The 72,089-nt window shown below is 37.4% G+C and overlaps 1 protein-coding gene and 1 pseudogene across 2 annotated transcripts; both read left to right on the forward strand.

Annotated features, from left to right (window-relative positions):
- The first annotated feature begins 12,082 nt into the window (after nucleotides 1–12,082).
- On the forward strand, nucleotides 12,083–23,592 carry LOC105725653 (guanylate-binding protein 6). 2 transcript variants are annotated; one of them, XM_021666401.2, is made up of 11 exons: nucleotides 12,083–12,269; nucleotides 13,078–13,097; nucleotides 13,185–13,205; nucleotides 15,685–15,794; nucleotides 15,999–16,195; nucleotides 18,221–18,466; nucleotides 19,505–19,785; nucleotides 20,502–20,714; nucleotides 21,630–21,732; nucleotides 22,099–22,292; nucleotides 23,289–23,592. In XM_021666401.2, the coding sequence occupies exons 1-11, from the start codon at nucleotides 12,083–12,085 to the stop codon at nucleotides 23,526–23,528; spliced, it is 1,812 nt and encodes a 603-aa protein (XP_021522076.1). In that variant the 3' UTR covers nucleotides 23,529–23,592. The 2 variants fall into 2 exon arrangements, with proteins under 2 accessions (XP_021522076.1, XP_012320199.1); XM_012464776.2 differs by having other exon boundaries at nucleotides 13,078–13,205.
- A 7,274-nt stretch (nucleotides 23,593–30,866) lies between these two features.
- LOC105725646 (calpain small subunit 1-like) lies at nucleotides 30,867–31,498 on the forward strand (annotated as a pseudogene).
- Nucleotides 31,499–72,089: the final 40,591 nt, after the last annotated feature.

Here is a 72,089-nt window from a genome sequence, read left to right on the forward strand (position 1 = left end):
TATGATAATTCAGATATTTGAACAATAACTTTGATTTATATATAATTTATATTTTTATAACAAAATTTATGAATTTCTGCAAACTCTATATTAACATCAATAATTCTAAAAATTCTACATCAATATCAATAAATCATTCTCTGCAGGAAACTTCATTCATATATTACCAAATAAATTACCAAGTATTACCACATGATGGCAGTGCCTGCAACCTCTTATCTTTTCGGTATACACTTGTGATGCACCCATGATAATTGCGCTGTTCCTTAATCTGTGCTAGGGGTGAATAGGCCATGTCTAGCAAACGCAAGCAGAAATATCCCTGCAAAGTCTGTATTTATAAACTTCACCATTGCCTGCCCCACTCAGGCAAGCTTTACTCATGACATACAACCTAGGCTTTCTTACTCACTCACAGGGGCCTGCAGACCTAAGCAGGTGTCCCCCTAGTCAAACCAGTCTCTTCCCTCATTACCACTGATTATGTTCCATCACCACTTCTTTCTCTATGGCTTATCAAGGAGGAGCTATGGGGAGTGCCACGCTGTTGGGAGATAGACAATTAGTTGAACAGACGTGTCAATGCATTGCCCAGGAACCCAGGCAGAAATTCACTTGGCTGATACTCAGATAAATGGAGTAAAGACACTCTTTGTTGGTATCTCTGCTCCATTGAGGATTTTTACTTGCTGTTTGACCCAAATACCTTAAAAGCAGACAATCGGATTGGGATTCTGGAATTGTTTCATAACTTGTATGATAATAATACCTGGGCTGGTGATAATCCCTTACATGTTGTTGCATTACATTTACCTAATCCAGGGTCAGCAAACTACATCCCACAGGCCAAATTTATCCCACTGCTTGCTTTTGTAAATAAAGTTTCATTGAAACACGGTCACACCCATTTGTTGCACATTGTCTATGGATCCCCTAGAATACTGGTAACAGAAACTTACGGTATGCAAATTCTAAATTATTACTGTGGACTTTTTTTTTCAGAGACGGGATCATGCTATGTTGCCCAGGCTGGAGTGTAGTGGCCATTCACAGATGAGTTCAGACTGTATTATAGCCTCGAACTCCTGGCCTCAAGTGTGACTCCTGCCTTAGCCTCTAGGGTAGGTAGGACTACTCGTAAACACACCAAGCCTGGCTTATTTAGCCTTTTGTGAAAAAAAAAAAAAAACTGGCACAGATAAGAACAATGATAAGGGAAGTACAAAATAGGAGGACTCTGTCCTTACAAAGCCTAGCTTCCTCAGGCATTTCCCTACTTCACATATCATTTTCCTATTATACACTTCATTCATTTCTTTACTCCACAAACAAATGTGTATGCAATCACTTTATTATTTAACTGAATAAATTCCTTTGAAACTGGGCCAATTGGCTAAATTTCTGTAGAAGGAGGATGTCTATGTTAGGAGAGTGTCTGTGTGCTGGAGAAATGCAAGAATTTGAACAAAATGTTAAAAATGTGCATCTGTAGATAATATAATTAAGGATTATTCTTATCTTTACTTATCTTTATTTTTCTGATCATCCTATTGTAAAAATGATTACTTGCTTAACTAGATATATATGAACATATATATATGCATGTGTGTATATACGTGTGTGTATGTGTATATATACATTCTTATCTTTACTTATCTTTATTTTTCTGATCATCCTATTGTAAAAATTATTACTTGTTTAACTAGATATATATGAATATATATATATATGCATGTGTGTGTATATATATAGGGGTGTGCGTGTATGTGTGTGTGTGCATATATATATATGATCTCCACACACACACACACACATGCATAATATTAAAATGGAGACTGGGCCTGACAAATCCCAGAGCAAACAAAACCAACTGGGTCTTAAAAATAGCCTTAACTTTGCTTAAACTACAAACATGAGCAAAAATTAACTTGGGCTATTTCTGGTAAATGTTATGTTATAAACAAAGCTTACACTCAGCCAATTGCAAGAGTTAAAATAGTTATTCTGGCATATTGAATGTTTAAGCTAAAAGCACTAGAAAAACAGCAGGGTTTGATCATAATGCTGTTTCTTAAAAGCAGAGTACGAAATGCCCATGTAAAAGACATACTCTACACTAGAAGGAAAGGCCACATCCTTATTTGTAGGATGAGAAGTTGAAATGAAAAGAATTTTGTACAGACCTTGTGAAAATAGTTTTATCTTTCAAGCCCCCTCAAATAATTTAGCTACTTCTTCACAGTCAATTATTTTTTATAATCCACTATATAAGTAACTAATTCTAACTGCTTCTTTGGGTCTTCTTTTCTTTACATGGCTCTCATGCCATGTAAGACATCCTATGTGTCTCTGCTGTTTACCTTTCTTATGTCAATTTTTGTACCCAACGAGGACTCTAAGAGAATGGAGGTAAAGGTTTTTCTGACTCAGTCATAAGCAGTGAAATGAAGTATGATTATATGACTAGAGACTTTCCAACAAGATAAACTAAAAAAGGCAATATTGTAACTGCTAATTTACTTATTTTACTTCCATAATTGCCTTATAAATACTTGCCTCTGACGCTTTGTCATCCTATTGCTAAACCTCCTTGGGTTTGGTGCTTCCCAATTTACGAATTTTTTCTTCCTCAAATAAACTCTAAACATTCATTGTGCCACAAATTTATATGTAAATATATATATGTGTATGTGCATATGTGTATATATGTGTGTGTACATATATATATGAGTACATACATACAGGTAGACCTCATTTTATTGCACTTTACAGACAGTGTGTGTTTACAGATTGAAGGTTTGTGGCAACACTGTGTTGAGCAAGTCTATCAGTTTCATCTTTCCAACAGCATGTGCCCACTTCAAGTCTCTGTGCCACACTTTGGTAATCATCACAATATTTCAAACTTTTGATTACTATTTTATCTGTTATGGTAATCTGCAACCAGTAATCTCTTGTGTTACTATTGGAATTGTTTTCATACATCATGAACTGGTTCCATATAAGACAGAAACTTTAAAAATATGTGTGTTCTGAGTGCTCTAAAACCAGCTAGTCCCCTGCTTCTCTCCCTCTCCTTGGGCCTCCCTACTCCTGAGACACAACAATGTTGAAACTAGGACAGTTAATAAGCCTACAATAGCCTCTAACTATTGAAGTAAAAGAAAAGTCATGAATCCCTTGCTTTAAATCAAAAGCTAAAAATTATTAAACTTAGTGAGAATGGCATGTAGAAAGCTGAGAGAGGCCTCACGTGGCTGTTCACCAAGTTGTGAATTAAAAAGAAAAGTTATTGAAGGAAATCAGAAGTGCTACTCCAGTGAACACAAGAATGATGAGAAAGTGAGACGGCCTGATGGCTAAGAGCAAGAAAGTTTTAGCAGTCTTTTATTACTTACATTTCGGTGGAGACAGCTTTAGTAACAGTGGAAAGTTTTGATAGATCAAAGCAGCCACAACATTCCCTGAAGCCCAACTGTAATCCAGAGCAAGCCCATAGCTTTCTTCAATTCTATGAAGGCTGAGAGAGGTGAGGAAGCTGCAGAATTTGGTTTATGAGGTTTAAGGAAAGAAGCTGTCTTCCTAAGATAAAAGTGGAAGATGAAGCAGCAAGTGCTGATATAGAAGCTGCAGCAAGTTATCCAGAAGATCTAACTAAGATAATTGATAAAAAATATTTTCAATGTAGATGAAACAGCCTTGTGTTGGAGAAAGATGCCATCTAGGACTTTCATAGGTTTGAGAGGAGAAGTCAATGCCTGGCTTCAAAGTTTCAAAGGACAGGCTGCCTCTCTTGTTAGGAGTTAATGCAGTTGGTAAATTTAGTTGGATCCAATGTTCATTTAGTATTTTGAAAATCCCAGGACCCCTCAAAATTACGTTAAACACACTCTATGTGTGCTCTGTAAGTGGAGTACTATAAATGACAGCACATCTGTGTAGAGTGTGGTTTAATGAATATTTGAAACCCACTGTTAAGACCTACTATTCAGAAAGAAAATACCTTTCAAAATATTACTGCACATTGACAATATACTTGATCACCCAAGATCTCTGATGGAGACGTACAAGTAGATTAATGTTTTCATGTCTATTAACACAACATCCATCCTGTAGCTCATGGATCTGGAAATTTCAACTTTTGATTCTCATTAATTAACAAATATATTTTGTAAGTCTATAGCTGATAGAGATAGACAGTGATTCCCCTGACAGATCTGGGAAAATGAAATTGAAAACCTTCTGAAAAAAAATTACCATTCTAGATGCCATTAAGAACATTCATGACTCATGGGAGAAAGTCAAAATATCAACGTTAACTGTTGCTTAGAAGAAGTTGATTCCAGCCTCCATAGATGACTTTGAGGGATTCAAGGCATAAGTGGAAGAAGTAACTGGAGATGTGGGGTGGAAATAGCAATAGAACTAGAATTATAAGTGGAGCCTGAAGAAGTGATTGAAATGCTGCAATCTTAGAGAATTTGAATGGATGAGGAGTTGGTTCTTATGGATGAGCAAAAACAGTGGTTCCTTAAGATGGAATCTACTCCTGGTGAAGAAGCTGTGAACATTGTGGCAATGACAACAAAAGGATTTATAATGTTACATCAACTTAGTTGATAAAGCTTGGCAGGGTTTCAAATGATTGACACCAGTTTTGAAAGAACTGGGTAAAATGCTATCAAACAGCATCTCATGGTACAGATAAATCTTTTGTAGAAGGAAGAGTCATCAATGCATCAAACTTCACTGTCATCTTATTTAAGAAATTGCCACCCTAACCTTCAGCAACCACCACCCTGATGAGTCAGCAGCCATCAACATTGAGGCAAGACTCTCCACCAGCAAAAAGATTACAATGTGCCGAAGCCTCAGATGACTTAGCATTTGTTAGCAATAAAGTATTTTTAAATTAAGGTATGCAATTTGGTTTTCAGACTTAATGCTATTGCACACTTAGTAGACTACAGTATTGTATGACATAAGTTTTATATGCACTGGGAAACTAAAAGGTTGTATGACTTGCTTTATTGCAATACTCACTCTATTGCAGGGGTCTGGAATCTAACCTGCAATACCTTTTTTTTTAATAGTAAAGTCTGGGTTTTTATTGTATCCCTCATCCCAATAATGTACATTGTACCCATTAAGTAATTTTTCATCATCCACCCAGCCCCCCACTCTTCCACTTTTCCAAGTCTCCAATGCCTATCATTCCACCTTTTATATCCATGTGTACACATTGCTTAGCTCCCACTTATGAGTGAGAATGTGGAATTTGACTTTCTGAGTCGTTTCACTTAAGATAATGACCTCCGGTTCCATCTATGTTGCTGTAAAAGACATGGTGCATTCTTTCTTTTAAACCTGTAATAGTTTTAGATATGCCTCTCACTCTCTCTCTCTGTCTCTCTTTCTCTCTCTCTCTCACCTATCCCTCTGTGTATGTGTGTGTGTGTGCACGCATGCGTGTGTGAACATATTTAAAATACCAAAAGCTTTTCGCTAATAAAAGACCCCAGAACTCAGGAATTCCCATCAAAAGAAAATGCTTAAAGTATTCTCAGTTTCTAAAGCTTTGCTTACATGACTACAGTAGATTTCTGTTTTTCTGCTGTGCCAAGGAAACTAAAGTCAACTGGGAGCAGTATCAAGAAGAAATCCCATGAAGCCTTCCAAGATAGGAAAGACAAAAGAAAGCTGGCAGGACTGTGCTTGCTAAGGTGTGACTGTGCAGTATCTGTGACTTTTTCTGACCTCCTCTAAACCCCTGCAGCCAACAACTCCCTCAAACTCATTAAATAATTCAGACATGCCTCTGCTAACACTTGAATAATAGTATGGATTAATTTTACACTCAAGTTTTGTTTTACTGCACCATCCCATTTGTGGAAACGACTAGCTTACTCAGCTTTTTTTTTCTTTTATAAAGAAGGGAAAGAACAGAAAAGTAGAAGGAGGAAAGAGAGTAAGCGGTGAGTGAGAAGCAACTGAAAACTGTTCTTGGACCTGCTGTGGTGCTGTAGTGCAGGTATGTTCACTTTCTTTTACATGCAACTTAGTCTCTAACTCAAGACTTGGTTTCTGATTCAGAATGGCAGCTGAGGAATGGACAGGGAGGGCAGGGTGCCTGCTGCTTGGCCTGCACGATTCTGGGGCTGGCTTTAGTTCTGGGAAAGCTCAGCTTCTCCACTTGAACCAGTGACAGCCAAGAGGTGACAGCCAGGCATGCCGCATCCCCTGATACGCTGCTTCCCAAACATCAACTCAGAGTAGCAGTGAGTGGCCTGGAAAAAGCCCTCGTGGGCACCTGCTGGCTACCTCTATCAGGCTCTGCAGGCCCCAGAATGCAGAGAACAAGGAGTCTAGGCAATTATAACCTGAAGGGAGAGTTTCTTTTCTATCTTTCTAGTAGTCACACTTAGGAAGCTTGAGAGTAAGAGCTCTGTGTGTGTGTGTGTGTGTGTTATTAGTTTCCCATAGGAACATCAGAGTCACTTGTAGCTCTTGCTAAACAGATACTTAGGCCTGGGAATATGGGTTTGAACAATTCTCTCAGGTGATTGTTTTTTCCTAAAGATGAAGAATAGAAACTATGTTTAACATTAAAAAAAGATTTTTTTAAACCACCATGAGACATGGTGGTTTGCTGCACCTATCAACCTGTCATCTAAATTTTAAGCCCTGCATGCATTAGGTATTTGTTCTAATGCTCTCCCTCCCCTTGTCCACTACCCCCCGACAGGCTCCAGTGTGTGATGTTCCCCTCCCAGTGTCCATGTGTTCTCATTGTTCAACTCCCACTATGAGTGAGAATATGTGATGTTTGGTTTTCTGTTCCTATGTTAGCTTGCTGAGAATAGGATCTAATTAAACTAAAGAGCTTCTGCACAGCTAAAGGAACGATCGTCAAAGTGATCAGGTGATTCTTATGTACACCAGAGTTTGAGAACCAGTCCTGAATAGGATTGAGCAGCTGTATTTCATTTAGTAGATGTTAAAAGGTCTGTGGTTTCTGCACAGCTAAGAAAGCGGAGGCCTGGTTTACATAAAGTTGTTTGCAATAGCAGGCACGTCTTCCTAGAGCTTCCTTTATTGTTCACTTTAAGCAGGGACTGTACAGTTGCAGTCGCTGTAATGTGATGAATACATTACACATCACATTACAATGCATTTTCTGGTAGAAGTCAGGGCCTCAGGTTTGATCTCCATTTTCCTCACTCCCTCCGTGAAGAATCAGACAAGAGCAGGTTGTACAGCAACAGCGTGCTTGAACTTTACAGTTTTGCTCTGGTGAAAAATTTATTTGTAGTTTTTGTTTCTTAGTAATTTACAGTTTGCATATTTTATTGAAAAATATAATCTAATGGACCAATTGTTATTGTAATTATTGTAGTTTAACCTCTATTTAATTCAACATTTATTGAAATCCTATTTTGTGCTCCATGCTATCCTATTTTGTGCTCCAATAAAATGAGACATTATCAGCTTATGCTATGCTAAGAAATAAGCTTATAATGTCTCATTTTATTATCAAAACACCCTCCTGGTTGTATGTCTAATTTAACTCACAGACCCCGATAATTAACAAGCTCAGCTAGATGAAGCTACTTGGTCAAGGCCACATATGTAGTGAATGATAGAGCTGGTATTTTTTATGACATTAGATGCATCTTGAATGTTTGACATATAAATACAAAAGTGAGTATTTGAGACATTTGAATACAATATTATATTTATATATTCTGATTATAAGGAAATGCAGATATCATAGAAAACCATTTTAATATAATGGGAATAAAATGTGTGTCAGGAGATCTACAGAGTAATTGTACTTTCAATACTAAATTTATGGAATTAAACTTTACCTCTAAAAAAATTACAATGAAATCTCATATGCCTTTCACCTCGATTCACCCAGTGATGACATTGACTTTATCTCTCAAAAAGAAGTCTAAAGAAATCTCTCTGACTTATCTATTAATATAGGTAGATAATTTATCTATCTTTCTAGATATCTATAATTTATCTCTCTACATAATATGCAATGTTATATGTATTATTATTCTTATTATTTTTCTTATTTCTTATCTGTGGGAGTAAATTGCAGAGAACCTGACACTTCTAGGCTAAGTACTTCAGCCTGTACTTGAATTCTTTAGATTCTAGAATACCTTTTGGAAAGGTACCCTGCAGTCTCTAGAGGTTTCTCATCCCACAGTGGATCTTTTCCCTTCTCCCTTCTATTCCCATCACTCTTCTATACCTGCAGATAATAGATGAACATATAAGGTCACACTGATGCATTAGAGAACAATTTTCAGTATACGATGATCATTAAAAAGTTACTGCAGGTTGTTGATCAAAAACCTTATAGCATAACCACTGTCTTTGAGGAAGAGTATTCTGACAGATAAGTGGTTGCAGTAGCATAGCACAGAGTAATAGGTTGCCAGATTATCCAGGCTTTTGTCTCTTACTCTCTTTTTCATTGGTAAAATGTACATAAAAATTATCATTTTAATAATTTTTAAGAATATACTTCAGTGATATTAGTGTATTCACGTTGTTGTGCAACCATCTCCAGAACGTCATAATTGTAAACTGAGTCTCTCTACCTTTAAATAATGATTCTGCATTCCCTCCTCCCCCAGCCCATGGTAGTTACACTTCTAATTTCTGTCTTAATGTATTGGATTATTCTAGTACCTCATACAATATTTGTTCTTTTGTGTCTGGCATATTTCACTTGGCATAATGTCTTCGAAGTGATCCATGTTGTAGCATGTGTCATAATTTCATACATTTTTATGGCTGAATAATATCTTGTAGTTATATACAATGTTTTATTCATCTATTCATCTGTTGAAAGTCCTTTGAGTTGTTTTTATCTTTTGGCTATTGTGCATAATGATTCCATAAACACTGGTGTACAAATATCCGTGTGAGTCCCTGGCTTCAATTTGTTGGAGTGTATATATAGAAGTAGAATTTCTTCATCATATGTCAATTCTATGTTTGGTTTTCCAAGGAACTACCATACTGTTTTCCATAGTGACAGTACCAGTTTACATTCCCATGGACAGTGCACACAGGTTCCAAATTCTCTACATCCTAGCTAACACCTGTTTGGAGTTTGGGTTTTTTTTTTTTTTTAAAACAAATAATAGTCATCCTAACAGGTGGGTCTAACATGTTACCTCATTGTAGTTTTGATTTTCATTCACCTAGGGATTAATGATGTTGAGCATGTTTTCATGTGCTTATTGGCTATTTGTTTTCATGTGCGTATTGGCCATTTCTTCTTTGGAGAACCATCAGTCTACTCTGCCCACTTTTTTTATTTAAGTTCTGTGGTACATGTGCAGATATTGCAGATTGTTACATAGGTATACACATGCCATGGTGGTTTGCTGCCTCCATCCCCCCCCATCACCTACATTAGGTATTTCTCCTAATGTTATCCCTCTTCAACCTCCCCACTCCCTGCTATCCCTCCCCTAGCCCCCCAGTCCCCAACAGCCCCCAGTGTGTGATGTTCCCCTCCCTGTGTCCTTGTGTTCTCATTGTTCAACACCCACTTATGAGTGAGAACATGTGGTGTTTGGTTTTCTGTTCTTGTGTCAGTTTGCTGAGAATGATGTTTTCCAGATTCATCTATGTCCCTGCAAAGGATATGAACTCACACTTTTTTATGGCTGCATAATATTCCATGGTGTATATGTGCCACATTTTCTTTATCCAGCCTATCTTTGATGGGCATTTGGGTTGGTTCCAAGTCTTTGCTATTGTAAACAGTGCCTCAGTGAATATACGTGTACATGTGTCTTTATAATAGATCAATTTATAATCTTTTGGGTATATAACCAGTAATGGGATTGCTGGGTCAAATGGTATTTCTAGTTCTAGATCCTTGAGGAATTGCCACACTGTCTTCCACAATGGTTGAACTAATTTACACTCCCACCAATAGTGTAAAAGCATTCCCATTTCTCCACGTCCTCTCCAGCATCTGTCTCCAGATTTTTTAATGATTGTCATTCTAACTGGCGTGAGATGGTATCTCAATGTGGTTTTCATTTGCGTTTCTCTAATGACTAGTGATGATGAGCATTTTTTCATATGTTTCTTGGCCACATAAATGTCTTCTTTCGAAAAATGTCTGTTCATATCTTTCACCCACATTTTGACGGGGTTTTTTTTTCTTGTATATTTGTTTTAGTTCTTTGTAGATTCTGGATATTAGCTCTTTGTCAGATGAGTAGATTGCAAAAATTTTTTCCCATTCTGTTGGTTGCCAGTTCACTCTAAGATAGTTTCTTTTGCTGTGCAGAAGCTCTGGAGTTTATCCCATTTGTCTTTTTTGGCTTTTGTTGCCGATGCTTTTGGTGTTTTAGTCATGAAGTCCTTGCCTATCCTATGTCCTAAATAGTATTGCCTAGGTTTTTTTCTAGAGTTTTTATGGTGTTAGGTCTTTTGTTTAAACCTTTAATCCATCTGGAGTTACTTTTTGTATAAGGTGTAAGGAAGGGGTCCAGTTTCAGCTTTCTGCACATGGCTAGCCAGTTTTTCCAATACCATTTATTAAACAGGGAATCCTTTCCTTTCCCCATTGCTTGTTTTTGTCAGGTTTGTCAAAGATCAGATGGTTGTAGATGTGTTGTGTTACTTCCAAGGCCTCTGTTCTGTTCCCTTGGTCTATATATCTGTTTTGGTACCAGTACCATGCTGTTTTGATTACTGTAGCCTTGTAGTATAGTTTGAAGTCAGGTAGCATGATGCTTCCAGCTCTGTTCTTTTTGCTTAGAATTACCTTGGCTATGTGGGCTCTTTTTTGGTTTCATATGAAGTTTAAAGTGGTTTTTTCCAGTTCTGTGAAGAAGGTCAATGGTAGCTTGATGGGGATAGCATTGAATCTATAAATTACTTTGGGCAGTATTGCCATTTTTACAATATTGATTCTTTCTAACCATGAGCATGGAATTTTTTTCCATCTATTTGTGTCCTCTCTTATTTCTTAATTTTTTTCTGCTGTTGTTGTTATTGAATTTTAGGAATTCTTTATGTGTGTTCTATGAGAAATATGATTGGCAAATATTTTCTCCCTTTCCATAGGATTTGCATTTTTATGCAATTGATAGTGTTATTTGATGCACAAAAGTCTTTAATTGTGATGAAGTGTGGTGTATCTAATTTTTTTCACTTGCTTCCTCTGATTTTGGTATCATACACAGGAAGTTATTGTATGTGATACCAGAAATCATTGTAAGTGACATACCAGAAATCCAAGGTAAGCAGAACAGAGCCAGAAAATGTTGCTCCCAGTCAAATTAGTGTGTTATGAATAAGGTCTTCTTTGCTCCCTCCACTTCAAGGGAGGGAACTGGGAACTAGACACCCACCTCCTCCAAACTAAGTCCATGTCACTGAGTGGAGTGGGTAGAATTAGCAAACAAAATGCCATGGAATCTCCTAGAATTTTGAATGTGCCTTTTAAAAGTATTGGACATTTGCCTGGTTGCTGTAGACTTTTGACTGTTTTCCAGAGCTCCTGTAAGATTATTTTAGCCATTTTTTAAGTTGTTTTGAGATGTCTCCAAGGAAAGAAGGGCTTAGAACTTCCTAGCCTGCTATTTTACTGAATTGTTCAAGTTTGTAATCCTGGCACTATGATTTCTACATGTACCCTTTGTAAGACTCATGATATCATTTGCATATTTGTTGGTATAATAATCTCTAAGTTGCAAGTTTTAGTGAGGTCAGATACTTAAGGCATGCATCACAGGGCTTGCAGTATTAGTGGGCCCCCTATTATGGTAACAATTACTTGGACGTTAATATTACTACTGAAGTAAAACTTTAAAGAAGATAACGCTCCATATTTCATCACTTATGTCATTACAGATTTAAGAAAGTGATAAAAGAAGCCTTCTACCATATGCTAATGCTAGATTACATGTTGTCCAATAGAAACACAGAAGTCTTATCAGTCCTATGTTGATGGGTGCTTGGGAAACAGTGAGACAAAGAATGATATTGTACCTTATTTCTACTAGGAGGCTCTTCTAAGTTGGCAGTTGCCATGGAATCTGTACCCAAAATGTTGGCTCCCATTTGCCTGGTGGAAAACAAAGAGAAGCTGTTAGTGAACCAGCAAGCTATACAGATTCTTGACCAGATTTCTCAGCCAGTGGTGGTGGTGGCCATTGTAGGACTGTACCGTACAGGCAAATCCTACTTGATGAACCAACTGGCAGGACAGAATCATGGTGAGGGTGAGTGGTATCCTGGGACACAGACCAGTTGCTCAATCCCAGCTATATCTCAGCTTCTTAATTCTCCACCCTAGGCACATGAAGTGAGAGTCCAATTCCTTTCAATAAACCAACCTTCTCATTCTAATTCTTACCACCAAATCACTTACAATAATCTATTCCCATATTTTTTCCTTCATTTCCATTAAGGAAACTCTCCATTATTAGTGCCCAGAATCCTACATTCCCTTGTGTATTCAAGTCCTGGGCTCCTGTAATTGTGTCTCCTTTCTCTTACAACATATTTTTCTTTCTTCATGTAATATTCCCATCAACATATGAAGTTGTTTTAATCTGTATAATCTTAAAAACCCTTCCCGAGTTTCACATCCTATCATGGCCACCAACTTCTGTTTTGTTTTTGTGTTTGTTTTAGTTTTTAATCACTTTTCAATGCAAAAAAAAAATTTCAATTTCCCTGTTTGAATTTTTTCTTTCTTGCATCTTTCTTCAACCCACTCCTCTCTAACTTTGAACCCCACCACTTTTTAAGATGCTCCTGTTTTCAGTGACCTCCATTTTGTCCGATTCATGGATTCCTCTTTGTCTCCATTTTGAGCCCTTGCTTGGGGTCTCTTTAAAATTTAAAGTCTCTTGCTTTCTGAAATAGATGACTCACAGAGAGAACCATTCTTGAGGAAATACAGAAAGCATCATCTTGTATGCTGGGGTAGTTACAATCCAACCAGTCTGACACTGCGGTCCCAAGGGCTGCTTGGCTGCTCTGCTGTCTCTGTGCTTAGCTTCCTCCTCTTCCCTGCAGGCTTCCCTCTGGGCTCCACGGTGCAGTCTGAAACCAAGGGCATCTGGATGTGGTGTGTGCCCCACCCCTTCAAGCCAAACCACACCCTGGTTCTTCTGGACACCGAGGGTCTGGGCGATGTGGAAAAGGTAAGTCAGAGAGTCATAGACAGATTCTTTTATTCCAGACATGATCCTTGTAGTTTAACTGCTGTGATCTATTTGTGAAAACTAGAAATCCAACTACAGTGAATAAGGCAAACTTTGGCCCGTTTGAATCACACTTCTAGACAAGATTAGTTATCATGATATATTAGGTAAAACATTCTTTTATTTAGCATAGACATTGGTGAACAAAGTAAACGTCCTACCCACAAAGATCTCTCGGTATCATAGATACCACACGTATTTTAATGTCCTCTGGGTTCATACAGGTTACTGCCAATGACACAATTTCCTTTTTGAAGGTGTAATAGTATTTCATCATGTAAAGATTTTATATTTTTAAAAATTCATTCATCTGTGATGGAAACAGTTTGACTCCATGCCTTGGCTATTGTGAATAGTATCACAATAAATATAAAATTGCAGATACCTCTTTGACATACTCATTTCATTTTCCTTGGATAGATACACAGTAGTGGGATTTCTGGATCCAGTTTCTAGTTTTCCATTTAAGTCTTTAATCCATTTTGAATTGTTTTTGTGTATGGTGTATAATAGGATCAAATATTGCTCTTCTGTGTGCATGTGGATATCCAGTTTTCCCAGGACCATTTATTGAAGAGACCATCCTTTCTCCAATGTGTGTTCTCAACACATTTGTCAAAAATGAGTTCACTGTGGATGTATACATTTATTTCTGTCTGCATTGTCTATTCTGTTCCATTGATCTATATATATGTCTGTTTCTACACCAGTACTGTACTATTTTGACTACTGTGGCTTTGCAATATATATTGAAATCAAGAAATGTGATGCCTCCAGCTTTGTTCTTCTTGCTCACAATTACTTTGATTATTCAAGAAATTTTGTGATTCTGTGTTAATTTTTAGATTGTTTTTTATATTATTTAAGAATATTATTGGGGCTGATTGTTGCCAATGACACGATTTCCTTTTTAAAGGCATAATAGTATTTCATTGTGTATAGATTTCACATTTTTAAAAATTCATTCATCTGTGAATGAAATCTCCATGCCTTGGCTATTGTGAATAGTACAGCAAAAAAATATAAAATTGTGGAGATGGCTTGAGGCTAGGAGTTGGAAACCACCGTGGGCATAAAAAGATAATAATAATAAACAAAATGTCTTTGGGATTTTTATAGGTACTTTAAAGTTATCTATCAAACAATAATATACTCTTGTCTAAATAGTTTATTGTTTCTCACAAGTCCCACTTTAAGAAAAATTCTCATTGATTACTTTTAGAAAAATTAGGGATTGAGGGACATAAAGTAATGAATAGGCTATTCTTCTTACCTCCAAAATCCCATATAGAATCTCTTAGCATCATGTAGAAATCTCTAGATCTCAGTTTTTATATTTGGTCTAGGAATGAGTTACACATGCCATTTAGGGTAGAAATAATTCCTGGACTATTCTATAATTTAGACATGCTCTAATTTATAAAAACAAATTAGCCTAACCTTTAGCTAAGTCCTAGTTATGTGGTGGAGCTCACAGAACTAATCAACCCCTTAAGTCCTAGTTAGGTGACAGAGTTCACAGCCCTTAATCAACCAGGTGCTGGAGCTTCCTATTTAGTCTTATCTTCGGCACTTACCTTCTGCTCAGTCAAACCAATAAACTCAATTCTTGTTGCAGTGACTCCTGAAATCTACAATATCTAATTTTGTTTCTGTGTGTCTTTCTACTTGCAGAATCACCTTCATTTCTTTAAATCCACATTCCACCAATTCTTTAACATTCAGCTCATGACTTCCCGGAAGCATTCACATCACATACACTTTCTTCAATTTTCATAGTTCTTATCTTCCTGGATAGACTTGTACTTTTTAATTTAACATAGCTATGGGTTCCACTGCTTATGTACATTACTAAGATGTTATCTCTTTATAAATATTGTCATTTTTATTGAATTCATCATTATGAATGTTTGTCACAGCTTTGAAATAGTCACCCTGAGAGTAAATTTATTAAATTTGCTTTTCTAAACATAAGAACAGTGAGAAATATTCTTCAGTTTCCTATAAGTGTTTGCTGAATTTAACTGAATATAATTAAAATCTCCAGTTATGTATACTATGGTATGGTTTTTTTACATGATGCATGGCCAATAAACAGGTGTAGACTAAGGAGTGTTAACACCTATCATGAACATCCAACTGAGAACCAGACATTGTGCTAGTTTTTCTATATATGCATCTTATTTTACCCCATTGAGGCAAAGGAAACCCCTATTAAGATTAGAATCCTTTTACATGTAAAGAAATTGTGATTAGAAGGCTTATTGTAACTGTCAAACTGTTGTTTACATTCATGTCTATCTTCTTTGTACAGCAAATACACTAACTGAAATCATAAATGAAAGACTAAATAAATAAATGTCTCAGTGAATTTCTAAAGGCTACACGCCTAAGTCCTTTGCTCTATTGTGGTTTTTAGGGTGACCCTAAGAATGACTCATGGATCTTTGCCCTGGCCGTGCTCCTGTGCAGCTGCTTTGTCTACAACAGCATGAGCACCATCAACCACCAGGCCCTGGAGCAGCTGCAGTATCCTTCCAGGAACAGAACAGAACCACCAAGTTTCATTGACTTTATAGGAATGGAGAGCAAGTCATTTCCTCCTTCCCTTTTATTTCATTACCTTTGGTGCAGCATAGGGAACCCAAGACAAAAGAGAATGTTTATAATTTTTTAATAAAAGAAATGTGTGAGTTGTGGGCAGATAGTTGCTTTTCCTTAGCTAAGTCCTAGTTATGTGACGGAGCTCACAGAACTAATTAAGGCAAAGTCCTCCCCAAGGCCTGATGGAGTAGAAGATTCCACCGAGTTTGTGAGTTTCTTTCCAGACTTTATTTGGACTGTACGAGATTTCACTCTGGAGCTGAAGTTGAACGGTCATCCTATCACAGAAGATGAGTACCTGGAGAATGCCCTGAAGCTGATTCAAGGTATCAGAGTGTGGCCTGGGCTGTGGGCAGTCCAATGGGTGTGTGATCTGCTAAACACTGCCTGTCATCTCTGGGGTTTCATTTGTATTTGAGACTAGATTGAGGTCTGTAGAAATGGGGGTTGGGAGGTATGTTGAAGAGCTCTAGGAATGGAGTTTAGTTCACTTAAGAAGAGTAGAGCCTAAAGTGCAGATAGATTATTCAAGACAGATTTGTTCTTTGTACAATTAGTACCTTAGCATTCAGATTACAATGGGTGCTAAGACTTTCTAAAAACAAGATGCTTGTGATCCCTGTTTTGCCCTCTGCTTTTCCGTGTTTAGAAAATGATTGACCAGATAATTGTTAGACATGAAATTACAATGAAAAGCCTACCTAATAAAAATATATGTGTGTGTTTGCATTGTTATAAAGGAATACCTGAGCCTGGGTAATTTATTTAAAAATGTTTATATGGCTCACCAGTTCTGTAGGCTGTACAAGCAGGGCACCATCTTCTTCCAGTCAAGACCCCAGGAAGCTTCTACTAATGGTGGAAGGTTAAGGGTGAGCTGGTGCGTCACATGGTGAGAAAGGGAACAACAAAGTGGGGAAGGTCCCAGTCTTTTTAGTAACCAGATCTTGTGTGGACTCATTACCACAAGGATGGTACCAAGGCATTCATGAGAAATCTGCCCCTGTGACCCAAACACCTCCTACTAGGCCCACCTCCAATATTGGGAGGTCACATTTCAACATGAGATTTGGAGGAGACACACATCCAAACTACATCAACATGTTACATAGATATTCTTCTCATGGAGGGATATAACTTTTCGGTACCCGTAGACTTATATTATCTACAAAAATTATTTTGTGTGCTAAAGTAACCTGAAGAAACACATGTCTTTACAATCTGTGCCTTTTCAAAATTTCTGATAATTGTCAGAATATTCATTTTACTTTCTATGTTATGATTTTTCTCTTAAATTCAACATATGTATCCATGCTATAATTTCATAATAATTGTTTTAATGGGTTACATTTATGTGTGTGTGTGTATCTGATAAAACCTTATGAAAAAATATCAATTCCAGTGCACTCATTTTTGCTTTCATTTTTCTATTTATGCTTTCTTGAAACATTTATTAAAAATTCATAGGCAGAAGAACAATACTGTCAAATAGAATACAGTCTTTTACTCCTAAAAGTTTATAGAGAAGTGATGATTATCTTAAAATTGCATTCTTGGCTGGGCATGGTGACTCAAGCCTACAGTGTCAGCACTTTGGAAGGCAGAGGTGGAAAGATTACTTGAGTTCAGGAGTTTGAGACCAGCCTGGGTAACATAGTGAGACCCTGTCTCTATAAAAACTAGAACAAATCAGCTAGATGTCATGGTGCACATTTGTAGTCCCAACTACTAAAGAGGCTAAGGTGGAAGGATCACTTGAGCCTGGGAAATCAAGGATACAGTAAGCCGTAACTGTGCCACTGCACTCTAGTCTGGGCAGTGGAGCAAGACCTCATCTGAAAAAAAACAAAACAAAATTCCATTCTTGTTACATTTAGTCTTCAGATGATTTTGCTAAAAAATAGCTAACACAATACAAATTTTTTTAGCATCAATGTAGTTTCCTTAAATAATCAAGGTATCTTTTTTACTATCCCAATTTCTGGCTCTTTTTTTGGTCCCACAGCTCAGTTTCTACATGGAATGAAGTGGACCAGAAATTTACATTTGATATTTCATTAATTCAGCCATTCATTTAGTAAACATCTCATAAACAATACTTTATACTTGGCACTATGTTCAGGTCTACAGATACCAGCCATGGGTTTTGTTTGTACTTGGGTCAGATGTCTCCCAAAGTTTCCTGCCAGCATTTTGTCACTGGTACAAGTTTCATGTGCACAGAAGTATTGAATGTTTATGCTATAAGCGCAGAAGACAGCAAGAAAGACAATAAACCCTGTCAAAAATAACTTTAGGTCTCTTATATGAAGACTGTTTTCACTATATTCTCTGTTTTATTTATCCCCCAGGCAAGAATCTCAAAATTCAAACATCCAATTTGCCCAGGGAATGCATCAGGCATTTCTTTCCAAAACGGAAGTGTTTTGTCTTTGACCGGCCAACAAATGACAAAGACCTTCTAGCCAATATTGAGAAGGTGTCAGAAAAGCAACTGGATCCCAAATTCCAGGAACAAACAAACATTTTCTCTTCTTACATCTTCACGCATGCAAGGACCAAGACCCTCAGAGAAGGAATCATGGTCACTGGGAATCGTGAGTCTCCTTTTCACATTTCTGTGGGGCCTCATGTGTTGAATATATTGTATAATGTGTTTCTCAGAATTTTTGTTAGATTCCATACAGAGCTATGTATAATAGGTATTCACACTCAATGAAGAAATGTGTATAATTATCTCACTTATTGCAACTTACAGATTCCTCTCCAATATTGCAAACTCTGTCACTGATATCTGTAGCTTCCACATATCTGAAAAATAATCCTTCACTAATAAAATATCTAACTGAATATAAAAACAGACATATAATATTTTCTTAGAGGAAGTCTTATGTGTTCAGTATTCTTTGCAAAGAGAATACAAAAGATATGTTGGAAGTTTAAAAGACTCTAGAAGGTTGTGAGTGGTGGCTCACACCTGTAATCCCAGCACATTTGGAGGCAGAGGCAGGCAGATTGCTTGAGCTCAGGAGTTTGAGACCAGCCTGGACAACATGGTGAAACTCCATCTCTACAAAAAATACAAAAATTAGCTGGGCGTGGTGGCATGGACCTGTAGTCTCAGTTACTTAGGAGGCTGAGGCAGGATAATTGCTTGAGCCCGGGAGGAGGAGGTTGCAGTAAGCCAAGATCATATCACTGCACTCCAGCCTGAGTGACAGAGCAAGACCCTGTCTCAAAAAGAAAAAAAAAGTCTAGAACTAAATATTAGTCAGTAAGTCCCTGAAAATCCATTGGTAGATTCAGAATTAAGAATAAATGTGATATGATTTACCCTGCCTTATCATTTTACCTGTGTAAACTACTTTCCTTGCAATTTGTTTAAATGAGAAATAGTATTTCCCATCTACCCTCTGGTGTGTTACATAAAAGTAGATATTAAAATCTTTAGCTCTGGTGACTGGAGATCCATAAACATGAAGAGTCAGTATGAAAATGAAAGTGACAATAGCAGAAGGAGGTAGGGGTGTGGGTGTATGTGTTTGCATGTGTGCGTGGGTGTGCTCAGAAATGTAGCCTAGGATCCCACTGAGCTTTAATTTCATATTACCCCCTATATCTCCTGGTTCATTTAGGTCTGGGAACTCTGGCGGTGACTTATGTAGATGCCATCAACAGTGGAGCGGTACCTTGTCTGGAGAATGCAGTGATAACTCTGGCCCAGCGTGAGAACTCAGCGGCCATGCAGAGGGCAGCTGACTACTACAGCCAGCAGATGGCCCAGCGAGTGAAGTTCCCCACAGACACGCTCCAGGAGCTGCTGGATGTGCACACAGCCTGTGAGAGGGAAGCCATTGCCATCTTCATGGAGCACTCCTTCAAGGATGAAAACCAGGAATTCCAGAAGAAGCTCGTGGTAATTTGTCTTAGTCATTACTGTTCATGATCCTTCCCCTTGAAGAATGAAGCCTATAGTTGCCTTTATTGACACCAGTGCTCATCTGTCACTGAGGAATAACTTACCGTGGATTATCATGAGGGATAGAGTTTCAAAAGACTATATATTTCTTTTATCTCCCCAAACCTTAAGCATTCAACCAGAAAACCTTCTGATAACTGAGGTAAAATCAATACAGATCACTTAAGATCTTCCTTAAGTGAATAATTCTAAGGATTCCAGGCCTGCTCTGAACACCCACAAGTCATTCCTGAGCAGTGCACTTTTCCTGTGCAGAGTCCACCTTTCCCAGGAAACAAAGATCCTCTTACCAGATCTTCATTCCGGCCCATTGTTCAACTTACACTGCTCTTTCTTGAATCCTTGTACCATTGAGGACAGGCACACAGGATGCTACAGTTGCAACAAACCATAGAGATTATGGAATGTAGTCCCATCATGTCACAGATGAGGAACCTGAAGCTCAGGAAGGTTAATGAACTTTTCCATAGTCTTGAAGAGAATTTTTAGCATTGTGAATATATCAAGTTTTGTGTCTCTGATTCCACATCTACTCCACTAGAAGGTTTTTCTCATGAGGACCACAGTTGGATTGACCCTTCTACCAGATTCTTTAGAATTTCATCTCCTCCATTTGTTTCTTTTGGTGACATCTCTCTACATTTCCCTTTCAGGAAATCACAATGAATAAGAAGGGGGATTTCTTGCTGCAGAATGAAGAGTCATCTGTTCAGTACTGCCAGGCTAAACTCAATGAGCTCTCAAAGGCCCTAATGGAAAGTATTTCAGCAGGAAGTTTCTCTGTTCCTGGAGGGCACAAGCTCTACATGGAAACAAAGGAAAGGGTTGAACAGGACTATTGGCAAGTGCCCAGGAAAGGAGTAAAGGTGAGGAATAAGGGGAATATGGGCAATTTATAGGATAGAGTGAATGGAGGCTTCAGCACCAGCCGTGAGTAGTAAGAGAGCAGAGGGATAGCATAACACCTTAGCTTTCAGTGTCAACTACTTATCATTTATTTCTGAGAATAAAAATTTTTATCCCTAGACAAAGAGTATGGTATTCAGAAATCCAGGAGAAATAGAATAAGAATTAGTCATGTGCCAAGAGCTGGTGATTCGCATGGTAAAAGCATAATCTTTGCATTCAAAGCTGATCAAAATGAGAGAGAGCGAAATAAATAGACAATTACATACAGAGTAATGACACTAATGGACCTCTGAAAATAAGCTACCTAGATGGTGGTAATAAACATAATAGTAGTAATAATACAGCTAACTCACAATGAGCTGTTATTACCTACAGTATATTGTTAAAGTCTTTCCCCGGACCTTTTAATGTAATCCTCCTAATGACTTTAAGAAGCACCCTTATTTTGGAAGTGTCACCGAACTGAACTTAGAACCCAAGGAAGATTACACAACTTACCTAATGTTCTGGCCAGCAGGTGGCAGAAGAAAGCAACAGCATAGATTAGAGGCAGCATTGCACACTGGAAGACAAACATGTAAAAGCTTCAGACATTGGGATTTTGTACACCTGTACACATAGTTCTGCCTGGCTGGAACCCAGAGCAGGTATGGGGAGATATTATAGCAGTGGCAGAGGCACTGGAGGGAGACGGGAAGCAGGAGATGAGGAGGGGCTCTGGTCACACTAAGGAGCCTGCACATTTCGTAGGGGGCCACATTGTAATTTTAGGCACAAAGCAAAAGTTACAAGACCATATTTGCTTTTGCAACACTAATACCCGGAATATCAATTTTCAAAGAAATCTAAGTGTTTTTTTCTTGCTTCCACAGGCAAAAGAGGTTTTCCAGAGATTCCTGGAGTCACAGGTGGTGATAGAGAAATCCATCTTACAGTCAGATAAAGCCCTCACTAATAGAGAGAAGGCAGTAGCAGGTATGTGGCAGGGCTCAGCTTGCAGCAGGATGGGTAGGTTTCCACAATGCCATCTGACAGATTTAACAGGAAAACCTTCATAAAATGAGGAATTGCCTCCTCTGTGGAAGATACACTCTGCTAAATCTGAAAATCACAAGGAGGGCTGTGATGGTACATCAGCCAGACAGGCAGAGCCTTTCCCATCGCATTCTCAAATGTGCTCTTAATGTGTGCACCTTAATGTGCTCCTAATGGTGTGGACCTGGGTAAATTCTGTGATTTCTCACCCTGCCTTTCAGATTTGGTTTAGTCTCTCAGCACAGAAGGGTAGAGATGAGTCTTCATCTATTATTTTCTTCTCTTTCTAAAACCTTCATGGAGCAGTGGATCGGGCCAAGAAGGAGGCAGCTGAGAAGGAACAGGAACTTTTAAAACAGAAACTACAGGAGCAACAGCAACAGATGGAGGCTCAAGAGAAGAGTCTCAAGGAAAACATAGCCCAGCTGAAAGAGAAGCTGCAGATGGAAAGAGAACACATACTGAGAGAGCAGAATATGATGTTGGAGCACAAGCTGAAGGTAAGTCTGCCCATGGCCTCAGCAGGCCAGGTGGTCCTTGCCTAGGTACCTCAGGAAGGGCTGGTGAAGGTTACAGCAGCATCATGGAAGGAAGCACAACACCATTTGCTACTTGGAAGTCACTATTATGTTTATTACCACCACCTAGGTAGCTTATTTTCAGAGGTCCATTAGTGTCATTACTCTGTATGTAATCCCTATTTTTTTTTTAATATTGTTTCAGTAAGACTTGGAATTCTTCTCTATACTTATATTCTGGAGAGTTCAGATTGACTATGATCCCTAAAACTCCTTGGGGAATATAAATAGGGTTGGAGCTGCTGTTTTGGGAGATTTTAAAGGTAATCTCAAGAGGTTAAACAGATATTCCACATGGTATATTTGATATGAGCAGCAACTGTTTGCTTTACCAAGACCACATATTACTAGGGCTCTACTACCACCCAAACACCCTGAGGTACCTCCATGCTGACATACAACTATGAGAAATTTCTAGACTTAAAAGGACAGGAAAGGGACAGTTTCTAAACTTGCTGCAGTTGTTTCTCTGTGTGTGGATAGCCTGCCCAAATTAGCACACAGTGTAGGGGGAATTCTTGCATTGTCCATCTGAAAGTTCTCTTATAAGGGATTTCTACATCAGCTTATAAGTTCCTGTTATTTCTATAATATGGGTGACCATGCTGCCCAATTGGTACTGAGAATTTATGCAATAAGACCAATGGCTACCTCCCAACTGGCATTTTTTTGGGCAGAAACATGTAGAATTTGTCCTCATACTTCGGTTAGCACCATAGCAAAACCATAATGGTGAATATTAGTAAAGTTATAAACTATGCTTCCTCAAAATGTCTAGGTCTAATTTCTACTCTAACAATTGAGAGAATGTTTTTAGGAGTAAAATTTAAAAAGTTTCACACAGGTCTTAAATACAAAATGTAAGTCTTAATAGAATGGGGATTTTTAAAAATTTACTTTTCTTCCTACATTTTTTAGGTCCAAAAAGATTTGCTTGATGAAGGATTTAGGAAGAAATCTGAGGAGATGAATGTAGAGATAAGTCAATTGAAACATATGATCGATACTACAAAAAATGATGATACTCCCTGGATTGCACGAACCCTGGACAAACTTGGGGATGAGCTAACTTCAATATTGTCTGCTCCTGCTAAATTAATTGGTCAGGTTGTCAAAGGTGTGAGCTCATTATTTAAAAAGCATAAGCTCCTCTTTTAAGGATATTATAAAGTTTCTCACCCTGCCTTTCAGATTTGATTTAGTCTCTCAGCACAGAAGGGTAGAGATAAGTCTTCACCTATTATTTTCTTCTCTTTCTAAAACCTTCATGGAGCAGTGGATCAGGCCAAGAAGAAGGCAGCTTAGTACATGTATGTTTTGGCCTATTTTTTATCTGTATGTTTTTTATTTTCATTCAGCAAAGTTTTTTTTTTGAGACAAAGTCTCACTCTGTCACCCAGGCTGGAGTGCAGTGATGCAATCTCAGCTCACTGCAACCTCCGCCTCCTGGGTTCAAGAGATTCTCCTGCCTCAGCCTCCCTAGTAGCTGGGATTACAGGCGCATGTCACCACACCTGGCTAATTTTTGCATTTTTAGTAGAGACGGGTTTTACCATATTAGCTAGGCTGGTCTCAAACTCTTGACCTCAAATGACCCACCCACCTCGGCCTTCCAAATTGTTGGGATTACAGGCGTGAGCCACTGTGCCTGGCCCTCATTCAGCAAAATTTTAAACATAAAAAGTGCTTATTAGAGGATATTAGTGCCTGGCCCACATTAGATAGAACAGATGCATACACACTTTGAAAAACCATGTTTACTTTTAGGAAATATAATTTTGAAAAATCATTTACATACAAGAGGTCCACTGAGGCATTGCTTTTAATAGCAAAATATCAGAATGTACTTGAATGTCCTTCACATAAGATTTGTAAGATAAATTTTACTATGTGTATGAACTGGAATATTCTATAGCCAGTAAACAAATTGACAGTGAAGCTCTATTTGTACTAGTAAAGAATGGTCTTGAAGAGATATTGTAAAATGAAAAAAAAAAGTTGTAAAGCAATGTAGAATATCTTATCACCAAGAAAAAAATGCAATTATTATATACAAGCATGCAAATATATCTCTGGAAAGATTAATGAAAGTCTACTATGATTGGCTCCTTCTGGGAAGAACCAGGTGAATGTAGGGGTTGAAGGAACACATACTCTTCATTTTATAGTCTATCTTTTGAATTTTGTAAAGAAATCTTATTTTATCTATTCAGAAATAAGAAAATGTAAGAGACAATGCTAATAATAAAAACAATAAAAAATAGTGAAATTGACTATCAGATGATGAAATTGCTTGTTGCTTCTAGGAATTACATCAGCCAGCTAAACGAGGGGTCTAAGACTAAAATCTGAATACTAGAATGCATAAAATTTGCATCCTATTCTTGTTTTCATTTTGGCCTGGTTTTTCAATCCCTTCTATGTGTTTCGTGACTAAGGCATACACTTTTTTGTGGGCTTTGAAATCTCAGCTGCTGTAGCCTCTATTTCCTATCTCTGAATTTGAGTTTTAAGGTGTTAGAAGCACAAGTGTACCAAACATTAAGATTAAGCACTGATAAGAGGGATTCTGCCAACCTTGTAAAGTCAGTAGTGGTCTCTTTGTGGTAGGCTCATTTGGAAAGGATAATGTGCCTTTCCAGAACTGAACCCCTTGATGGGGGATGATAGATACAGACACAGAGAGGCCTGGTGTTGACCCTTAATTGTTGAATCTAAGTAGATTCAGTTATAGTAATGAATGGCAGACAGCTAGGCCTGACTGAGAGAATTCTGAAGATGGTCACTACAGTGGACCAGCCATAGGGTTAAATGGGATGTGGAGAAAATAATCAAGTGAAATAGTACCTCTCAACCAGGAAGTTGAGAGGTAGCCCCTACACAGTGTCACATCCATAGCCTTGATCTGAGCTAATTTCAGACCCTGAACTCAACTGAGAGGAGGACAGTATCCCAGGAAAAGGACACTGCAACTCCAGGACACAAGTACATGATAATGATTTCCCTCATTCTCCTCCTAGGAAACCTCTGGGGCCATTTACTAGATATCCATATACTAGGGAAATACAAACACCCAAACATTTTAAGGACTCTTGGAATCAGGATTCAAGTTGCCCATGGTACCCAGATCATGGAAAGTCATCATAAACTACCTGTTAAAATAGGGAGATAGGGCATCAGGCTCAAGTGCAACTTTTTGCAATATAGTATTTGTTTCAAATTAAAAGTAAAGTTTGTTTGAAGATGAATACCTTACTTATTTTTCTGTACATCCCCTCAGGAGTATGTTCACGCATAGGATGTGTTAAATAAGCTTCTCTTATAAATATAAAACAATAGGAAGGGGCTGGGCACAGTGACTCATGCCCGTAACCTCAGCACTTTGGGAGGCTGAGACAGGCGGATCATGAGGTCAGGAGATTGAGACCATCTTGGCTAACACAGTGAAACCCCATCTCTACTAAAAATAAAAAAAATTAGCTGGCTGTGGTAGCACATGCCTGTAGTCCCAACCACTCAGGAGACTGAGGCAGGAGAATCACTTGAACCCAGAATGCAGAGGTTGCAGTGAACTGAGATTGTGTCACCGTACTCCAGCCTGAATGTCAGAGCAAGACTCTGTCTCAAAAAAAAAAAAAGGATGATGAGTGCATGATTATTTTTAATTGGTAAAATCTCATGAAATTTCCAGAGATCCATGGTAATAGGTAATTTGAATTTTCGGCTCCAGGTTAAGGTCTCTGAGGTGGTTTAAAGGCTATGAGGCCAGGCACAGTGGCTCAAGCCTATATTCTTAGCACTTTGGGAGAATAAGGCAGGCGGATCACTTGAGGTTAGGAGTTCAAGACCAGCCTGGCCAACGTGGCGAAGCCCTGTCTCTACCAAAAATACAAAAATTAGCCGAGTGTGGTGGCACATGCCTGTAATCCCAGCTACTCAGGAGGCTGAGGCAGGAGAATCACTTGAACCCAGGAGGCAGAGTTTGCAGTGAGCCAAGATCACGTGACTGCACTCCAGCCTGGGTGACAGATCCTGGGTGACAGAGTGAGGCTCTGTCTCAAAAAAATAAAATAAAGGCTATGAGAAGAAAAGAAACTTTCCTGGTACAGTGTCCCTCTCTAGACTTCATGTCTTACAGTCTCTTTAAAACTGAGTCAAAGATTTTTTTTCTATGCTTTATATGGTGACTGAGACAAATCTATGACCTCACACAAATCTGTAACTTCATGTATCACAGTCTCTATAAAACTGTATCAAAGAAAGAATTTTTCTCTGTGCTTTACAGAGAGGCTCACCCAGATCTGTAAAGAAATTAGAACAATTTTAGACCTTTCAATATCCAGTATTTCATATCTGGTCAAATCTGATACTTTCAAAACTGGATAGATCTATTTCAGATATCTTTGATGGTTGTAACAAGAATCTCATTCAATGTTATCTAAAGACTATAGTTCAAGAAAACTAAGATACTATTCAGTTGGGGCACAATACGACCACCTTATAATCACCACTCATCCTTCCTTTACTGATCATGCTTTTGCCATGTTTCAACGGTTCAGAGACATTCTATTGAATGCCATTTTGGCAGCAAAGTGGGATCAAGAGACCCCAACTCCATCCTCAGGCTCAATGACTCTGTAGAAGGCATGGAACTCAGAAAAATTTTATGCTCACAGTTACAAACGTACTACATTAAACAGCTACAAATTGAAACCAACAAAAGCAAAAGGGACATGGACCAGAGTCTGAGACCAAGCATAGGCTTGCACTTGTGTTCTCCCTTGGGAGTTGCACAGACATTACCTAATTCTCCCACTAACAATGTGTGACACATGTCAACCAGGGATGGTCACACGAACTTTAGTGTCTGGTGTTTTTATTAGAGGGCAGTCACGTAGGAAAGGAGTGCTCATGTGGCCAATCTTATTTACTTAGACTCCTGCCCCTTCAGAGGTCAAACTGGTAAGGCATATCCTAAGACTTCCACCATAAATCACATTTTTAGCAGAAAGTATCTGGTATAGTCCAAGCCCTTGACATGTCCAAAACATTCTTATAAGGCAGGTTGTTCTAAGGGCTTATTGGTTATATCCCATGAATCAGTTGAGGGCCAGACCTTTCTTACAGAATTAACCTTTTATTAGACAGTGTGAAACAATGAAGAAGGTGACAACATGACAAAGACAAAATAAAGATTTTTATTGTCTTACTGGAAGAATATGTCTATTTTTTTCTTGACTTTTTCAAGTATAAATATTCTTTCTCTGAAAGATGTAACTATCTAGCCTCTAGCAAAATATGCTGGAAGGATATGTTTTTAAAAGTAGTTTATTTTATTTCATTGTTACTCTATGCTTAGAAACTTCCAATCTGATTACAGTGACCTTTGAACAACGTGGGTCTGAACTTCGAATTCACTTAACATGGATTTTTTTCAACTAAACACAGTATGAAAATACATTATTTGAGGAATGTGAAACCCACATATATGGAGGGCCATCTTTTGGTATACATGAATTCTGCTGGACTTGAGTATGCAAGGAGTTTGCATGGATTACCCACAGGGTTCCTAGAACCAAGTCTCTATGTATACTGAGGGATGACTGTAATTATTTTTCTTTATATAGGACAGAAAATTTATTTAATAAGGAATATATATATGGGACCCTTAGAAAGTTATAGCACTGATTGTAACCTGGATATGGTACAAATTTCATAGTACTAATTGGCCTAAAATCACTTGATCCAACATTGGGCCTAAATTTCCTTAATGTGTTCAAACTCAAGCTGCTGGAGTTTTTCAAGGAATAAAATAATGAAAATAAATTATCGATCACCTTTTAACAACCAAAAATCACCACTGAAACATGCTTTGATCAAGTCTTAAATAAAAATTGACATCAAATTTCTAGGTTGATTCCCACCTCCTACTGAATCTTCTACCACCAATATCATGTTCTGTCACCTCAAATCAGTTTTAAGACATCCTTCAGGTACTCATCTTTGGTAATGAGGCATTCAACTATCTTCAGTTATAGCCTGAAATCCCACACAATTTAAACTAAGCTAAAAAGCAATTCACACACTCAGTGGAGTTCTCTACTTCCTCAGGTCTAAGTGAGGATAGTACCCTGGTTAGCTTTGTTAGTTCAACCACATAGATAGACCTTATCTAAGGAAAGACAAGCACCCTATCTCACAATTTCCAAATATCACTTAGAAACAAGTTTTGTGAACATTCTCTTTGGCCTTGTATCCTCTTATCTCCAATCTTGATTTTGAGTTATAGAAAAGAGGAACAGCTTTAGCTGCCACTCCTGTAAAATCAATAAATCATGGTGGTTCAGGTCCTAGAAGGATGCCCCAGCTTCTCCCAGGCCTGGTGATTGATGGTGCTCATGGCGTTGTGACGAAGTGGCCACTCAAATGTACTATCAGTGCAAACATCCACAAGTCATGCTTGCAACCAACCTAGAAAGTATATGGCAGCAAGAGATTTAGGCATCTACTCTTCATTCATTCATTTGTTCACTCACTATTTCAGCTAGGCTATATACAGCTAGATAGTAGGGCAAAAAAAAAAAAACCCATACATTTTGAAAACAGTCTTAAGTTCAAACTTCAGTTGTGGACAAGTATTTCTTTGGCAATTTTTTATCAGTTATGGGCTGTATTGAGGATAAAAATGCCATAAATTAAACTCACTGAGTGTTTATTGTTTATCCACTAAATGCCAGGCACTGCATTCTGTTTTACACATAGTTCAATATAGTAGTCTCTGCCTTCATAAAGATGACTTTCTGGTGAAGGAGATAAACATGTAAAAATATAAATGTGACCAGGGTGATAATGTTTGCCAGAAATGATATCAAAAGCTACAATGTAAAAGAAAATGTGCTAATTCCAATAAATGGGAACAAGTACTCTGAGTTCAGAGCAAGAAGAGAATATGTCTGACCTTTAAAAATAGCCCTACACTTAAAATAGCCAGTCTTTTGAAAATTTATACAAGGTGTGCTTGTAGAGATGAAGGGACCATGCAAGTGGAAAGACCAGCATAAGCCAAGTCAGACATGTTAGAAAGTGTAGGTCTTACCAAAGGTACTGTAGAATTATTCCATCTGACTGAAGTACTGAATAGATGTGTCAAAATGAAAGATGAGACTGGAAATGAGATTAGGGCATGACAAGAAGGGATTCAAAGATCAGAAAAATAAAATTAGACATCTTCAAACCATATCAGAATTCTAGATTTGACTTGTAGTTCTACTGCCATCAAGAGTTTATAATTTAGTATCATATTTTTGATCAAATTCTTAACAGATTCTATCTGGAAAATTGGAAATAATTTATATTTTAGGGAAGAATCATATCTCAAAATTCCTTTATATTATTCCTAAGGTACTCAATTTAAATTAAAAAACAGAAACAAAAGAAGGACTTAGTCCAACAAAATCAATTTATTTTAACATCAGGAATTCATATGGGTGTTTTCTGAGATTATTATTGAAAATTCAAACTGGGTAAATCCATTTTAAAAATCATAAAAAGCCAAAGATCTATTTATGGACTAATTTCAATTTGTATTTAGAATAATGTACAATCAAGAGAAATGATTCACTGCATATAATACTGTAAAATTATCCCATGTATAATTTTTTTGATGAGTCAATTTTATAATTTATAAAAGTCAGTGAATACCAGACAAACAAAAATTGAAGGATTTTTATCAATAACAGACCTGTCTTATAAGAAATGCTAAAGGAATTCCTTCAATCTGAAAGAAAAGGACATTAATGAGCAATAAAAAAATCATCTGAAGGTACAAAACTCACTGGTGGAAGGAAGGACACAGGGAAAAAATATTATAGCACCATAATTGTGATGTGAAAACTCCTCATATCTAAGTAGAAAGACTAACAGATGAACAGATCTAAAATAACAACTATAACAACTTTCCAAGACATAGACAGTATAAGATATAAATAGAAACAACAAAAATTGGAAAAGCTGGGAGACGAAATTAAAGCATAAGTTTTTATTAATTTCTCTTGTTTATTACTTGTTTATGCAATCAGTGTTGTCATCATTTAAAATAAGGGTTAAAAATGTTACTTGCAAACCTCATTGTAACCTCAAATCAAAAAACATACAACAGATACACAAAGAATAAAAAGCAAGAAATTAAAACATATCACCAGAGAAAATCACCTTTACTAAAAGGAAGACAGAGAAGAAAGGAAGACCACAAAACAACTAGAAAACACATAAAATAGCAAGATTAAGTCTTTACTTATCAATGACTACATTGAATGTTAATGGACAAAACTCTCTAATCAAAAGCCATAGAGTCCCCAGCCCCACTGATCAGGCCTTCAAGCACATTCCCCAGGCCCCTATCCAGATCTTCATCTCTCCTGTTGCTGCCACTGCCACTTCCCACCTCACATCCAGAGGTCTGGCAGTCAGTTCTTCAGCAGAGGCAGAAGAGCAGCCATGTTCTTCCTAGGTGGAGTCATTAGCTCCATCAGGGAGGTGGCTACACAGCACAACCTAGAACCCCTGCCTCCACACACACATTGTTCCAACACTGAGGCCAATGAGAGTGAGGAGGTCCATCAGTTCCAGAGACTCTTTGCCCAGTTGGCTGGGGATGAAATTGAGGTCAGGGTTGCAGAACTCATGAATGTTCTCAATAAGACTGTGATCAGTATGACTGAATTAAAGACTCATGGCTTTAGCTTTGATACATGGCACAGCATGGTGGCTACAATGGATAGTGACACGACAGGCAAGCTAGGCTTTGAGGAATTAAAGTACCTGTGGAACAACATCAAAAGGTGACAGGCAATATACAAGCAGTTTGATGTTGACTGATCAGAAACCATTTGCAGCAGTGAACTCACAGGGCCTTTGAGGCAGCAGGGTTTCACCTGAATGAGCAACTCTGTAACATAATCATCTGACACTACTTGGATGAAGGAGGGAACATGGATTTCAACAACTTTATCAGCTGCTTAGTCAGGCTGGATGCTTTGTTTCATGACTTGAAATTTCTTGACAAAGATGACACTAGACCAATCCAAGTGAATATCCAAGAATGGCTGCAGCTGACAATGTATTTCTAAATAGGAAACCCAGCCCTGCCCATTCACTTGCTTAAAATAGCCCCTTCACTTGCTATAGGAGTCACCTTGGAGCCTCAGTCCTTTCCAGTGCTGATCCCATTTGCAGTTACATCTTCATGCATCCTGCTGACCCATAGGCTTCTGGTTTTTCCAGTCCTTGGCACCCAGCTTTTCAGCTAACATCTGGGGTCAAATATGCCCAAACATGCCATGCCCTGAGTTGTCCCTGGCTGTAAAACATGCTAACATACTCTGCCAACAGTCACCCCACCCCACCATACCCATGTCACTCTTACTCCATAACCTCACTCTTGTACCTGTGCCAATCTCAACACTTGCATTGCTCCCATGCCCCAAGGGCCCTCTCTCAGTTCTGGGAGAATGACTCTACTCCTTATACACCCTGGTCCACCCATTCACAGTTACCACCCACGTAGCCCAACATCAGGCTATTCCAGTCCCACATGTTCCAGTGGTTTTGTCTGTATTCTGCTCCTAGCCTGCCAGGCCCAGGAGGAAGAAAATATATTCCAGTTGCAAAGAAAGGAAAGAGAGAAAGGAAGAAAGGAAAGAAAGAAAGAGAGAAAGAGGGAGAAGAGAGAAGAGGAGAGAAGAGAGAGGAAGGAAGGAAAAAGAAAGAAAGGAAGAAAGAAAGAAATAGAAAAAGAAAGAAAAGGAAGAAGGAAGGAAGGAAAAAAAGAAAGAAAGGAAAAAAGAAAGGAAGGAAGGAAAGAACAGAGGGAGGGAGGGAAGGAGGGAGGCTAAATGGATTTTTGAAAACCAAACCCCAATAATCTGTTGCCTACAAGAAACACACTTTACCTATAAAAGTACACATCAAATTAAAATAAATGGATAGAAAAAGATATTTCATGCCAATGGAAAGCAACAAAAAGTAACAGTAGCTACACTTAGACAAAACTGATTTCAAGACAAAAACTGTAAGAAGAGACAGAGATGGATATAATGATAATGGAGTCAATTCAGCAAAAGAATAGCACAACGGTAAATATGTATGCACCCAACCCTGGCAGCTATTCATGTATTGGGGTCTCTCTCTTTAGCTCTAAAGAGATAATAGCTGGAGAATTCAACACCCCACTTATAGCATTGGACAGATCTTCTAGACAAAAAATCAATAACAACAAAAAAAATCAGATTTAATCTTCACTAGAAAACAAATGCACTATAGACTAAACAGATACTTAAAAACATTTCATCCAATGGCTGTACAATGCACATTCTTCTCTTCAGCACATGGATCATTCTCAAGAATAGACCATATGTTAGGCCACAAAACAGTCTAAAAATTGAAATTATAACTAGAAATGAATAATAAATCATTGAAAACCAAACCTATATCAAAAAAGTAGAAAAATGACAAATAACCTCATAATGCATCTTAAAAAACTAGAAAAGCAAAAGCAAATCAAATACAAAATGAGTAGACATAAAGATATAAGAAAGATCAGAGCAAATGTAAACGAAGTAAAAATGAAAATAATACAAAAAATCAACAAAACAAAGTTGATTTCTTGAAGGATAAACAAAATTGACAAGCCATTAGCCTAATAAAAACAGAGAGAAGGTGCAAATAAATGAAATCAGACATGAAAAAAGAGACGACAATAGACACCACAGAAATTTAAAAGATCGTGAAAGACTACAATGAGGAGCTATATGCCAATGACTTGGAAAGCCTAGAACAAATGGATAAATTCCTAGACAAATACAACCTACCAAGATTGAACCATGAACAAATCCAAAACCCAAATAAGCCAATAACAAGTAAGGAGATTGAAGCCATAATAAAGAGTCTCCCAGCAGATAAAGCCTGGCATTCAATAGCTTCACTGCTTAATTTTACCAAATATTAAAAGAAACACTAATACCAATCCTACTCAAACAATTCCAAAAATAGAAGAAATGGAAACACTTTAAATACATTCTACAAGGCTGGTATTACAACATATCATGATACCAGATGAAAGACATCAAAAAAAGAAAACTACAGGCCAAAATCCCTGATAAATACATATTTTTAATTTTTTTTTTTTGAGACTGAGCCTTGCTCTACCACCCAGGCTGGAGTGCAATGGCACAATCTCAGCTCACTGTAACCTCCATCTCCCGGGTTCAAGTGATTCTTCTGCCTCAGCCTCCCAAGTAGCTGGGACTACAGGCGTGTGCCACCAGACCCGGCTAATTTTTGTATTTTAGTAGAGATGGGGTTTCACCATGTTAGCCAGGTTGGTTTTGATCTGACCTCGCAATCCACCTACCTTGGCCTCCCAAAGTGCTTGGATTACAGGCATGAGCCACTATGCCCGGCCTCTATTTTTAATTTTTATTTTTCATTTTTGTGGGTACTAAGTAGGTGTATATATTTATGGGGAATATGACATGCTTTAATAAAGGCATGCAGTGAGTAATAATCACATCATGGTAAATGCAGTATCCATCCCCTCAAGTATTTGTCCTTTGTGTTCCAAACAATCCAATTACATTATTTTAGTTATTTTTAAATGTACAATTAAATTATTATTGACTGTAGTATCCCTCTTGTGCTATAAAAAACTTGGTCTTATTCATCTTTTCTAACTACTTTTCCTACCCATTAATCATCCCCACTTCCCTTCACACCACCCCACTACCCTTCACAGCCTCTGGTAACCATCTTTCTACTCTCTATTTCCGTAAGTTCAACTGTTTTAACTATTGGTTTCTGCATGTAAGTGAGAACATGTGAAGTTTGTCTTTCTGTGCCTGGCTTAATTCACTTAACATAATGACTACGATTTCAACCTAAGTTGTTGTTGCAAATGACAGAATCTCATTCTTTTTGATGGCTAAATAGTACTCCATTGTGTTATGTACCACATTTTCCTCATCTATTCATCTGTTGATTAACACTTTCTAAATCTTGGCTATTGTGAGAACTGCTGCAACAAATGTGGGAGTGCAGATATCCCTTTGATATGCTTCTTTCCTTTTTGGGGAGGTATATGCCCAGCAGAATTACTGGATCATATGGTAGCTCTATTTTTAACTTTTTGAGGAAATTTGTGATCTGAGTTCCTTATAAATTCTGGTTATTAATCTCTTGTCAGATGGATAGTTTGAAAATATTTTCTCTTATTCTGTTGATTGTCTCTTCACTTTGTTAACTTTTTCCTTTGCCATGCAGAAGCTTTTTAACTTAATGTGATCTAGTTTGTCCATTTTTGCTTTGGTCACCTATAACTCAGAAAATCTTTTCCCATTCCAATGTCCTCAATTATTTTCCCAATATTTTCTTTTTGTAGCTTTATAGTTTGAGCTCTTAGACTTAAAACTTTAACTCATTTTTATTTGATTTTTATATATGGTGATAGATAGGGGTCTACTTTCATTCTTCTGTATATGAGTATGCAGTTTTCCCAGCACCATTTGTTGAAGAGATTTTTCTTTCCCTCACGTATGTTCTTGGCACTTCTGTCAAAGAAGAGTGCTCTGTAGATGTATAGATTTGTTTCTGGGTTCCCTATTCTGTTCCATTGCCTACATGTAAGTTTTTGTGCCAATACCATGCTGTTTGGGTCATATAGCTCTGTAGTATAATTTAGAGTCAGATAATGTGATTCCTCCAGTTTTGTTCTTTTTGCTCAGGACAGCTTAGGCTATTCTGGGTCTTCAGTGGTTCCAATATAAATTGTAGGATTTAGGTCCCCATGCTAGATGACTGAATAAGAACAGCCCTGGTGAGCAGCTCCCAGGGAGATCAATGCAGGTGGGTGATTTCCACATTTCCAACTGAGGTACCTGGTTCATCTCATTGGGACTGGCTGGACAGTGGATGCAGCCCAAGGAGGGGAAGCCGAAGCAGGGTGGAGCATCTCCCCACCTGGGAAACACAAAGGGCTGGAGAACTCCCTCTTCTAGCCAAGGGAAGCCATTAGGGACTGTTTTCTGCACTCCAGCCCAGATATCATGCTTTTCCAACAGTCGTCGCAACCCACAGACCAGGAGATTCCCTCTGGTACCTACACAACCACCAGTGCCCTGGGTTTCCAGCACAAAACTGGGCAGCTGTTTGGGCAGAAACCGAGCTAGCTGCAGCAGGTTTTTTTTTCATACCCCAGGGGCTCCTGGAACACCAGAAAAACAGAATCATTCACTCCCCTAGAAAGGAGGCTGAAGCCAGGGAGCCAAGTGGTCTGGCTCAACAGGTTTCCCTGCCATGGAGACCAGCAAGCTAAGATCCACTTGCTTGAAATTCTCACAGCCAGCACATAGTCTGAGCTCGACCTGGGATGTTTGAGCTTGCTGGGGGAGGGGCGTTCACCATTGCTGAGGCTCGAGTAGGCAGTTACAACTCCTCAGTGTAAGCTAAGCTGCTGGAAAGTTCAAAATGAGTGGAGCTCAACACAGCTCAGCACCCGCAGACTCACTAGATGTCTCACTAGATGTCCTCGCTGGGCAGGGCATCTCTGAGAAAAATCTGCAGACCATCAAGGACTTATAACTAAAGCCCCACCTTCCTGGGACAGTGCACCTGGGAAACGGGGCAATAGTGGGTACGGCTTCAGCAGACTTAAACGTCCCTGTCTGGCAGCTCTGAAGAGAGCAGCGGATTTCCAACACAACATTTGAGCTCTGATAAGGGACAGACTGCCTCCTCAAGTGGTTCCCTGACCCCTATGTATCCTGACTGGGAGACACTTCCCCATAGGGGCCAACAGAAACCTCATACAGGAGAGTTGTGGTTGGCATTTGACAGGTATCCCTCTGGGATGAAGCTACCAGAGGAAGAAACAGGCAGCAATCTTTGCTGTTACACAGCCTCTGCTGGTGAGTCCCAGGCAAGCAGGGTCTAGAGTTGACCTCCAGCAAACTCCAGCAGACCTGCAGCAGAGGGGCCTGAATGTTAGAGGGAAAACTAACAAAGAGAAAGAAATAGTTTTAACATCAACAAAAAGGATGTCCACTCAGAGACCCCATCCTAAGGTCACCAATCTTAAAGATCAAAGGTAGATAAATCCATGAAGATGGGAACCAGCGCAAAAAGCCTGAAAACTCCTAAAACCAGAACACCTCTTCTCCTTTAAGGGATCACAGCTCCTCACCAGCAAGGGAATAAAACTGGATGAAGTTCTTTGTTTGTTTATGCAATCAGTGTTACATAGTCATCAATTTAAAATAGTGAGTTGTAAGCTAGTACTATGAACTTCATATTACTAGTGAGTTTTTTCCTTGGACCCCAGAGCCCTTTAGCTCACAGTGGTGAGGCTTGCCAAGAAACTCAAGTTTCAGCTGCTGGGATAGGCAATTTCCCTCTGGGTAGGGCTTATCCAAATATTCCCTCCATGGGGCAGGCATCAGCTGAGTTCAGCATGATTTTGCTTTCCACTATGACAAGGCAGCACTGAGTTTAATGCCAAGTCCCTTAATCATTGTACTTGCCCTCCTCCAAGTACACAGATTCTCTCTCCACAGTAGGGGAAGTATGGCATTCATGATTCAAGACTGTCTTTCCTACCTTCTTCAGTTCCTGTTTTAGTGATATGAAGCTAAAACCAGGTATTATGATTGCTTACCTGATTTTTAGTTCTTATGATGATGTTTTTGTGTGTTGTTGTTAAAATATGGTTGTTCCTGCAGTGGGGACAATAAATGGAGAGTTCTATTCAGCCATCTTGCTCTGCCACTTTTTAAATACCCTGATGAATTGATCCTAAAATTCTCAACAAAATACTAGTAAACCAAATTCAACAATACATTAAAAAAAATTATCATGACTAAGTGGGATTTAACCCAGAGATGCAAGGATGGTTCAACATATGCAAAGCAATCAATGTTAAACATCATATCTACAACATGAAGAACAAAAAGCAAATAATCATTTCAATTGATCCTGGAAAAGCATTTGATAAAATTCAACTTCCCTTCACAATAAAAAAAAACAAACTTAAAAAACTGAGTATAGATGGAACATATATCAACACAATAAAATTCGTATATGACAGACTTACAGTTAGTATCATACTGAACAGGAAAAACTGAAAGCCTGTCCTCAAATATGTGGAACTTAAGAAGCATACCTACTTTTACCACTGCTATTCAACATAGTACTGGAAGTCCTAGCTAGGGCATTCAGATAAGTAAAGAAATAAAGGGCATTCGAATTGAAAAGGAAGACGTCAAATTATGTTTGTTTGCAGTTGATACAGTCTTATATTTGGAAAAACCTAAAGACTCCACAAAAACATTCTTGTTTGCTATTGACATATACACATGCTACAGATTTTGTATGTTAATTTTGTATTCTGCAAACTTATTAAATGTGTTTATTAGTTCTAAGAATGTTTTTGTCTTCCTTTTCAATTCGAATGCCCTTTATTTCTTTACTTATCTGAATGCTCTAGTTATATACCTGAAAAAATTGTAAATGTAATCCCATTTACAATTGCTACAAATAAAATAATATACATAGGAATAAACTTAATCCAAGAAGTAAAAAGTCTCTACAACACAAACCATAAAACATTGATATAAGAAATTGAAGAGGACTCAAAAAATAGAAAGATATTCCATGTTCATGGATTTAAAGAATCAACATTTTTAACTGTCCATACTCCCTAAAGCAACTTACAGATTGAATAGACTCTTTATCAAAATGCCAAGGACATTCTTTACAGAAATAGAAAAAACAATTCTAAAATTTATATGAGACAATAAAAGATCCAAAAGAGACTAAGCTATCCTGAGTGAAAAGAACAAAACTGGAAAAACTACATTACCTGACTTCAAATTATACCACAGAGCTATACAACCAAAATGGCATGGTACTGGCATAAAACCATACACAGAGATGAATGGAAGAGAAGAGAGAACCTAGAAATAAATTTATACATCTGCAGTGAACACATTTTCAGCAAAGGTATCAAGAATATACACTGGGGAAAGGACATTCCCTTCAATAAATGGTGATGGAGAAACTGGATATCCATGTGCAGAAGAATGAAATTAGAGCCCTACTCTCGTTCTCTACAAAAATCAGATCATAATGGATTAAGATTTAAATTTAAAATCTCAAACTATGAAAATACTATGAGAAAACTTTGGGGAAACTCTCAAGGACATTGGACTGGGCAAAGATTTCTTGAGTAATACACTGCAGGCACAAGCACTATAGTCAACAATAATTTGATTGTACATTTTAAAATAACTACAAGAATGTAATTGGATTGTTTAAAACAAAAAATGATAAATTCTTGAGAAGATGAATAGCGAGTTTTTCAAGAGGTGATTATTACACATTCCATGCTTATATCAAAGTAGCTCATGTTCCCTACAAATATACATTACTGTTATATACCCACAAAAATTTAAAAATAAATAAAATAAAATGGAGACTGGGCATGAAAAATCCCTAAGCAAACAAATTAACTGGGCCTTAAAAATAGCCTTAACCTTACTTAAACTGCAAACATAAGTGAAAAGTTAACTTAGGTAATTTCTGGCAAATGTTTATGTTAGAAAAAAAGCCTGAACTCAGCCAATTGAAAGAGTTAAAATATGCTGTTCTGCTCACACCTATAATCCCAGCACTTTGGGAGGCCGAGGCGGGTGGATCACGAGGTCAAGAGATTGAGACCATCCTGGTCAACAAGGTGAAACCCCGTCTCTACTAAAAATACAAAAATTAGCTGGGCATGGTGGTGCATGCCTGAAATCCCAGCTACTCGGGAGGCTGAGGCAGGAGAATTGCTTGAACCCAGGAGGCGGAGGTTGCGTTGAGTCGAGATCATGCCATTGCACTCCAGCCTGGGTAACAAGAGCGAAACTCCGTCTCAAAAAATATATATATATATGGTATTCTGGCATATTGAATGTTTACGCTAACAACACTAGAACACCAGCAGGGTTTGATCATAATGCTGTTTCATAAAAGCAGAATATGAAACTCCCATGTAAAAGATACACTCTCTATACTAGAAGGAAAGGCAACATCCTTGTATTTAGAATGAGAAGTTGGAACCAAGAGAATTCTGTACAGACCTTGTTAAAATAGTTTTATCTTTTAAGCCTCCCCAAATAATTAAGCTACTTCCTCACTGCCAATTGTTCTTTGTTTAATCCAGTATATAAGTAACTAATTCTAACTGCTTCTTTGGGTCTTCATTTCTTTACATGGCTCTCATGCCATGTAAGACATCCTATGTGTCTCTCCTGTTTATCTTTCTTACATCATTTTTTGTGCTTAGCAAGGACTCTAAGAGATGAAGGTAGAAGTTTTCTGCTCCGACTCAGCCATAAGCACTAAAATAAAGTGTGATTATATAATTAGAGACTTTCCAACAAAGTAAACTTAAAAAGTCAATATTGTAACTGGTAATTTATTTATTTTGCTTCCATAATTGCCTTGTAAATACTTGCCTCTGGCACTTTGTCATCCTAACACTAAACCTCCTTGGGTTTCATGCTTCCCAATTCATGAATTTTTTCTTCTTTAAATAAACTCTAAACATTCATTGTCCCACAGATTTATATGTGTGTATACGCATATATGAATATAAACATACAGGTAGACCTCATTTTATTGCACTTTATAGACAGTGTGTGTTTATACATTGAAGGTTTGTGGCAACCCTGTGTCGAGCAAGTCTTATCAGTTTCTTTTCAACAGCATGTGCCCACTTCAAGTCTCTGTGCCACACTTCGGTAATTATCGCAATATTTGAAATTTTTCCTTATTACTATACCTGCTATGGTGATCTGCAACCAGTGACCTTTGACATTACTATTGGAATTGTTTTGGTGCAACACAAACAGAAACTTTAAAAATGTGTGTGTTCTGACTGCTCTACCCACCAGTTATTCCCCTGCTATTCTCCCTCTTTTTGGGCATCCATATTTCCTAGGACACAACAATATTGAAATTAGAATAGTTAATAGGCTATAATGACCTCCAAGTGCTCAAGTGAAAGAAAAAGTTGCAAATCCTTTATTTTAAATCAAAAGCTAGATGTGAGTAAGCTTAGTGAAGGAGGCATGTAGAAAGCCGAGATAGGCCTCATGAGGTTGTTAGCCAAGTTGTGAATGAAAAAGAAAAGTTCTTGAAGGAAATTAGAAGTCCTACTCCAGTGAACACACGAATGCTGAGAAAGCGAGACAGCCTAATTGCAAATAGCAAGGAAGCTTTAGTGGTGTTTTATTACTAACATTTTAGTGGAGACAGCTTTAGTAACAGTGGAAAGTTTAGAGATAGATCAAAGCAGCCACAACATTCCCTGAAGCCCAATCGTAATCCAGAGCAAGCCCATAGCTGTCTTCAATTCTGTGAAGGCTGAGAGAGGTGAGGAAGCTGCTGAAGAAAACTTGGAAGCTAGCAGAGGTTGGTTCATGATGTTCAAGAAAAGAAGTTGTATCTATAACAGAAAAGTGCAAGATGAAGTAGCAAGTGTTGATGTAGAAGCTGCAGCAAGTTGTCCAGAAGATCTAACTAAGATAACTGATGAAAGTGGCTGCACTAACAACAGATTTTCAACGTAGAAGAAACAGCCTTGTATTGGAAGAAGATGCCACCTAGGACTTTCATAGGTTGAGAAGAGAAGTCAATGCCTGGCTTCAAAACTTCAAAGAACTAGCTGACTCTCTTGTTAGGGGCTAATGCAGCTGGTAACTTTAAATTGAATCCAACATCTGTTTACTATTTTGAAAATTCTAAGGCCCCCTAAAAATTATACTAAATGTACTCCTGCAGGCCAGGCAGCAGGCCTGGGCTCTATAAATGGAGCAACAAAGCCTATATGACAGCACATTTGTGTACAGCATGGTTTGATGACTATTTGAAGCCCACTGTTAAGACATACTATTCAGAAAAAATATATATCTTTCAAAATATTACTGCTCATTGGCCATATATCTGGTCACCTTAGAGCTCTAATGGAGATACACAGGGAAATTAATGTCTTTTTCATGACTGTTGACACAACATGCATTTTCTGGCCCAGGGATCAAGAAATAATTTCAACTTTCAATTCTCATTACTTAACAAATATATTTTGCGAAGATATAGCTGCCATAGTAACCCTCCTGATAAATCTGGGCAAAGTAAGTTGACAACCTTCTGAAGAAATGTATCCACCAAGGCACCTTTAAGAACATTTGTGATTCATGGGAGGAGGTCAAAATATGAACGTTAACTGCAGCTTAGAAGAAGTTGATCCCAACCTCCATAGATGACTTTGAGGGATTCAAGACACAAGTGGAGGAAGTAACTGGAGATCTGACAGAAATCGCGAGAGAGCTAGAATTGTAAGTGGAGCCTGAAGAAGTGACTGAAATGCTGCAATCTCATGAGAGAACTTGAATGGATGAGGAGTTGCTTCTTATGGATGAGAAAAGAAAGTGGTTTCTTGAGATGGAACCTGCTCCAGGTGAAGATGCTATGAACATGTGACAATGACAACACAGGGTTTAGAATATTACATCAACTTAGTTGATAAAGTAGTGGCAAGGTTTCAGAGGACTGACTACCAATTTTTTAAAAACTGGGTAAAATAATATCAAATAGCATCTCATGATACAGATAAATAATTTTTAATGGAAGAGTAAATCAACGCATCAAACTTCACTGTCATCTTATGTTAAGAAATTGCCACAGCCACCCTAACCTTCAGTGACCACCACTCCAATCACTCAGCAGCCATCAACATTGAGGCAAGACTCTCCACCAGCAAAAAGATTACAACTTGCTGAAGGCTCAGACCATTATTAATATTTTTCAGCAATAAAGTATTTTTAAATTAAGGAATGTAATTTCATTTCTAGACATAATCCTATTGCACATTTAGTAGACTACAGTGTGAACATAAGTTCTGCGTGCACTGGGAAACCAAAGTTTTGTGTGACTCACTTTATTGCAATATTCACTTAATTGCAGTGGTCTGGTACAAACCTGCAATATCTTTAGGTATGCCTGTGGTGGGGGGCAAGAGTCATGGAGATGGGGGGAACATATTTAAAACATCAAGAGCTGTTCACTAAAAAAAGAACCCAGGAATTCTAAGTAGGAGGAAAATGCTTAAAAATATTCTTGGTTTCTTAAGCTTTGCTTATGTTTCTACTGTGGATTTTCTTTATCTTCTGTGCTAAAAAAAAAAAAAAAAAAAAAAAAAGAAGAAGAAGAAAGAAACACTAAAGCCAAAGCCAATTGGGAGCGGTATCAACAAGAAAGCCTGTGAACCCTTCCAAGATGGGGAAGACAAAAGAAAGCTGGCAGGACTGTGCTTGCTAAGGTGTGACTGTGCAGTATCTGTGGCTTTCTCTGACCTCCTCTCATCCCTGTACCCAACACCCATCCTCAAACTCATATCAGATGATTCAAGCATGTCTCAGATGACTAACAATAACGTGGATTAACTTTAGACTCAAGTTTAGTTTTGTTGTACCATCTATTTGTGGAAATAACTAGCTCCCTCAGCTTTGTTTTTCTTTCTTAAAGGGGGAACAGAAAAGGAAATTAGAAAAAGGAAAGAGGCCAAGAGGTGAGTTAGGCAACTGAAAACTGTTCTTGGACCTGTGGCGCTGTAGTGCAGGTATGTTCACTTTTTTTTACATGCAACTTAGTCCCTAACTCAAGACTTGGTTTCTCATTCAGAGTAGCAACTGAGGAATGGACAGGAAAGGCAGGGTGCCTGCTCCCTGGCATGCAGGAGTCTGTGGCTGGCTGTAGTTCTGGGGAAGCTCAGCTTCTCCACTTGAACCAATGACAGCTGAGCAGAGACAGCCAGACAGGCTGTGTCCCCCTGGATAAGATGCTCCCTGAACATCAACTCAGGGCAGCAGTGAGTGGCCTGGAAAGAGCTCTGGTTGGCACCTGCCTAACTACCTCAATCAGGCCCTGCGGCTGGCCCAAAACTGCAGAAAGCAAAACCATCCCCATCAAGGAGCTTTCAGGCAATTATAACCTGAAGAGAGAGTTTCTGTTCTATGTTTCTAGTAGTCGCACTTTGGAAAGCTTCAGAGTAAGAGCTGTATACTCTTCTATGTGGAAATAAAATTAGTTCCTATCTGGTTGATCATTATTACTTAAAAATAACTATATGGTCCAAACTTGTGTGTTTGTGTGTATTTTATATATACACATATATATATATACACACACACACACACACACATACACATATAATCTTTCATAGGTAGAGAAGAGAAGTCAATGCATGGCTTCAAAGCTTCAAGGGTCAAGCGAACTCTCTTGTTAGGAGCTAATTATATATAATATACCAATATGTAAATATAAATGTATACACTCATATATATGTCTAGTTAAGCAAGTAATCATTTCTCAATAAAATAATTAAAAAATAAAGACAAGTAAAGACAAAAAATGACTAATCCTTAATTGCATTATCTAAAGATGCTCATCCTTAACATTTCACTCAATTTCTTGCACTTTTTTCATGAAAGGCTAAATAAGGCAAGCATGTTATCATGCACCAGTGGTAATAGCTACTCTAGAGGTTGAGGCAGGAAGATTGCTTGAGGCCAGGAGTTTGAGGCCATCGTGCTCTGTGATCTCACTTGTGAATAGTCACTACATTCAGATGTAGGCAACTCCATCTCTGAAACAATTTAAAAGCCAAGTAGTAATATTTTAGGATTTGCATACCATAGGTCTCTGTCAAATCTATTCTTCCAGAGCGACCATAGACAATATGTAACAAATGAGTGTGGCTGTGTTCCAATAAAACTTTATTTACAAAAGTAGGCAGTGGGATAAATTTGACCCATGGGCTCTAATTTGCTGACCCCTGGGTTAGGTAAAGGTAATGGAACAATATGCAAGGGATTATCACCAGCCCAGATATCTCACAAGTCAGTGGATTAGTAATAGACTCTCAATTTGAGTGTCTACTTCTAAGATGATTTGGATCAAACAGCATATAAAAATTCTCATCAGAGCAGAGATACCAACAAAAAATGTGTTCATTCTGTCTATCTGAGTATCAGTCAAGTGAGTTTCTGCCTGGATTCCTGAGCAGTGAATTGACATGTCTGCTCAACTAATGGTCTAACTCCCAACAGCATAGCGCTGCCCACAGCTCCTACATAAGCCATAGAGTAACAAGTGGTGATGGAACATAATCAGTGGTAATGAGGAGAACCTGGTCTGTCTAAGGGGACACCTGCCCAGATTTGCAGGCCCCTGTGAGTGAGCAAGGAAGCCTAACATTTGGATGTATGTCATGATGACTCCGGCTAGTCCTAGTGGGGTGGGCAATGATCATCATTGCCTGAAGGTTATGAATACAGATTTTGCAGGGATATTTCTGCTTGTGTTTGCTAGATATGGCCTGTTCACCTCAAGCACAGATTAAGGAACAGCACTGTTACCATGGATGTAGCATGACTATACTGAAGAGAAAAAGGCTTGCAGGCACTGCCATCGTGTGGCTATGTTTGGTAATTTATTTGGTAATCTATGAATTTTCCTGTGGAAAGTGATATCAATATAAAATATATAGATATCAATATAGAATTTATAAGAATTTATTGATGGCAATATAGAGTTTATAGAAATTTATAATAAATTAAAATTATAGTTAAATCAAATTTATTTTTCAAATATTTGAAATAAATTTTATATAAAAGTTTACTGTAATATTAACATTTATTATAAATTATTTATTAATAAATGTGTTATAAATAATACTTATATAAATATTTATTATAAAATGAATGTGGTCATATATTAATTATAAAATACATATTAATAAACATATTTGAAATATAATTTTTTAAATTCATAAAATTTCAGTTATAATAAAGTAGAAATCTAGCTATATAAATAAATCAAATTCATACATTGAGAACACTGTCTCTATGCATTTTCTAATGTTAACATCGGCTATGATGGAGGTTTTTTTAAGGTTAATTGAAATGATGAAAGAAATGGTAAGGTCTTAAGTTCCCATGGGGATAATGTGTTTTTGTTTGGTTTCTCTCTCCAAGAAGAAAAGACTTGGATCTGTGTAGTTTATGTGGGAAATGGTGACAGGAAGCCAGGGAAAGGGAGTGTAAGACACGCACAAGGCCAAAAAGGTGAATTCATGAGTTGTGGGCAACTGAGAAGTGACTGAAATGCTGCAATCTCATGAGAGAAATTGCTTTTGCTTTTTCCTTTGACTACAGATCCTGGTGCTGAGACAAGAAAATAAGGAACAACTACTCATGTGCTACCAGCACCAGGAAACTAGCTAAGTCTATCAAACTAAACCGAAGACCTGGTAAATTCGTGACTGTGGATCAAAGGCCTAGCTGCAGCCAGAGATGGAGGCAACTCACAAGGAGCCCATTGGTGGGAGACAGGTGAAAATCCCAATTCCTTAACTACTTGGCCATCAGTTTCAGTTTCGAGGATCATCCTGCTTCTCAGCAGATTTCCACATGAGGGCAGCAGAGGGATGTTAAGAGCATTGAATTGATCCTTACAGAATCCTTACAGAACTGACAGAGACAGAGAGAAACACAGAGGTATAGTGGGAGACGAGACAGAGAGAGGGAGGGAGGAGGGGAGGAAGACAAAGAGAGAAAAAAAGAGAGAACTAATAAACAGCTATATTTACATACTTCTCTTCTGTGGAACAAGACTTGATTTCCAAGAAGCAACACGCTGTGCTTCCAGAGGTGAATGATTTTCCCTGCAGAAAAATAGTTTATAAAGGTGACAGTTTATACGAAGAGATTCAGGGCAGATAAGCCAAAGGCAGCAGAAGGAAAACGTACGGAAATCTGAATCCACCAGAACCCGAATATTACTAAGTGAAAGAAGCCAATGTGAGAAGGCTGGATATATGAGATTCCAACTATATGACATTGTGGAAAGTGCAAAACCATGGAGACAGTAAAGGATAATGATTTCTAGGGGTTGAAGGACAGGGGAAATGAACAGGCAGAATACAGAGGATTATTAGAGCCCTGAAACTATTCTGGATGATGCTATAATGATGGATACCTGACATCATGCATTTCCCCACAGAATGCACAACAGCAAGGGTGGCCCTAATGTAAACTATGAACTTTGTGTGATAATGATGTGTCAATGGAGGTCCATAAATTGTCACACGAGTACCGCTCTAGAGCAGGATATGAACAGTGGGGGAGGTTATACTTGCATGGGAGCAGTGGGCACATGGGAAATCTCTGTACCTTCTGCTCAGTATTGCTGTGAATCTAAAACTGCTCTAAAAATAAAGTGTATTAAAAAACAACAACAAACGTCTTTTACTTACTGCTTCTGAACTGCCATATGCGATAGATGTAAAGGAAATGCTCTCATAGTCCAACAGGCCCAGAGTCTGAATATCCACTGATACAGAACTATCTTTCGTGTTGTCCTTCAAGGCACTCTAATTTCTTTTTCCTTTAAGGTTCCTCCTTCCTTTACCTTTGCCCTTAGGCCCACACCCCCCATCCCCTATTTCTACTGTCTTACATAGTGTCATGCCTTTGAAGCCAGTGCTAGGTGACAGCTACCCAAGCTGATAAACTCATCTATGGGTTTAGGTGCTTTGCACTCTTCTCTGGTTTTTTTTTTTTTTTTTTTTTTTTTGAGACGGAGTTTCGCTCTTGATACCCAGGCTGGAGCGCAATGGCGCGATCTCGGCTCACCGCAATCTCCGCCTCCTGGGTTCAGGCAATTCTCCTGCCTCAGCCTCCTGAGTAGCTGGGATTACAGGCACGCGCCACCGTGCCCAGCTAATTTTTTGTATTAGTAGAGACGGGGTTTCACCATGTTGACCAGGATGGTCTCGATCTCTTGACCTCGTGATCCACCCGCCTCGGCCTCCCAAAGTGCTGGGATTACAGGCTTGAGCCACCGCGCCCGGCCTCTTCTCTGGTTTTAAGCATGGAAGTGACTGAGTATTCATTGGAAGGCTTTAGGGTTTTTCCAGTGAATTTATTTCAACACAGTCTTCTAGACTGAGGGGACTTGCAGCAGAGTCAGATGATGAAGCTGCTCCCTGCACTAATCTGCTGCTGTTATCCCATTAGCAAATGTTAGCTAAGCATTTACTGTGTGTTGGGCATTGTACTGCATGTTAGGAAGTCAAACAGGTCATCCATTTTCTCTACCTTTAAAAAGGTTCTTGGTAACTAGGACATGACAGAGTAGAAGTTATTAAGTTCCACAGGTACCTTTCTAGGACTTTCGCCATAAGCAAGCAGTGTGTGTCTAAAATCTGCTGCAAAGTGTGATCATTCTCTTAATCCATGGTTGACACATGTGTTCTTATCACCATTAAAACATGTTCAAAATGGCTGTTAACCCAACACACACTTTAACCGTTTTGTTAGTCCTTTTGCCCCAGTGACTCTGTGGCCAGCCCCAGACAGCAGGGTTTTGTAGAGCATGCCCCAGATCCTGAGCTGAACTCAGCATGACCCTTGCCTCATTTCTCCCATTGGCTCTTTCCAACTCCAACATGCTTTGAAGAGTTCAGTCCACACCTGGCAGAGACTAGGTACCGACTAACTGTTGACCTAAGTTTTTTTCCCCAAAGTTTTAGTTGAATCACTTTGGGTAAAATTTAACCAAACTAACCATCATATTCCTTACTGTTGAGCTGCTATAGTAATCAACTGATGCTTCTTCTATAATTTACTGATTTCACCTGATTGAGCCTCTTCTGCAACTCGTTACTTTTTAGAAAGGTCAAATGAGACCATATAAGAAAAAATCTTTGTTATCTTGGGTGGGAAAGATCTCCTTAAGATGATTCCAAAGAAATCACACATCATAGAGGGAAAATCATTGAATTTCTTCTCATTAAGGGAACCCCCAAATCCATAAAATACAGGTGATTTGGCAAAGCTTAGTTGCAGCACCTAAAATTGATGTAATGTCTACAACTGGGTATATGTAGAATATATAACATTATGATATATATACACATATATATGTGATAAAGTTAGCAAAAGGCTGAGCGGTTTCATCAAGAAATTTTAAATGTATTAACCCAACAAAGAAGTACAATATAGAGCATTCAAGACATACCAACAAATTAACAAGCAACAAAAACAAAAAGCTAGTTAAGCCAATAATGAGCAAAGAATTTATAGCCATATAAATTATGTATACTATTTGTATCCACAGAATGGAAAAACCTGAAAACTAGTAAATATATAGTGTTCAACCCTACTACTGTTAAAAAATTAAAAAATAAATCTGATACCACTTTGTAACTATCACCTGTAAAATAAAATCAGAGTCAGAAAACACTAAATGTCAGCAAACGATGTTAAACAAGAACATCTGTTCTCCTCGTGGAAGAAGAAATGGTATAGTGTTTCTAGAGAGCAATCTGGCCATACTTGTACCATAAGCCTGCTTCCAACTGCTGGATGTATATCCCAGAGCAACTCTTTCCAAATTCCCTAAAGGGACATGTCAATGCATACACATCTGTGGCAGGGAGTACTGAAGCACCCTAGATGACCATAGCCAGGGTGGAAATCTAACATGCTGATGGACAAATCTTGAACAACACAAAAATGAGTGGAAAAAAATAAGAAACGTTAAATGTATTTTACATCCCATTTAATTAGAAACATGCAGGTATAAAATAATGCTATATGATTTTATATATGTGTATCCAAAGACACATGGCATTAAACAGGACTTATTGCGAAGGAAGCAGAAGAACAGAAATGAAAACTGGAGGGAGAAGATAAAAATATTAAAATTAAGGTAACATTAAGCAAAACTGGTCCCTTGCACAGATAAATACTGAGAAGCACACTGAGTTGGAAGCAAGGCTTAGCCTCGGTCATGATAGCCTCATTTACTGAGACCTTGATCTGTACTAGTTATTGTGCTAATAGCCTCACATATGTTATCTTACTTACTCCTCACACAAAAACACACACAAACATATAGAACTCATATTATGATTCCCATTTTACAGATGAAGAAGCAGAAACTCATAGAAGTTATATTATTTGCCTGGGGTCAAACAGCTAGTAAGTGGTATAGCTGGGATTTGAAGGCAGGTCTACATGACTCTGAATCTCATACACTGTGTTGAAGAAATAAGTGAAGGTACCAAAAATAAGTTCATTCTTTCTGACCCCATTCCCCAGTCCTCTATCATTGACCACTTTGGTTTCTTTGGTAGCCTGAATAATGGGCCCTTAGATACGCCCACATCCTAACCTCAAAAACCTCTGAATGTTTCCTAGTATGGAAAACGAAACTTTGCATGTGTGACCCAGATAAGGACCTTGAGATGAGAGGATTCTCCTGCATTACCCAAGGATGCACAATAAAGTCACAAGGGTATTTATACAAATGACATAGGAGAGTCAGAGAGGAGTAGAAGACAAGATGATGGAAGCAAGAGGTAAAAAGGATACCAGGAAGGGGCCATGACCAAGGAGTACAGGGGAAATGCACTGCATTTCTAAGAGCTGAAAGTGGTGAGGAGATGGATTTTTCCCTAGAGTCTCCAGAAGGACCCAACACCTTGATTTTAGCCCCATGAGACCCATTCTGGACTTCTGGCCTCCCTCCAGAACTGCAAGAGTTTATATTGTGTCCTTTAAACCACTAAATTTGTGGTAATTTGTTATAGTAGCAACAGGAAACTAATACAATTAGAAGTAATTCAGATGACTTCAAGATATTTCAAGCTGTGATAGAAGTAGTAGTTATGTTTCCAACAAAGTACAATAGTTGGGTAATGCCAGATCTGGAACTAGAATCCAGATCTCTTGACTGCCTCAGTGCTAGGTCTTTCCACCACACCTCACAGTCAAGAAGTGTACAACTCTGAAGTAATAGCTTTAGGAAATTTAAAATCAAGTAAAATGTAGACATTAAAAGTATATTCCTTGTTTCCAAGGGAGCACTGTGGTTCTGCTACAGAGAACAGTCCAGGATATACAAAGAAAGCTTTCTGCGCTTAAACTCCTATACAGGCTATTTGTGATGTAGAACAACTTAGGTTTGATTCAACTGCACCAACAATGTTATCTACCTACACGAATGTGCTCTTAATACAAATCACTTTTTTTCTAATTTTTATTTCTTTAATATTTCTTTTTATTATTATTATACTTTAAGTTCTGGGATACGTGTGTAGAACGTGCAGGTTTGTTACATAGTTATACATGTGCCATGGTGGTTTGCTGCACCCATCAACCCGTCATCTACATTAGGTATTTCTCCTAATGCTATCCCTCCCCTAGCCCCCACCCCCTGACAGGTCCCAGTGTGTGATGTTCCCCTCCCTGTGTCCATGTGTTCTCATTGTTCAACTCCTACTTATGAGTGAGAACATGCGGTGTTTGGTTTTCTGTTCTTGTGTTAGTTTGCTGAGAATGATGGTTTCCAGTTTCATCCATGTCCCTGCAAAGGACATAAACTCATCCTTTTTTACGGCTGCATGATTGTATTCCATGGTGTATATGTGCCACATTTTCTTTATCCAGTCTATCATTGATGGGCATTTGGGTTGGTTCCAAGTCTTTGCTATTGTGAACAGTGCTGCAAGAAACACAAATGTGCATGTGTCTTTATAGTAGAATGATTTATAATCCTTTGGGAATATACCCAGTAATGGGATTGCTGGGTGAAATGGTATTTCTGGTTCTAGATCCTAGAGGAATCGCCACACTGTCTTCCACAATGGTTAAACTAATTTATACTCCCACCAACAGTGTAAAAGCATTTCTATTTCTTTACATCCTCTCCAGCATCCATTTCCTGACTTTTTGATGATCACCATTCTAACTGGCATGGTATCTCATTGTGGTTTTTATTTGCATTTCTCTAATGACAGTGATAATAAGCTTTTTTCATATGTTTGCTGATTGCATAAATGTCTTCTTTTGAGAAGTGTCTGTTCATATCCTTCACCTACATTTTCTTTTTCTTTTTTTTTTGAGACGGAGTTTCGCTCTCGTTACCCAGGCTGGAGCGCAATGGTGCGATCTTGGCTCACCGCAACCTCTGCCTCCTGGATTCAAGCAATTCTCCTGCCTCAGCCTCCCAAGTAGCTGGGACTACAGGCCTGCACCACCATGCCCAGCTAATTTTTTTGTATTTTTAGTAGAGACGGGGTTTCACCGTGTTGACCAGGATGGTCTCGATCTCTTGACCTCGTGATCCACCCGCCTCGGCCTCCCAAAGTGCTGGGATTATAGGCGTGAGCCACTGCGCCCAGCCCTTCACCTACATTTTTATGGGGTTTTTCTTGTAAATTTGTTTGTATTCCGTATAGACTCTGGATGTTAGCCCTTTGTCAGATGGATAGATTACAAAAATTTTCTCCCATTCTATCAGTTGCCTGTTCACTCTGATGATAGTTTCTTTTGCTGTGCAGAAGCTCTTTAGCTTTATTAGATCTTATCTGTCAATTTTGGCTTTTGCTGTCATTGCTTTTGGTGTTTTAGGCATAAAATCTTTGCCCATGCTATGTTCTGAATGGTATTGCCTAGGTTTTCTTCTAGGGTTTTTATGGTTTTAGGTATTATGTTTAAGCCTTTAATCCATCTGGAGTTAATTTTTATATCAGGTGAAAGGAAGAGGTCCAGTTTCAGTTTTCTGCATATGGCTAACCAGTTTTCCAAACATCATTTATTAAATAAGGCATCCTTTCCCCACTGCTTGTTTTTGTCAGGTTTATCAAAGATCAGATGGTTGGAGATGTTTGCCATTATTTCTGAGGCCTCTGCTCTGTTCCATTCATCTATATATCTGTTTTGGTACCAATATCATGCTGTTTTTACTGTAGCCTTATAGTATAGTTTGAAATCAGGTAGTGTGATGCCTCCAGCTTTACTCTTTTTGCTTAGGATTGTGTTGGCTATGTGGGCTCTTTTTTGGTTCCATATGAAATGTAAAGTAGTTTTTTTCTAATTCTGTGAAGAAAATCAATGGTAGCTTCTGATACACCGGTGATAGACAAACAGAGAGCCAAATCATGAGTGAACTCCCATTCACAATTGCTACAAAGAGAATAAAATACCTAGGAAAACAACTTACAAGGAATTTGAAGGGCCTCTTGAAGGAGAACTAAAACTACTGTTTAAGGAAATAAGAGAGGACAAAAACAAATGGAAAAACATTACGTCCTCATGGATAGGAAGAATCAATATTGTGAAAATGGTTATACTGCCCAAAGTAATTTATAGATTCAATGCTATCCTTATCAAGCTACAAATCACTTTTGTAGGGCAAGGACAGTTTTTTAAATGCTGTTGAGATTAATCTAATAATGTTAAAAAAAAAAAAAAAAAAAGCACTGGATTTGAGATCAGGATGCAGTTCAGCTCTCAACTCTGCCATTACCTCTATGACCTGACAAAGTCAGTTCACCTTTCTAGGTCAGATTACTTATCCATAGAATGACCTGCATAGTCCACTATAGACCTCCTGTGCTAGACTAAAGCAGGAAGTGCTCTCCATAGAATGACCTGCATAGTCCACTATACTTATCCATAGAATGACCTGCATAGTCCACTATAGATCTCCGGTGCTAGACTAAAGCAGGAAGTGCTCTCCTAAGGAGATGGTACTGTCCCAATACAGACACTGGACTGAATCTAGAAAGAGGAGCCTTGAGATTCACCAAGTGCCTCCTGTCAGCTGTGTTCCACACCTCACTTCTGTTGCTTCGGTCAATATTCACAATACACAAGGTTACATTATGACACATATTTTACAACTGAGGAGACAGATACCCAGAGAGCTCAAGTAACACACTCAAATTCATCCAGCACATGCTAGTCAGAACTAGTTCTGTCTGACTTGAAATGTGGTCTGTGACACTGTCATCACTTACCTAAAGATTAAATAATAGCAACTCACACTCTGACAACGCTTTTCAGGTTGCAGACACTTTCACGCTCATTAGCTAATTTAAACCCATCAAGAACCCCCTGCCAAAGCCAAGGAATATGAGAAACAGAATCAGATGTATTTCAGAAACGTGCCCAAGGAAACACAGGAAATGAAGGAGATGGTGGAAGCTGAATTCAGGTCTTTCTGATGCCATGCCCTTTCCAGTATGCCTCAGCATCCTACTCTACCACCACCAAAGGGACTTTGGACAAATCACTTAACATCTTTAAACTTCAACTCCCTTTACTAGAAGCTCTCAATTATAATACCTGCCCCTGACATCATCCTGAGGGTTAGGGAAGTCATGGGAAGTATTTTGCAAGTGTTTATGAACATACAAATGACAGGAGTGTTTCGGCTTTCCTTGAGCAATGACCATTTGTGTTATCCAAATTGGCTCCTTCTTTAAAAGTTTGGACAACTATCAAAACAAACTGGGGACTAAATACCTCTGTGATATACATTTCTATAAGGCTTGGCACAGAATAAAGACTGAATAAACATGTGTTTTCTATTGTTGGTAAGCAAAGAGACTTTAATCAATAGCTGTTCGGAATGACAACTATAGCAAATCCTGATCATGGATAACGGCATCTAGAATAATAGCCAGTCTATCAACTCATGTTGAAACCACAATACCACATCCCTGCTGTGATAGGGAAGAATCCTTTGTCCTGAATGAAGTTCAGTGTAATGTCGAAACTTCTGTGAGAAGGGTAAAATCCAGAACAAATAAAAAGAAAAATTGTTGTGCCAGGACAGGTCATTAAAGCAGTTTCCCTGGTGATATCCCCTGTGATACTGGAAATGAAGATACCATGTGGTTAGCAGACACATCATCAACCACAAAGAAGGAGCTGTGTGCCATGCCAAACCAGCCATACCATTAAGTTCCTACTACCTGAATGCACCCATCATGTGGCGCCATATGAAATGGGTTATTCTTTGAGATTGACCTGGTTTTTGTAAATCATTAAATTGTCTTTCAGAGTAACTGGATTAACTTTTTTGCAAGTAAAAAGGTAACTTCATTTGGTTTGTTTAGAACAATGTATGTATAGTATTTGGGAGGAGAAGGAGAAGGGAGAAAAGGAGAAGCAGGAGGGGGAGAAGTTGAGCAAAAGGGAAAGGAGATAAAAATGGTCATTGTGAAATAAATGTTTTAATTCAAGAGAAAGACAAAATATTTCTAAATCTTTTTTAACTTTTATTTTAGGTTTCAGGGGTACATGCACAGTTTTATTACATAGGTAAATTTCCTATCACAGGGGTTTTATGTGCAAATTATTTCATCACCCAGGCAATAAGTATAGTATGTGATAAGTAGTTTTTTGATCCTCTCCCTCCTCTGGCTCTAAATTGTTATATATGTAATAACAGAGCCTCAAAATAAATTCTCAACAAATTTCAAAGAGACAAAATCATATGGAGTATATCTTTGGCCACAATAAATTAAAAAATCAGTAATGAAAAGGAGCTTGAAAAAAAACCACACATTTTAAATGACCCACATGTTACAAAGAAGTCACAATGAGAATTAAAAAATATTTTAAACCCTTCTTTGCAATGATAAATGGATATATATCATTCCTTAATTTGTGCAGAAGTTTCTGTGTGTTTATTTTGTGGTTTCTAAAATGCTGGGCATATCTCTGCTTGGCTGAAAAAAAACCCAGCATGGTACTTTCATACTGAGTGTAATTCTCTGCTTTAGAGAAATACGTTATGAAAATCAGGATTGAATCTCCATTTGCTTAACATGAATAACCTATCAGTCTGTCTCAAGTTCGTTGTTGGCTACATGCCAGGTTTGTATTTTAAAATAACAATGGAAAAAAGCTTTGTGTTGTAGCTATCAATTGCTGAAGAAAAAAAGGTCTTTTAAATGAAATTTTCTTTACACGTTTATGAGTAAAGACAATATTGTAGTCAAAAGAGTTTCTCAACCTGATATATTACTGTTAGCTTGCTAGACTTAAAATAATTTTACTTTCAAAATGTTATATGGTAACTAACCCCAAAGGAACAACTTTTTAAAAATGTCCTTTAATGATAGATTTATTTGCTGACAATTTTTTATTCTAGCATTATAGTTCAGTTTTATTATGAATTAATAAGCTATGTATTTAAAATGAACCACAATCATAAATGTTGCTGAAGAATCAAAGATGGTACATTTTAAAAAGATGTTTCTAAAATCTTTTAACTAGACATTTTGAAATATCAAGGATCATTTCAACTTATTTAAGGTAATAGGAATGATTTAAATTCATACACATCCCTAAAATTGCTTCTTTTCCTGATCAAGCCTTTGTCATGCATAAATCCTGGCTTTGGAAGACAAGAGTTTGAGTCCTACTTCCACCAGGCACTAGCTAAATGGTTAAACTCTGAGCATGCTCCCCTACTGATTGTATGGGTATAATGGTGATACCTAAAAGGTCTATTTTTTTTATCAAATTCTGAAATGACTAATAAAACATTTTATGAATTATAAATGTAAATTAGTACTGAACACTAATAAATGACAAAACAGATATGTTTGTTTCAAGTACTAAAAGAAGTTATTGACCTTAGAAACAAAGATAATACTCACATTGTAAGTTTTCTGTGTTCTGCTACCATATTGAAAAAGCAAAGAATATTAGAACACTCAGTAAATGAAAGGCATGATTTAACCTGGAATAACTGAATCTGTGAAGTAATGGGGAACTTCAAAAATTGTCTCTGGATTATTTCTCATGCTAACTCCAGATGGAATATGTTAATGCAATTTAGCAAAAAAATTATAAATGCCCTGCCACATGAAGTTGACAGATACTGTTGTGTGTTAGAGAGACTGTAAAATGAGTAAGGAAAAATTTCTGCCTTCAAGAGCAGAGTAATAAAAGTCTTAGCTATTCATAATTAGTGGGAATTGTTGCCTCCAAAATTAATTATCCCTTATCGCTCTCTGATTGTCTCTCTCTCTCTCTCTCTCTCTCTCGCTATACATCTGCATATATTAAATCTATGCATGTGTACATGAAAAATTGAATATATGCTCATACATATTCTTAATAGCCATCTAGAAGCTGTTAAGAATATGTAAAGGCTGTTAAGAATATGTATGAGCATATATTCAATTGTTCATATTCAAGGAACAATTGAATGTATTCAATTGTTCTTTACAAAATTACATATTTTTGTCTGATTCCTCCTATCTCAGTAAAGGGCATCATCATCAACCTGGCTGTTTAAACTGGGAAAATACAAGTTAAAATAAACATTATGTTATAAATATGCTTGAAATCACAAGGGAAGATAATAATAATAGTTCATAATGATTGAATGCTTACAGATCTTATGCTGTCCATCTCATTTCAGCTTCAGAACAATGCTGATGGGGTGGTAACAAACCACCCCAAACCACATACAATAGGTCACTGAAAGACCTAGAAAACTGGTTCATACTATATTTCACATTAAGCCACAGAAGCAAAAGCCATAAACATAAAATGACTTGCTTAGTTTTTTAATTAAGTTGATGCTAAATAACAACTTCTTGTTGCTTACAACTTGGTGGTGACTAGAAATCTTTTGTTAATATAATGCTGGTAGTGATTTATTTTTGCTATTTAAATTTGTAAATTGCAGGATTCTAGGCAAATGTCCCACTTATCCCTCAAGGGTAATATACCAGATTTTAAAAGGTTATGATAAAAATCCTGAGTCTTTCAAGAGATATGATTTAAAAACTGGGATACCTAAGCAAATTATAAATAGAAAATGATTCATCTCAAGGCCTTTTTCAGTTTATTTGGTTTCAAACATCATAAATTAAATTTAGTGAAGCTGGAGAGCTTGAGAAAAAGAATAAGAAAAGCCAAACAAAAATCAGAAAATCTTTTACAATACCTGGAGACAGAGTGAGGTTAATTTTTTTCTTTTAATTCTTGCCAACCTGGGAAAGAGATGAATAAATGAGCTCCAAAGCTTACCTTCAACCACAGAGAGGGCATTTGTTTTTACCTTCTCCTCCACTAAAGTTAAACAAGAGCTACTTAGGTCAGCAGTATTTCCCTGGTCTGCATTCCAGATTCCAACCACCCTTTCATGGTCATCTGGTGAAATTGGAAATGGCCAGAATATAGACAAAACCAAAGACTAAGAAAGATTCCTGAATATTAAGAGATATTTTAAATGCACAAAATGTTGACTCAAAAAACCTCTGCAGAAATTCTGGAAATAAATGCCTTCTGTCTGCCTCATTTGTCACTCAATTTATCTTTAGAGCTGATGGGTAACTAGAGTGGTTGAGAGTCCCATCTTCTCTAAGTCTCATGTATTGCTGCCAGTGATTTGAGGTCAACCCATGAGGACAATATTCCTCTCCAAGTATACATGAGTAACTGCATTCTACAAAATTTTCTTCCCTAAAAAAGATCTATTTGTATGAGAATACTAAGGAAATATCTTGAAATTCCATTAAATGACAAGGAACCTCACATTCCAAAAATCTCTAGCGACCCTTCCAAATCTATTTATGTATTAACCTAACAACCTAGGTGATATAACAAATTTAAGAAATGATCAATATATGCCGCAAGCTCTGAGCTAGAAAACAAATGTTAAAAGTAAAGAAGTTTCTAAAATATAAAGAAAAGCAAAGAAATTTACAAACTATAAATCATTATCTGTAAAATTATTTAGATAAGAGTCTCAATCATTACAATCAGCACAAAAATGATTTTGCTGAATGGAGTTCTCTGATACGAAATGCAATACCAATAATATACTATACTTTGCTTAAATTCTAATTTGTTTTAAGTAGTTAACATATGCATGTGGTTCAAAATTCAAATGGTATATACCATAAAAAGTCAAATTTCTAACATGTCTTCTCACTATCCAGTTTCTCTGCCTACAGTTACTTGTGTGCTCCTCTCAACATATTTTATGCCTTTACAGGCATATATTCCCCACCCCTACCACCACAGGTTTTTAAAATATAAGTGGCTACCTTAAGTTTGTATATTATTAACGCATATTAAGATAAATGTACACTTATGCCTTTAAGTTTCAGATCTCATTTCAGATCTCATTTGAGGTAGTCATTTGTTCCAATTTTACAAATAAAGACACTGAGAAAACATTTAAAACATTTATCCACAGGCAGAGATCAACACTCCTTGAGGTAGCCATTTATTTCCATTTCACAAATAAGGGCACTGAGAAAACATTAAAACACTTGCCCACAGGCAGAGACAACAAACCTACCTCTTCTTATTCCAATCAACATTCCTTTCGCTGCACTTTAGCATCTTTGTTTATTTATTCATTCATCTATCTATTTATTTTCCAAATATATACTAAGCTCTCATTCTATGCAAAAAATTATGTTAGGTATTTTGAAATATGTATATTTTGATGAGACACAATTTCTTCTTCCTAAGCTTAATTGTATAGCAGAAATAAAATAGATATAAACAACATAGTTGGTTACAGTGATTTTAGGACCAAAAAATAAATATGGAGATCCTAAGAAGAAAACAACTATTTTGCCTGAAGACATCAAAAAAGGTTCATGGTGAAAATAACATTTTTGTCAAGCCTTGAACTACAAATAGAATAGAAAACATTCAAACATATCTATACATTTAAAATGTGTTTGTTTGCAGACTGTTACACACAAAGCAGAGGCCTTTAAGTAAGTAAAACATTGTCCAGAGAAATAAAATGTGAAACCTCCACACTTCATTAATTCATTCAATAGTCTTCCCTGATTCAAAATCAGAATCACATGTTTAGTTATAAATATGGATTTTTTTATATAGAGTATAGCATATTTTGGACATTCAATAAAAAAGTAAAAACATACTCATCTCTAGTAATGGCAAACAAAGTAATCAGACCCATCCTTCCACTGAGAACAGGTAAAAAGAAGTGAAAAAACATGTAAACACAGATCTCACAGCATCAAAGCATTAAAAATATAGAGAAAAATTAGGTGGCCAAATTCTGGGAGTAACCCAGAGTTAAAACCAGGCATATCCAGCTGCTTTTCTCCTAGGGATATCTACCAATTCCAGAATACACAAGTGGGGTACTGAGAAGCTGAGTATGGATGTAAACAGATTTCATGGTTAGTAGAACATCACTGGGGTTCAAGACCTGCCAAGGATTGAGTATTACCTTCCTCCTACGATAGTGCCCTTTGGAATTCCAGCAAAAGATCTGTAGTTTTTTTGTTGGTATCCCAAAGGGCACTACAGTAGGAGGAAGGTAATACTAGAATTTGACAGGGCTTTTCAGGGACTGATATTCAGCTTAATACACGAATTCCTGATTATATATATGGATTTGTAAACATAAATCGTTTCTAGCAGAATATGACATTATCCTAAACTTCTAACTATCTATAATTTTCAAATACAATTTTGAATGACCAATAATCAAAAGTAATAAGACATATCATGAGGCAAGACACAGATACACCAAATGAGAAACTAGACCTACATGAGATACAAAGAATGGTTATCAAACATGCACTTTTTTAAAAACCATGATGAATATAGTTAAGAAAATTTTTTTAAGATTTGGAAGGTAGAACATCAGGGAGGGGCCAAGATGGCCAATTAGAAGCAGCTGCAGTCCACATCGTTCACAAAGAGGAACAAAAACAGTGAGTGAATACAGCACCTTCAACTGAAATATCCAGGTTCATGTATTGGGACTGATTAGGGAAACAACTCGACCCACAGAGAACAAAGAAAAGCACGATAGGGCAAAGGCCCATCAGGAAGTGACACGGAGCCAAGGGAACCCCATCCCCAGCCAAGGGAAGCTGTGAGTGATTGTGCAACCACAGGAAACGAGGCTTCTCCCATGGATCTTTGCAACTCATGGATCAGGAGATCCCCGTGTGAGCCCATACGACCAAGACCTTAGGTCCAACACACTGAGCTGTGTGGAATCTTGGCAGAGCAGCTGTTCAGCCATGCAGAGACCCAGGTGTTTTACATACTCTGGGCCCAGGATTCCCAACAAACATGTTTGCAACTCAAGCAAGACAGGAGGTCTACTCATACCCCTAGGAAGTGGGCAGAATCCCAGAGAGCTGAGCAGCATTGTTCTGCAGGCCACACTTTCAGGGCATGTAAAAAAGACTCACTGGCTTGGAATTCCAGCCAGCCACCAGCAACAGGGTGTAACCTGCCTGAGATCAGATGGAGCTCCCAGGGTGGGGAGGGGCAGGCACCATCTCTGCTGTTTGGTCAACATTTGTTCCAGCCGGCAGAGAGAATCCAAACAGTTGGAACAAATCATGGACCCCAGCAGCACAGCATAGTGGCTTTGCCAGATTGTGGCCAGACTGCTTCTTTAACTAGGGCCCAATCCATTCCTCCTCAATGGTCAGGATTATCCAGCCAGGCCCTCCAGCCAGGCTACCTTCACCTATCATGGACAGAGCTCTGATCTCCCCCTAAGATGGAGTACCTGAGGGAAGGGAGGGCCACCACCTGGGTTGGTTGGACAATTCAGCCATTCCAGCCTGCAGGCTTTGGAGAATCCAAGTAGACAGGGGCAGAAGCAGTTCCCAACACAACACAACTGTTTTGTTGAGGCATGACTAGACTGATTCTTTAATTGGGACCCTGATTCACTTCTTCTTACAGGTCAGGTCCTCCCAGTAGGGTTCTCCCTGCCAGGGCCTCTAGCCATCCCCACCCATATTCTACCAACCAACGGAGCCCTACTTTCTCCCTGGGACAGAGTGCCTGAGGGTAAGGGCAGTGGTTGAGAAGGCTTGGCCACTTAGGCTTCTCAGCCAGTTCAGCCTGTGGCCCTTGGAGAGCCAAAACCAATCAGGAGCTGAAGTGATCCCCAACACAGCATAGCTGCTCTACCAAAAAGCAGCCAGTCTGCTTCATTAAAGGAGTTCCTAATCCTTTTCCACCTAACTGAGTGAGACCTGCCAACCATGGTCTCCAACCACTTCCTACAGGTACCCTTGGGCCAGCAATAGGTCAGTCCCACCTGAGACAGAGCTTCCAGAGGAAGGAGAAGGCTGCCATCTTTGCTGTTTTACAGCCTTTACTGGTGATACCCCTAGGTATGGGGAAAACTAAGGCAACTAGGGTTGGGAGCAGGACCCCAGCAAATCGCAGCAGACCTATGGAAGAGTGGCCAGACTGTTAAAAGAAAAACAAACAGAAAACAACGACCACAAAAAAAAAAAAAAAAAAAAAAAAAAACCGTCCATCAACCTCAAAGATCAAAGGCAGACAAGCCCAAAAAGATGAGAAAGAATCAATGTATAAATGCCAAAAACCCAAAAAGCCAGAGGGCCCCTTTTCTTCCAAATGACTGCAACACCTCTCCACCAAGGGCTCAGAATTGGGCTGAGGCTGAGATGGCTGAAATGACAGAAGTAGGCTTCAGAATGTTGATAATAACTGACTTCACTGAGCTAAAGAAGCATGTTGTAACTCAATGTAAAGTTAAGAATCGTGATAAAACAACACAGGAACTGATAACCAAAATAGCGAGGTTAGAGAGGAATATAACCGACTTGTTAGAGCTGAAAACACACTGCAAGAACTTCACAATGCAATCATGAGTATTAATACAGAATAGACAAAACAGAGAAAAGAATCTCAGAGCTTAAAGACTATCATTGTGAAATAAGACAGGCAGAAAAAAATACAGAAAAAGAATGAAAAGGAATGAACAAAACATCTGAGAAATATGGGAATATATAAGGAGACCAAATCTACAAGTGATTGAGGAGAATAGAACCAAGCTGGAAAACATACTTCAGGATACCATCCAGGAGAATACCCTAACCTAGCAAGTTAGGCCATCATTCAAATCCAGGAAATGCAGAGATCCCTGGTAAGATCATCGCCAAGACACATAACCATCGGATTCTCTAAGGTAGAAATAAAAGAAAAAATGTTAAGGGTAGCCAGAGAGAAAAGCCAGGTCACCTATAAGGGGTAGCCCATCAGAATAATAGTGGACCTCTCAATGGAAACCCCACAAGCTAGAAGAGATTGGGGACCAATTTTCAATTACTAAAGAATTATTAAAGAAATTCTTAAAGAAAAGAATTTCCAACCCAGAATTTCATATCTAGCCAAACTAAGCTCCATAAGTGAAGGAGAAATAAGATCCTTTTCAGACAAACAAATGTTGAGTGAGTTCACTGCCCCCAAAGCTGCCTTGCAAGAACTCCAGAAAAAAGTACTAAATATAGAAAGGAAAAACTGTTACCAGTGACTACAAAAACACATTGAAGTACATCAATTAGTGACATTATAAAGCAACCACATAAACATGTCTATAAAATAACCAGCTACCAACATGATAGGATCAAATCCATATATAGCAATACTAATCTTAAATGTAAATAGGCTAAATGCCCCAATTGAAAGACACAAAGTTGCAAGCTGGATAAAGAACCAAGACCCATTGATATGCTGTCTTCAAGAGATCCATCTCATATGCAAAGACACACATAGGTTCAAAATAAAGAGATGGAGGAAAAATCTACCAAGCAAATGGCAAACAGAAAAAATGCATGAGTTGGCAATCCTAGTTTCTGACAAAACAGATGTTAAACCAACAAAGATCAAAGAAGACAAAGAAGGACATTACATAATGGAAAAGTTTTCAATTCAACCAGAAAATCTCACAATCCTAAATATATATGCACCCAACAAGGAGAACCCAGATTCATAAAGCAAGTTCTTAGAGGCTTTTATAGAGACTTAGACTCCCACACAATAATAATAGGAGACTTTAACACCCCACTGACAATATTAAACAGATAATCGAGAGAGAAAATTAACAAAGATTTTCAGGACCTGAAATCAGCTCTGGATGAAGTGGACCTGACAGATGTCTACAGAACTCTTTACTGAAAAACAACAGAATATACATTCTTCTCATCCCTACATGGCACTTACATTAACATTGATCACATAATCAGAAGTAAAATATTCCTCAGCAAATGCAAATGGACTGAAATCATAAATAGTCCTTCAGACACAGCACAGTCAAATTGGAAACCAATATTAAGGAATTCACTCAAAATAGCACAACTACATGGAAATTAAACAACCTGCTTCAGAATGACTCTTGGGCAAATGATGAAATTAAAGCAAAATTCAGTAAGTTTTTTGAAACCAATAAGAACAAAGAGACAACATACCAGAATTCCTGGGACACAGCTAAAGCAATGTTAAGAGGGAAAGTTATAGCACTAAATGCAGAGACATCAAAAAGCTTTGTCCACATCAAAAAGCTAGAAAGGTCTCAAGTTAACAACTTAACATCACAACTAAAAGAATTAGAGAACTAAGAGCAAACAAACACCAATGCTAACAGAAGACAAGAAATAACCAAAATCAGAGCTGAACTGAAGGAGATCAAGACACACAGACAAAAAAGCCTCTTCAAAAAAATCAACAAATCCAGGAGATGGTTTTTTGAAATTATTAATGAATAGATAGACTACTAACTAGATTAATAAAGAAGAAAAGAGAAAAGATTCAAATAAACACAATAAGAAACAATTTGGGGGTATCACCACTGACCAACAGAAATACAATCATCAGAGAATATTATAAACACCTTGATGCACATAAACTAGAAAATCAGAAGAAACTGATAAATTCCTAGACATATACACCCTCTCAAGACTGAACCAGGATGAAATTGAATTCCTAAATAGATGAATAATGAGTTCTGAAATTGAGGCAGTAATTAATAATAATTAATAATTTTTATTAATAAAATATTAATTTAATACTAATAGAATAATAAATTTTAATATTGATAATTTAATATTAATAAAATATTTTTTAAAAGCCCAGGACCAGACAGGTTCACAGCTGAATTCTACCAGAGATACAAAGAAGAGCTGGTACCATTTCTACTGAAACTATTCCAAAAAACTGAAAAGGGGGGACTTTACCCTAACTCATTCTATGAGGACAGCATGATCCTGATACCAAAACCTGGCAGAGATATAACAAAAAAAGAAAAATTCAGGCCATTATCTTTGACAAACATTGATGCTAAAATCTTCAATAAAATACTTTCAAACTAAATCCAGCAGCACATCAAAAGGCTTATCCATTACAATCAAGTAGGCTTATCCCTGGGATGCAAGGCTGGTTCCCAGTACACAAATCAATAAATGTGATTCATCACATACACAGAGCTAAAGAAAAAAACACATAATTATCTCAATAGATACAAAAAAGGCCTTCAATAAAATTCAACATTCCTTCATGTTAAAAACTCTAATAAAGTAGGTATTGAAAAAGCACACCTCAAAATAATAAGAGACATATATGACACACTCACAGCCAATATTATACTGAATAGGCAAAAACTGGAAGCATCCTCTTGAAAACTGGCACAAGACAAGGATTCCCTCTCTCAGCACTCCTATTAAACATAATATTGAAAGTCCTGGCCAGAACAATCAGGCAAGAGAAAGAAATAGAGGGTATTCAAATAGGAAGAGAGGAAGCAAAATTATCTTTGTTTGCAGATAACATGATCCCATATCTAGAAAACATCATTGTCTCAGTCCAAAAGCTAATTAAGCTGATAAGCAACTTCAGCAAAGTCTTAAGATACAAATCAGTGTACAAAAATTACTAGCATTTCTAGACACCACCACAGGTGAACCAAGAGCCAAACCAGGAACGAACTTCCATTTACAATTGCTACAGAGAATAAAATACTTAGGAATACAACTAACAAGAGAAGTAAATGACCTTTTCGAGGAGAACTACAAACCACTGCACAAAACAATCTGAGATTATACAAACAAATGAAAAAATATTCCATGCTCGTGGATAGGAAGAATCAATATTATTAAAATTGCCATGCCACCCAGAGAAATGTACAAATTCAATACTATTCTCATTAAACTACCATTGACATTTTCCACAGAATTAGAAAAAACTATTTTAAAATTCATATGGAACCAAAATAGAGCCTGAAAAGCCAAGACAATCCTAAGCAAAAAGAGCAAACCAGGAGGCATCATGATACCTGACTTCAAACTATTCTATAAGGCTACAGTAACAAAAACAGCATGGTACTGCTACAAAAACAGACACATAGACCAATGGCACAGAATAGAGAACCCAGAAATAAGACCACACATCTGCAATTATTTGATCTTTGACAAACCTGACAAAAACAAGCAATGGGGAAAGGAGTCCCTATTTAATAAATAATGCTGGGAGAACTGGCTAGCCGTATGCAGAAAATTAAAACTGGACCCCTTCTTTACACCATATACAAAAATCAACTCAAGATGGATTAAAGATATAAATGTAAACCAAAAACTATAAAAAAACCTGGAAGAAAATCTGGGCAATACCATTCAGGAGATAGGCATAGGTATAGATTTCAATGATATATACGTCGAAAGCAAAGATTGACAAATGCAATCTAATTCAATGAAAGAGTTTCTGCACAGCACAAGCAACTATCATTAGAATGAACAGACAACCAGAAATTATCATTAGAGTGAATAGACAACCTACGGAACGGGAGAAAATTTTTGCAATCTATCCGTCTTAAAAAGGCCTGATATCCACCATCTATTAGGAACTTAAACAAATTTATGAGAAAACAAACAATCCCATTAAAAACTGGGCAAAGAACATAAACAGACACTTCTCAAAAGAAGACATACATGCAGCCAACAAACATATGAAAAAAAGCTCAACATCACTAATCATTAGAGAAACACAAATCAAACCACAATGAGATACCATCTCACTCCAGTCAGAATGGCTATTATTAAAAAGTCAGAAAACAACAGATGCTGGTGAGGTTGTGGAGGGAAAAAAATGCTTTTACACTATTGATGAAAGTGTAAATTAGTTGAACCATTGTGGAAGGCACTGTAGTAATTCCTCAAAGACTTAGTGGCACAAATACCTTTTGACCTAGCAATGGGATTGCTGAGTACATACCTAAAGGAATATACATTATTGTTATAAAGATACATGCACATATATGTTTATTGCAGCACTATTCACAATAGCAAAGACATGAAATCACCCTAAATCTCCATCAATAATAGACTAGATAAAAAAAAATGTGATACATATACACCATGGAACACTATGCAGCTATAAAAAATGAGATCATGTCCTTTGCAGGAACATGGATGGAGCTGGACATCGTTATCCTCAGCAACCTAACAAAGGAACAGAAAATCAAATACCACACGTTCTCACTTATAAGTGAGAGCTGAATGGGGAGAACATATGGACATATTGGGGGGAACAACATACACTGGGGCTTGTTGGAGGGTACAGGGTAGGAGGAGGGAGAGCATCAGAAAAAATAGCTAATAGATCCTGGGTTTAATATGTAGGTGATTGAGTGATCTGTGCACCAAACTACCATGGCACATGTTTACCTATGTAACAAACCTGTGCATCCTGCACATGTACCCCTAAACTTAAAATAAAAGTTGGAAATCAAAAAATAAATAAATAAAAAATACATTAAAAAATATTTAGAAGATATTCAGAAACTCAAAACATTTTTTTAACTAAAGAGATCTCTAGAAAAAAATAATAAAATTCTGTCACATGATTCAACATGGATGAATACTGAAGACATTATGCTAAGTGAAATAAGCCAAGAAAAAAAGGATAAATATTGTCTGATCCTACTTACATGGCATACCTTTAATAGTCAAATTCGCAGAGACAGAAGATGGAGTGGTGGTTCCCAGGGGTTACAGAGAAGGTAGAATAGATGTCATTGTTTAATGGGTATGAAGTTTCAGTTTTGGAAAATAAAAAAGTTCTAGAGATGGATGGTGGTAATATTTGCACAACGATGTGAATATACATAAATATATCAGCAATTATATTAAAATATATTTGTCCATTTTCATGCTGCTGATAAAGGCATACCCAAGTCTGGGAAATTTATGAAAGAAAGAGATTTAATGGACTCACAGTTCCACATGGCTGAGGAGGCCTCACAATCATGGTGAAAGGCAAAAGTCACATCTCACCTGGTGGCAGACAAGAGAAGAGAATGAGAGTCAAGCACAAAGTTTCCCCTTATAAAACCATCAGATCTCATGATACTTATTCAGTACCATAAGAACAGTATAGAGTAAACTGCTTCCATGATTCAATTATCTTCCACTTGGTCCCTCCCACAACATGCAGGAATCAAGGAAGTTAGAATTCAAGATGAGATTTGGGTGGGGAAACAGCCACACCATATCAAAATATAAATGGATTAAGTGTCCCAAATAAAAGACAAAGATTATCACACTGGATAATAATATTACAAATCCATCAGTATTCTGCTTATAAGAGACACATTGTAAAATATTAGAATGCAACACTGAAATTAAAATAATAGAAAAATAATATACCATAAAAATTTTAAACAAAACTGGTATAGATTTATTAAAATTAGAAACTAGGCTTTAAAATACAGAACAATTTTTAAAGATAAAGAGGGCAATATAGGCCAGACATGGCAATATAGGCCACCCTGTAATGCCAGCACTTTGGAAGGTTGAGGCAGGCAGATCACTTGAGGTCAGGTGTTAGAGACCAGCTTGGCCAACAGGGTGAAACCCTGTCTCTACTGAAAATACAAAACTTACCTAGGCATGGTGGCATGTGCTTGTGGTCCCAGCTACTCAGGAGTCTGAGGCATGAGAATTTCTTGAATCCGGGAGGCAGAGGTTGCAGTGAGCTGAGATCATGCCACTGTACTCCAGCCTGGGTGAGAGAGTGAGAGTCTGTCTCAAAAAGGAAAAAAAATGGTCTATATCATGGTAACAATGTTGAGTCACCAAGAAATTATAATACTTATAAATTTTGATATCTAAAAATATAGTCTCTAAAGATATAAAGCAAAAATTCACCAGAATCCAGGGAGAAATACATACATTTATAATTCATGTGTAAATACAGCAAGAAACTTCACCATGTCTTCTTCACTAACTAGAACAATTAGACGATAATATTAGTACGTCTAAAGAAGTTTTGAACAATACAAATGGAAATGACCTAATTGATATATAAAACACTTCACTTAAAAACCACAATCATGCCTTCTTTGAACACTTTCTGGGCTATAAAACAAGTCACAAATTTCAAAAGTTGCAATGATGCAGAGGATATTCTCTCACTACAATGGAATTAAGCCAGAAATCAGTAGTGCAAAGATAAAATCCTCATATATTTGAAAACCTAAAAATGCAATTTATAAATAATTCATAAGTTAAGAAAATTGTGATGAAAATTATAAACATATTTTGTCTGAGTGGCAAAGGAAATAGTAAATTCTAAAACATTTAGGCTGCAAAAGCCGATCTTTAATACTCTTAAAATATATATATTGAGAAAAAAGAAAGATAAAAAACCAATGAGTTAAGCTCAATTACCAAAGTTAGAAAAAGCATAGCAAACTGAACTCAAAGCAATCACAAGAGAAAAAAAAAAGTGGCCCGAAATAATAAAATGAAAAATAAACATGGTAAAAAAGATTGCCCAAGGCTAAAAATTATTATTGGAAATAGAAAAATACTGATTGATCCCTGTCAAGACTGATCAAAAAAAGAGAGAAAGAAGATATAAAATAAATTATGTTGGGAATTTAAAAGGCGACATCTCTCTGGATCATAAAGCTATTAGAAACATTATAAGAAAATATTATAATAAATAGTATCCAAATAAATTTGAAATTTTGCATGCAATCAACACATTCCTTTAAAAAAACATGACCTCCTATGTATTAGACCGCTTTCACACTGCTATAAAGCATACCACCTGAGAGTGGGTAATTAATTTACAAAGAAAAGAGGTTTAATTGACTGTCATATCCATATGGCTGGGAAGGCCTCAGGAAACCCACAACCATGGCAGAAGGAGAAGGAGCAGCAAGCACCTTCTTCACAAGATGGCAGGAGAGAAAAGTGTTGCAAAGGAGGAACTTCCAAACACTTACAAAACAATCTGATCTTGTGAGAACTTACTCACTTCATGAGAACAGCAGGGGAGAAACCATCCCCATGATCCAATCCCTCCCTCGATGTAGGGATTACAGGTTCCTCCCTGAACAGGTGGGGATTACAATTTGAGATGAGATTTGGGTGAAGACACAGAGCCAAACCATATCATCTTAGAACTGACAAAAGAAGAAATGGAAAATCAAAGTAGCCATATAATAATTAAAGGAATTGAGTTCATAATTAAAATGCTTTCCACAGAGAAATCCCCAGGTTTAAAGAGCTAGAAAAATAAAATTCTACTAAATATGCTAAGAAAAAAAAGTATAGGTTTTTCTTATTTGTGACTACTAATGGAAATATCCCAAACAAAATAACAGTAAAATGAATAGAACAATATATAAAAAGGAAAATGCATTACAACCAATTTGAGATTATTCAAATTAAGAAAAATTGGTTAAAATTTTAAAATCAATTGATAAAATTCTTCACATTAGTAAAATAAAAGAGAAAACATAGAAATATCTTATTAAATCCAGAAATGTTGATGCATTTATAATTAAACATAAACTATAAAGAGAGTGTTTATTTCTTAATTTCCAAAGGGCACCCATAAAGTGATTGCAGAAAATATTAGACCTATCAATTAAATACTAATAATGGAGTCTTCAAGAGCCTTCAAGAACAGAAAAGAGACAAGGATACTTCATAACAACTTCTATTTTACACATTGGAAATCCTAGCCAGCAAAATAAATTAAGGAAAAAAGATGAAATGGTTAATAATTGAAAACTTTTTATTATTTGTAATTGATATAAAAATATATACAAAAAATTACAGATAATTATTTAACTTAATCTGAGTTTGGCGAGGTTACATACACAAGGTCTATATTACAAAAATAAACTGTATTTCTATTTATATTATATGCATGTATGTATGTGAAAAATTAGATAATTAAAATTTGACAACACATACTTATATTGGTATAAATAAATATTAAATACTTGAAAATAAATCTAATTTAATTTTAATTCTTTAAGTATGCAGGATGTCTACAGGGAAAACTATAAGACAATATAGGGAGAAATTAAACTATATAAACTATATTGAAGTTCTGAAAGTCTCAATATTGCAAAGACGAAAGCACCAAAAAGATTTATAAAGTAATTGCAATCTTAATAAAAATTATGGCACATTTGTATGTGTGTTACTTTTCAAATGAATTCTTTGACCAATTTTATTATAGATGATATTGGAGCAAGGATAGACCAACCAATGGACAAAACAGTGCCCCAAAACAGAGGGCACAGAAAACAGACCCACGTATGCTGACATTGATTTTGTTTAAAAGATAGCACTGTAGAGAACCTATGAAAGGCTGGCGCTGGGTTAGTTAAATATTGACATAGAAGAAAAATGAAGCATTACTCTGCTTTCCACTATAAACAAAAATCAATTCCAGTTGGTTTGTAGATTTAAATGTGGAAGGTAAAACAACAAAGTAACAATGATTGACAGAAGATACCATGGGAGAATATCTGGATTTGGGGGTAGGGAAAGATATTTTAAACAGGACCTAAAAAACAAAACCATAAAGGAAGATATTAATAAATTAGAATAGATCGAAATTATGAATCTAAGTTCATAAAAAGACTCCATTAACAATACAAAAAGTGGGATAATTTTCAACTCTGACCACCAAAAAGAGTGCACACCCAGGACTTATGAAGAATCCTACAAATTGATATGAAAAAGAAAAATAAAATAAATCAACTAAAAATTGTTCTCTTAAGGAGAATCTTCACAAAAGAAAATATCCATATAGTTAATAAACATATGAAAAGCTTCTTAATGTCACTAGTCATCAAAGATATGCAACATATCCACCAGAATATCTAAAATTATAAGATTAATGATATTAACTGCTGAGAAAAATATAGTACAATAGGAATGTTTATCCCCTTCAGGTGGAGTACAAATTAGTACAACTTTAAAAAACAATTTTTTTAAATAGCATGCATTCCCTATAACTCTTTTTTTTTTTTTTTTTTTTGAGACGGAGTCTCGCTCTTGTTACCCAGGCTGGAGTGCAATGGCGCGATCTCGGCTCACCGCAACCTCCGCCTCCTGGGTTCAGGCAATTCTCCTGCCTCAGCCTCCTGAGTAGCTGGGATTACAGGCACGCGCCACCGTGCCCAGCTAATTTTTTTGTATTAATAGAGACGGGGTTTCACAATGTTGACCAGGATGGTCTCGATCTCTCGACCTCGTGATCCACCCGCCTCGGCCTCCCAAAGTGCTGGGATTACAGGCTTGAGCCACCGCGCCCGGCCTCCCTATAACTCTTAATAGCAGGACAAGCTATAGAATTTAGATGTTCAATGAAAAATAAAAATACGGGAACTGGTTTTTCAAAAGGAAGGAGAAAGTGCTATTAAAGGTACTGAAATAGAAAGAGACTGAGACCCCCACAGTCTGTAGGTAACGTGTCATGATGTTGTTTATTTGCTGTTTATGTCATTCCAAGAGAAGAATAAGTTTTAAATTAGTAGCATAAATTTTATTATTGATCTCTATATTATGCAATGCCAGCTTTAAGTGCAAATATAAACAAATTTAACTCATGTAGAATCACCAAAATTACACAATTTGGGTTTTATAGTTCACACATGGATATACATTTT

This window comes from Aotus nancymaae, unplaced genomic scaffold (genome assembly GCF_030222135.1).
Source record: "Aotus nancymaae isolate 86718 unplaced genomic scaffold, 86718_ANA_hifiasm-v0.15.2.pri h1tg000007l, whole genome shotgun sequence".
Taxonomy (NCBI): Eukaryota; Metazoa; Chordata; class Mammalia; order Primates; family Aotidae; genus Aotus; species Aotus nancymaae.

Bases quoted from the DNA above. Each gene is read 5' to 3' on its own strand.
- LOC105725653 (XM_012464776.2), top strand. From the start codon at position 12,083: ATGGAATCTGTACCCAAAATGTTGGCTCCCATTTGCCTGGTGGAAAAC. The intron at 12,270-13,077 runs GTGAGGGTGAGT...TCTTCCCTGCAG, and splicing joins ACTGGCAGGACAGAATCATG to GCTTCCCTCTGGGCTCCACG. The intron at 16,196-18,220 runs GTATCAGAGTGT...TTTATCCCCCAG, and splicing joins TGCCCTGAAGCTGATTCAAG to GCAAGAATCTCAAAATTCAA.